At 38.3% G+C, this 72,089-nt stretch overlaps 2 protein-coding genes across 6 annotated transcripts; both read left to right on the top strand.

The window, feature by feature from the left end:
- The first annotated feature begins 32,787 nt into the window (after positions 1–32,787).
- Positions 32,788–37,097, top strand: LOC104213154 (zinc finger protein CO3). 5 transcript variants are annotated; one of them, XM_009762587.2, is made up of 4 exons: positions 32,788–33,135; positions 34,976–35,470; positions 36,212–36,358; positions 36,613–37,097. In XM_009762587.2, exons 1-4 carry the CDS (start codon positions 33,031–33,033, stop codon positions 36,703–36,705), a joined length of 840 nt encoding a protein of 279 aa, XP_009760889.1. In that variant the 5' UTR covers positions 32,788–33,030; the 3' UTR covers positions 36,706–37,097. The 5 variants fall into 5 exon arrangements, with proteins under 5 accessions (XP_009760889.1, XP_009760891.1, XP_009760890.1 ...); XM_009762589.2 differs by lacking the exon at positions 32,788–33,135 and adding an exon at positions 33,492–34,089; XM_009762588.2 differs by lacking the exon at positions 32,788–33,135 and adding an exon at positions 34,100–34,257.
- Positions 37,098–55,061: 17,964 nt separating this feature from the next.
- On the top strand, positions 55,062–67,506 carry LOC104222353 (histone-lysine N-methyltransferase ATX4-like). Its single transcript, XM_009773578.2, has 23 exons — positions 55,062–56,537; positions 56,641–56,696; positions 56,772–56,985; positions 57,209–57,334; positions 57,426–57,494; positions 57,611–57,679; positions 57,776–57,867; positions 57,944–58,039; positions 58,538–58,673; positions 59,466–59,571; positions 60,437–60,536; positions 60,856–60,980; positions 61,099–61,244; positions 62,431–62,535; positions 62,995–63,059; positions 63,301–63,508; positions 64,088–64,174; positions 64,302–64,358; positions 64,442–64,531; positions 64,909–64,995; positions 65,106–65,180; positions 66,197–66,297; positions 66,408–67,506. Exons 1-23 carry the CDS (start codon positions 55,662–55,664, stop codon positions 66,496–66,498), a joined length of 3,177 nt encoding a protein of 1,058 aa, XP_009771880.2. The 5' UTR covers positions 55,062–55,661; the 3' UTR covers positions 66,499–67,506.
- Positions 67,507–72,089: the final 4,583 nt, after the last annotated feature.

The raw sequence follows: 72,089 nt of genomic DNA, 5'->3' as shown, positions 1-72,089 counted from the left end.
AAGAACAAGGAGCCGACGATGAGGAAGATTATGGCGTCCCAAGATTAATCATAGCTCCTAATGACACTGATGCCACCAAATCAATGGCTGAAGAATTGGAGCAAGTCATATTAATTGAGCATATACTGGATCGAAAAGTATACCTAGGCACGGGGTTATCCCCCGAGCTCAGGAAAAAACTTATTAATTTTCTTAAAGCCAACGCCGATTATTTCACTTGGTCCCATCTTGATATGACAGGAATCCCATCGGAGGTTACCACTCACAAGTTGAGTTTGGACCCGAAGTTCCATTCGGTTAAATAATCATCAAGGATGAGGTATCCAAACTTCTAGTAATAGGATCCATCCGGGAAGTTAAATAATCAGATTGGTTAGCAAATAAAGTGGTAGTACCTAAAAAGGAAATAAGCTAAGGATGTGCGTGGATTATAAAGACCTAAACAAAGCATGCTCAAAGGATTATTTCCCTTTGCCTAACATCGATCAAATGATCGACGCGATGGTCGGGCATGAGATACTCAGTTTTATCAATGCCTACTCCGGGTACAACCAAATTTGGATAAATTCAGATGATCAAAAAAAGAGCTATTTCATAATGAAATTCGGCACCAACTGCTATAACGTAATGTTGTTAGGATTAAAGAACGCCGGTGCCACCTACCAACGCCTAGTAAGCCGAATGTTCGAAGAACAAATATGGAAATCAATGGAAGTTTATATTAACGGTATGTTGGTCAATTCCCTGCGAGCAGTGGACCATTTGAAACATTTGTAGGAAACCTTCGACATACTGAGGAAATACAACATGAAGCTAAACCTGGAGAAGTGCGCATTTGGGGTTGGTTCGGGCAAATTCCTTGGGTTCATGGTATCTAATCGGGGAATAGAGATCAACCCCATCAAAATAAAGGCCATAGAGGACATCACCATAGTGGACAATGTCAAGGCGGTTCAACGACTGATCGGGCATATAGCCGCATTGGGCTGGTTCATCTCGAGATCCTCAGATAAGAGCCATCGGTTCATCTCACTATTGAAAAAGAAGAAAAAATTTTCCTAGACACCTGAATGACAACAAGCTTTGGAAGAACTCAAACGATACATGTCAAGCCCCCATCTGCTTCACACTCTGAAGGTAGACGAACAATTGTAACTCTACTTGGCGGTTTCCGAGGTGGCGTTAAGTGGTGTCTTAGAACAGGAGGAAGAAGGTAAGCTAATTTCTATTTACAATATTAGTAGAACCCTTGGCGATGCTAAATCAAAGTATCCTCACCTAGAAAAGTTAGCACTCGCCTTGTTAAGCGCTTCCAGGAAGCTAAAATCATACTTCCAATGCCACCCCATATGTGTCGTAACCTCTTACCCCTTGAGGAATATCATACATAAGCCCGAGATCTCGGGACGATTGGCCAAATAGGCCATGGAGATTAGCGGGTACAATATCAAGTACTGACCCTAAACTGCCATAAAATCTCAGATTTTGTCACACTTCGTGGCCGAATTTACGTCGGCCTTAATACCGAAGTTAAAAAAGAATTACTGCTCACCTCAGGGGCTAATTCAGGAATCTGGATCCTTTTCACGGGTGGTGCCTCCAGCGCGAAGGGGTCCGGGCTCGGTATCATGTTAAAACCACCTGGGGAAAGCGTAGTTAGGCAGTCTATAAGAACTGTAAAGTTGACTAATAATGAAGCCAAGTATGAGGCCATGATGGCTAAGAGCCTTGGGGTCGAAGTGATCAAAGACAAATATGATTCCCTCCTCGTCATAAATCAAGTCAACGGAATATTCGAAGTAAAAGAAGAACGGATGCGGAGGTACTTGGACAAATTACAGGTGACCCTGCACCAATTCAAGTAATAGATTCTGCAGCATGTACCCCGAGATTAAAATAGTGAGGCTGATGCACTGGCCAACTTGGGTTTGTCTGTTGACTCTGATGAACTCAGTTCGAGGGCAGTGGTACAACTAATGAATTCGATGGTAGAAGAAGATCACGCTGAAGTAAACTCGACAAGTTTAAATTATCATTGGAGAAACAAATACATAGACTACGTGTAGACAGAAAAATTATCTTTGGATCCCAAAGTCAAAAGCACTACGCACCAAGGCTGTCAGATTTAGTTTAATCAAAGGGGCATTGTTCAGGAGATGCTTCTTCATCCCATTAGCAAGATGCTAAGGACCGAGAGAGACCGAATACGCCATGAGAGAAGTTCATGAGGGCACTTACGAGAATCATTCGGGGGCAGAATCTCTAGTTTAAAAGCTAATCAGAACCGGCTACTACTGGAATGAAATGGAAAGGGATACAAAAGACTTCGTGATAAAATGCAACAAGTGCCAAAGACACACCCCAATGATTCATCAACCGGGAGAGATTCTCTACCCGATTCCTATCACCATGGTCGTTTATGAAGTTGGGAATGGTATCATCGGTCCCCTTCCATAGGCACCCGGTAAAGTTCAATTTATACAATTCATAACCGATTATTTTTCCAAATGGGTCGAGGCTCAAGCGTTCGAGAGGGTCCGAGAGAAAGAAGTCATCGACTTCATCTGGGATCATATAATATGTCGATTTGGGATACTAGACGAGATCATTTGCGACAAGGAAAAATAATTTGTCGGTATTAGGGTAAGTATGTATTTCAAAGATCAAGAAGATATTATCAACTCCTTACCACCCTAGTGGGAACGGGCAAGCAGAATCAAGAAACAAAACTATACTCCAAAACCTGAAAAAAGATTGACCGATTCGAAAGGAAACTGGAATGAAATCTTGCCCGAAGTCCTATGGTCATACCGTAGGACTTTGAAGTCAAGTACCGGGGTGACCCCGTTCTCGTTGGTCTACGGAGCGGAAGCCTTAATACCAGTAGAGGTAGGGGAATCACGCCTCAGGTTCTAGTATTGTGATGATCCGACCAGTCGTCTCATGAGTTACGCTATGTTTCCCCCATTTTTGCCTCTTATTGCTTTGTCTATCGATTCTATATGTAATTGGGTTGGTTGGCTCGGGTTTGGAAAGGATTTGGTAAGGTTTGAGACTCTTAGTCTCTTTTGAGGAAGCTTAAGTTGGAAAAGTCAACCGAATATTGACTTATGTGTTAGAGGGTTCAGATGTGAGTTCCAATGGTTCTGATAGCTTTGGGAGGTGATTTGGGACTTAGGAGCATGATCAGAATGAGTTTTGGAGGTTCGGAGTAGATTTAGGCTTGAATTGACGAAATTGGATTTTTGGCAATTTCCGTTGATAGGTGAGATTTTGATATAGGAGTTGGAATGGAATTCTGAGAGTTTCAGTAGTTTCGTTGTGTCATTTAGGATTTGTGTACAAAATTTCAGGTCATTCAGATGTGGTTTGGTTGAGTTTTTTTATCAAAAGCGTAATTCGGAAGATTTTGGAAACTTAGGCTTGAATTCGATGAGTTTTGGTTGATCCGATGTTGCTTGAGGTATTTTAAAGATTTGTATAAGTTTGAATAAGGTTTTGGGATATGTTGGTGCTTTTGGTTGAGGACCTGAGGGCCTCGGAGTGATTTCGGATGGTTGACGGAGAGTTTGGAATTTTTGGAGAAGCTACAGATTTTCTGCTTTTGGTGTTTCCGCACTTGCGGATTGGGTACCGCAGGTGCGATGCCGCAGATGCGAGAGGGGAGGTCGCAGAAGCGGAAAGTGACTGGGAGGCTGTTACCACAGAAGCGGTTGGTGAACCGCACTTGCGATGGCGCAAGTGCGGCTAGTGCATCGCAGAAGCGGAAGTGGGCGTTTAAGTGAGAAACCGAAGAAACGGCTCTTGGACCGCAAAAGCGGTACCGCAGATGCGATGGATTGACCGCAGATTCGAAAATGCCTGGGTCAGAATGTATAAATTGTTTCCTGCACGATTTTTGAGCTATTCCACCATTTTTAAGTTGGCTTTGGAGCTTTTTGGACGATTTTGAAGAAGGATTTCAAGGGAACTTCCTTGAGGTAATGATTTTGGACCTAAAACTCGTTTTTATGGTATTATTTCATGGATTAGGCTTGTAATTAATGGAATTTAAGGATCAAAGGGAAACTAGGGCTTGGAAACTTAGACCTTTGATTGAGGATTTGAAGGACCATTTGAGGTCGGATTTCAGAACTTTTGATATGAATGAACTCGTGTGGAGATAAAGAATCTATTGATGTAAAAATAATCGAATTCCGAGACGTGGTCCCAAGGGTCAGGTTTTGGTAATTTCGGGATTTATGTTGTAAATTGATTATTTTCGCTTGGGCTTCGTTCCCTTAGCATATTTTGATGTCGTGATTCTGATTTTGGATAGATTCAACACGAGTGGAGGACGATTCAAGGGGAAAAGGCGTCGCGGGCTAGAGTTTGGACCGGATTGAGGTGGGACATGATTGTAAATGATGTCCTGAGGGTATGAAACCCCGGATTGCACATCGTTGTGCTATATTGAGGTGATACTCACGCTTGATGACTAGCATGGGGTCATGCACTATTGGGTATTGTGACTTAGTCCATCCCGAATGACTATTTTACCGCGTATTTGACTGAAATCTATTTGTAAACATCATGTTTTGGGCTGAACGCCATATTTGGGCCTTGTGCCAACTATTTGAACCATTAGGGGATTTTTATTGATATTTCCTCACTATTTTGACTTTATACTTGAGCTCAGTCATGCTATATTCCACTATTTTCATAACTCAGCCATGTTTACTCTGTTTTAACACTTAAATGATCTTTTAAATGATATTTTGGGCTGAGAATCTTGTTTTACTATTGCTAGAGTGGCTTGTGAGGATTTTGACTGAGTAAGGCCGAGGGCATATGTTGTGAGGAAACATTTGATTATGATTATAAGGTCGAGGGCCTGAGATATATACGCCATGAGGTGGCTTCTTGATATAAGGCCGAGAGCCTAGTGATGATGCCACGGGATGGCTTGATATTGCGCTTGGGACGAAAGGTGCCCCTCTAGGAGTCTGCACACTCCTAGTAAGCGCAGGTACTCATTGTGATGTGAGATATAGCCCGAGGGGCTGGTATTGTTGACATTGTGCCCGAGAGGCAACCCTTTATGTGCTTATCTGTCTTATTTATCTGTCATTTACCTGCTTAATTGTTAAAAAGGTGTTTCATGAAGTTTGAACTGAATTGAAATGACCTCACACATTATCACTGCTTTACTGTTTTTACTGGCTTTTACTACTTCCGTATAGTCTATAATGTGCCTTACGTGATTTCTTACTTCAGTCTTTAATTATGATTATTACTCACTGAGTTAGAGTACTCACTTTACTCCTTGTACCATGTATGCAGATTCAGGCGCATCTAGTCCCGCTACTGAGTGTTGATCTTTCCAAATCAGGCAGACCTGAAGATTCTCTAGGTAGCTGCCGACGTTCACAGCCCAGAGCTTCTTCCCTTGTATTATTTCTCTTTGTTTTAGATTTGTATTGAACTCTATAGACTTTTTTCTCTTATTCCAGTTTTTAGATGCTCATGGCTAGTGACACCCCGGTATCGGGCTATGTTGAGTTTATCTTCCGCAACTGTGCTGTTAACTGTTCTCTTTTGGATTAATTATCATGTTTTAGACTTAGATTCGTATTGTTTGAATGCTCAAAAACTGAAATGGGAAGTGTCGACTAGCCTTGTCTTCACGAGAGGCGCCATCACGACCGGGTTCGGGTTTAGGGTCGTGACAAGTTGGTATCAGAGAATAGGTTACATAGGTCTCACGAGTTGTGAGCAGGTTTAGTAGAGTCTCACGGATCGATACAGAGACGTCTGTATTTATCCTCGAGAGGCTGCAGAACTTTTAGGAAAAAAACTTCATATTCTTGAAATTCTTGTCATGCGAATTTGTTGATCCGAGTACTAAACTTATGTTATTCTATTCACTCACAAATGGTGAGGACATGTGCCACCGGTTAGGATTGACGGCCACCAGTACCACCAGTTGTGGCCACTAGAGGCCGATGACGCATGTCGCGCCCCCTTTTTTCCCTCCGCGGAGGGGAGTTCGGGTTTCGACATTCAATGGGGTGTAATGACTCATTTACTTTTGGGAATTGGGTATTTGAAGAGTCGTCACCTAAAGGATTATGGTGCGTTAGGGAACCTAGAGCTATTAACTCATGTAACTAGTTTTAATTACCAGAGATTAGGGTAAGGGCTCGAAGTAACTACGAGGGAAAGGTGATAGGCACCGCTCTTGGATTTGCAGTAACATATGAAAGCTTATTAGAACTAAATTGGAATAAGATCCTATAGGCATGGTATCTATACTTGAATTGATTTAAGACACGATTGTTTGAAAACCTATGAACATGACTTCGAAAATGCAGAACCTTAAGAAAATAATTTCTACTTGATGCAAACGATATTGGAAGTGGAAACTTATAGACATGATGTCTATTATGCAAACGAAATCAGATTCAACAAGAGTAAAACCCTATGAATATATTTTCTATAGAGTAAAGAAGGCAGATTTGAAAGTAAAGCCCTAAAGCAGGATTTCTACCCCTATTACCCCACAAAGTACACATCTACCCACCCTTTTTACTAAATACCCCAAATATCTGTTTACAAATTATTACAAACCAATAACTGAATTACATAAGTGAAATGGAAAATCAAGAAGCTATTCTATAGAGGGCTTGCAATCAGGCCCAAGTTTCCCAAAGCCTCCAATGGTCTTACAAGCCTCATTTCCATAGACAAATTAGAGTCTAGGTGCATCAAAGTTTCCTAAAGGTCTCAAGGACCCTAGGCAATGCTTTCACCTAGACTTAGTAACCAAGCATTGAACCAGTGCAGTGTGGAAAGGCCAGCCTCAGTATGCTAGAGTTCAGAGGGTTCTCAAGAAGATCCCAAGGCAGTACACATACTAGAGGGGGTAGAACTTATTAACTAAGAGTAAAGTGAAAGTGCAGGACACAGGTTGAAAGAAGTCTGTTTTGAAAGCAACTAGTAAAGTAATAGAGGTTGTTTGAAAGAGGTTGGAGTGATAAACAAAATCAAACACTACATAGAATCCAAATGAACCCAATAGTCACACAGGGGTCAAAGGGTTTGGGGATACACAGACATTTGACTGCAAACACATAACCCCAGCAAGGGGTTTTAGGACTAGTTCAGACATGCTCAGAGATAGTTGACACTGGCATAATCACAAACCAGTCATGAGGAGCATAAACACATAGAGGGGGATAAGGATTTGGGATTCACAAAAATGGTAAGTACATAGTAGGTAAAATAGTTGTCCGGGCATGCTTTGAATCATATAAGGAAATACATTGATTTAAAGGGAGGGGAGTCATACTAGCAAACTGCTAATATAACCTAACTACAGACTTCACAACAGAACCACAAGTAAAATCAAGCTAGAAATAAAAGAAACTGAAACAAGAAAAGAAGCATGTTGTTGTTGAGGCTTTAAATTAAACTAGGACATACCAGTAAAGATAGAAGTAAGCAGAATGAAAGAACCAAAGAGCACAGAAGATTAGCCTTGGCTTGCAGCTGGCTAATAGTAGCAAATAACACAAGAGAGGGGGAAGAACATGGATTTTTAATAAGAGAGGAATTTTTGAAAAACCAAGTGTCCCTGTTGTTTGTAAAAGACTTAGAGTATTTATAGTTGAAAGTAGGTAGTGGAATAAGGTAAAAATCATAGCAGTATGCTAATTTAAGAACTCAGAATCAATCAATTAAAGAATCAAGGAAGCTCTCCCTTAAGTTAAGGGAATCAAGATCAAACGGAAAGATGCAGTACCATATAAGGCAAGAAGAAGAATCGGTGCATGATTAAATAAGGAAGGAGTCAAGGTTCAGTAGGCATAAAGTAGTCAATTAGGACCAAATTCAGAAAGACCCAATTAAATAAAGACTAAGTAAAACAAAGTACCATAGTAAATAAGGTAATCAAATCAGTCAATTTAAACATACGAGTAGAATTCTAGGGCTTTGAAAGAAAATCTTTCAATTACCATCAATTAAGGAGAATTAGAATCAATCATGGGGAGTCATGTTTCTGTCTTCTCAACATATAAATAGAGACGAATGAACAAGAGTAGCAAACAAACAAGGTCAGTCATATAGACAGAAAGAAACAAGAGATGAGCAAACACAATCATATAGAGGTGATATAAGTAAGCTAAAGATTCAGCAGAACATATGCGAGGCATGGTGAGAGATTAACAAGAATCAGGTAAACAGGCTAACACACAGAACCAAGGCAAAGAAAATCATGCTAACACACAGAACCACGGCATAGAAAATCATGCTAACACACATAACCAAGGCAAAGAAAATCATGCTAACACACAGAAACAAAGTAAAGAAAAATCTTTAAAAATTAGGAATTTTAACATAGTCGAGTTAAAAGGCAATAGGAACATAATATCGGTCAAAATAAGCAAGGAAAATGGTTTAATAATGAAGAAATCGGTTGGAATTGGTGTAGAAAAAACTCCGAGAAAACCCTAGTTTTTTAAAAAAGTAAAATGGTTTTAAAAAATGAGGATCTTCCACAAGAAGTTCAAAAATAGTCAAATCATAGAAGGAAATAGGCTTAAAGTCGTTCATGGCTGCTGCTCCTCCTCACCACACCAAACGACCCCGCTGCCATTGCTTCGTCGTCTTCGTCACCAAGCTCAAGCTCGAGCTCCCATGGCGATTTTCTTTCTCGACGACCAGCATCGTCCCCAGCTGCTTCCTGCTGCCTCTGCGTCGAACAGTAGCTCCAAACCAAAAGCCAAGCAGTTTGCTTCATCTTCTTCGTCTTCGTCGAGCTCGAACTCGAGCTCCCATGGCTGCCTCACCACCGTCCCGCGTCACTGTTGCTGCATTTCTTTCTCCATTGATGCGGTGCTGCTGCTTCACTTCATCGTCCTCATAGACTCATCGATCACAGCTTTCTCGCCCTCGTCTTCAACCATGCACAACTGTCCCAAGCTCATTCGTGGCTACGTGTGGTTACTCTTGCTAGTTCGTCGACCTTCTCCAAACCAGCTGCTACTGCCTTCATCTTCGACGACCTCCAGGCAACGCAGCAACAACAAATGGCGTTGTTGCTTCACTTCATCGTCTTCATGGCGCTGCTACTTCACTTTGGTCAGAGTTTGTCGAAACAGTTCATACACGGGTCGAGTTTGTCGGGTTATGTTGGCACGATAATTCTTTCCGGGCAGATTTGTTTTGTTCAAGTTTATCGTTGTTCCGCTCCGGTTAGTTGTTTAACCAATTCGTGTTTATCATTTTTCTTATTTTTCTTCAGTTTGTTTCATGTTTGTTTTATTGTTCTTGTTTATTTTTTTTAGGTAGAAATTGTTAGTTTAATATTTGTTAGATTCAAATTGAAATTTAATTAATTATTTCTTCAATTTGTTTCATGTGTTTTATGTATTTTTTCAGAAATTGTTAACGTTGTTTAAATCGTTTGAATCCGTCATGTTTTGTTGTTTAAAATAGATTTTAATGCATGTTTATTCTTTATTTGAAGTTCATCCAGTAATTTAATTTGAGTTTGTTTTGGTTTTTGATTTGTTGATTTAATTTGAATCATGTATTTGTGTTGTTAATATTGTTGTTTCCTTGCTCATCCATTTTTTGTCTATGTTAACCAGGATTGGTTCCCAATATGGTTAATTTATTTCCATTAATTTGATGTTGTTCATCTGTGTTCATATGATTTGTTGTTGAACTTGCTGAGAAATTGGTCATATTGGCTATATTTTGGTTGAGATTGATTAGGTGAATTGTTTATAGCTGATGGGGTAGTTTGGGAATTGAACATTTTGAATAATTCTTTATGTTAAGCATGGGGGACAAAATGTAATGGGGTGTGGGTGATATAATTGTTTAATATAATGGGGGACAAGACATAATGTAGTGGAGGAAAATATTGTATTTGTTTATGTTAGGCATGGGGGACAAGATGTAATGGGGTGGGGTTGATATATTTGTTTAATGTAGTGGGGGATGAGTGAGAAGATAGTGGGTTTGGTAGAGAAAAATGGTTGTTTTATTAATTGATTAAAGAGTTTGGGATGTGATATAAATGAAGAGACTTGAATCAGATTTTAGAGGAGAATACATAAGAAAAAGAGAGAATACAGAAAAAGATTTTAACAGAATAAAAAGAGAGAAGAATACAGAAGAGATAAAAATTGGAGAAATTTCAAAACTAAAGGAGAGAACAAAAACTAAAAAAAATCTTCTACTTTCTTTCATTGTTTGAAATCAGCATTAATTGTTGTTGTTTCATCGAAGCTTGAAGCTTTTTTTGGGATTACTACTCCACCGGTTTGCAAACTCTGTTCCTAGGTTGTTACTGTTGCTGGGCTATTGTTGTTGGGCTGTATTGTTATTACTGCTGTTGATTCTCATCTTCATCTTCTTTTGTTTCCAATACCAGGTACACGACTGTAATACTAGCTATTGCAAGCTAATAATGTGAAAGCATGAATACATATGAAGAATGAAATTTTGAAGTTTTAATTTCATTTTTTTTGTTCCTTTTATTGATTGTATTTAGGCTATTTCATGTATTACTGAATAATAATTGGAATAAGAGAAAATAACATAAGTTAGTCTTTAATGAATAGGTTTTGCAAAATGGGTTAATTCACTAGTTATGAAGGTTTTAAGATTAGCAACAGTAAGTTAATCATGAACAAGTAGCTAAATTTAGCTAAGGCGTGAATTTAAACAAAATTTCGTGAATTAGGCATTAAGGCATGATTTAAGTTCGAACAAGATTAGAAGAACATTTAAGTTTAATAAACTTTCTAATGAGCTTTAGTAATTATGGTTAAATCTAGTTTCCAATAGTTGTGAATAATTAATCTAAATAGTTTTTTTTATTAACAATGCGAGTTTTAATTTAGCTATATTTGATTCTTTTAAATATTAGTTGTCGAATTTTTCTTTTATTTATAATTTCGAAATTTTGAAGTGAAATTCCTTTTCATCAATATTTGTATTAATCTAGCAATTAGTATGCAATGCTTTCTTAAAATAAATAAAAATAGATAAAAAAAAACTCGTAATTAATTAGGATTTTCTTTCTTTATTTTAGAGACTAATTTTAATAGAAAAATGTAGTTGCTTTAAGATTTGTCCATTTAAAATAAATGAGATGAGCCTCGCCTAGTAAAATGTATAGATTGCGGGGCCCTCACAAAATGTATGTATTAATTATTTAGAACATCAGAGTTGGCCGTCTAGTGAAATTTTACGGCCTTTCCTAAAATAACAATACGCTAGTCGCTCTAGGCGCGTCTTTAACAAATTATTTTCTTAAATATGGGTGTGCATTTATGTAACCCAAAATCTCAACGGAGTCAAAAGGTGTCGATAACCACGGGTGCATTGACTGTGACTTGGTTTGAAATACGTTTTCACAATGTTACAATTCTCCGTAAAATAATAACAATAAATAAAAAATAATAAAAGCGGCTAAGGGATAAAATTTGCACATAAGTTCATAATTGTATAAAACCAGATAAATAAGCTAAATATGACAATTAAGCGACCGTGCTAGAACCACGGAATTCGGGAATGCCTAACACCTTCTCCCGGGTTAACAGAATTCCTTATCTGGATTTCTGGTTCGCGAACTGTAATACAGAGTCATTCTTTTCCTCGATTCGGGATTAAATTGGTGACTTGGGACACCCTAAATCTCCCAAGTGGCGACTCTGAAATAAATAAATAAATCCCGTTTCGATTGTCCTTTAATTGGAAAAAACTCCCTTGTACCCTCGCGGGGGGCGGAAAAAGGAGGTGTGACAGCTCTGGCGACTCCGCTGGGGAAAAAACCCAGAATCTGGTTCAGGGTTAGAAATTCGAGCTTAGATAAATTGTTATATTTGGTTCTATCTGATTTTGTTACATGGTTAGGCTCAATGTGCTAAATGATGCTTTTACCGCTTTGATATTATCTGAACTGTATATAAACTGTGCCGAAACCTTTCTCTTCTTACCTCCGGGGATGTGCTTACTGGTTGAGACTCCCTATTCTGTTAGTGTCATACCTTGAAATAAAAGAGGCTCGGAAAGTTTCTAAGCCGGCTGACCTTTTGGTTCCCGGAAAGGAGCTCCTTCCTCAACTCGAGTTGTCCGCTCGGGTACACTGTCTAGAACACCGACCCAAGTTTTGAACATAGAATAACGTGACTTCATGCCGGATCCCTAGTAGGAACGCTTATTTGCATCACGTTGCATTTGACTTAGGGGACTCAACACAGGGGTTGTGTCCGTCTAGGACTAGCAACCTAATATGAAAAGACCATCCTGATAAATCCTATTTGTTTTTCGTGCATTTATTTGTCTCGCGCCCGCATGCTGACCGGTTTTTGAATATTAGGAATATTGTGAAATTGAAAAAAAACAGCGGTTAGGGAGTTAATTGTTTATTTTTTTAAAAAACCCAATGCCCAAATACCGTCGAACTCTGCCGAAATTTTGAGAAAATAAAAAAAATGTTGTATTAATTTGTTTTACTAAAAGCCAAGGAAAAATAGAAAAAAAAAGTCGTTGTTCTATCTTGTTTTAAAAAAAATAGAAAAAGAAAAATAGTTTTTCTTGCCATGGAAAATGAAAATGAAAAAAAAGGGGGTATTATTTTTAAAATAGTTTATTTTTATGAAAATGCCCAAAATCGAAAAGGAAAAGATCCAGAATTGGCGAAGAAATGTGGGTCTGTTTTTTATATTTGCTGCCAAAAAATGAATGAAAAAAAAAGGTTTAAAATAGTTCAGTTAATTGCCCGAACTACGCGGGTCTGATTCTCACCGGATGTGGGATACGTAGGCAAACCTCTTCGGTTCCGGCCCACCATATTCCAAAAAATCCAAAAAAAAAAAAATATTTTTCATTACTCAGTCTTTTAGACCTCAAATTAAAAAAAAATAATACAAAAAATATTTCTTTTAAAAGTTCAAAAGAAAATTCAAAATTCAAAAACATTTTTCTTTTCTTTTGTAGTATTTCTTTCAGAAATGCAGAGTAACAGTCCAAAAATATTTCCTTTTTCTTTAGAAGATTTTTGAAATTTCCAAAAAAAAAGGGGGAAAGAAGTCAAAATATATATATATATATATATATTTAGCCGTCGTTTCTTTTCAAATATATATAAAAAAACAGAAATCAAAATCCAGAAATATTTTCTCTTTTCTTTGTAAGTATTGTTATTCGAAAAAAGAGTTAGCTTATTTGCTTTATTTCTGAGCCCGAACTACGCGGGTTTGATTCTCACCGGATGTGAGATACGTAGGCAACCCTCATCGGGTCCAACCCCACCTTTTGCTAAAATAGCCAAAAGCAAATAAAAAAACATGTCAAAATTTCAATTCTATCATAAAGAGGTCGGGTGACGCTGTTTTGTCAAAACATAGCCGAATGTTCCTGAAAGGGACGCCGGAAGGCTGACTTTGCATAAACAGCCACCTTCGGGTCATTTTTTAAGATTTGGTCCAGTTGACCCACACAGCCTTAAAATCCTCGTCCCCGAGACGTTGAAAGGTCGTGTTTGCAATATTGAGTTTTCTAATTTGAAAAACGATAAAAAGAGTCATAAATAAGTCAGGTGATGCTGTTTTGTCATAAATAGTCGAATGTTCCCGAAAGGGACGACGGAAGGCTGACTTTGCATAAACAGCCACCTTTTGGGTCATGTTTAGGATTTTTGGTCCAGTTGACCCACACAGCCTTAAAAATCTTCGTCCCCGAGGCGCTGAAGGACCGTGTTTGCAACACTAGGTCTTTTATTTTAATTTTAAAAAAAAAAAAAAAAGAGTCAGCGGTCAGGTGAATACCGTTTGGATTTTTGATCAAAATAAGCCGAGCTAGCTTCGACAGTGTCTTAAACCGTTCTTGCCGAAATAGCCTTAGAGTATCTTTCAGTTGTCGAAAGGCTATTTTCGTAAAAGAACGGACAAGTTTGTAAAGTGTCATAAAATAATCCTCCCCGGCCTCAAAATTCATGTGAAATTTGGAAGGGGCCACATTTGCAAAAATAACCATTCGGTTGCATTTGTCAAACGGAGAAAGGAAGTTGGCCATTTGTTTTTGGAGTTTGTAAATCTTTTTATTAGAATATGTGGGTTGTTTGATTTTCGAGTTTATGTCATCTTCAAACCTTTGAAACCCAGGTAATCTCCATGCGGGGTCATGATACGTAGGTAATCTCCATAAGATACGTAGTCTGACAACAAAAAAATGAAAAAAAAAAATGAAAAAATGATGAAAAATGAAAAAAAAAGAAAAGAAAAATGAAAAAAAGGAGAAAAGATAAAAATGAAAAAAATGGAAAAATCGAAGAAAAAAAAAGAAAAAAAAGGAAAAAAAAGATGTTGTTAATAATGAGGACCGACTGAGTCCATTCTAACCTTTTTTGTTTTGAATCGCAAAGAAAGTTAAGGTGGTTGGTTTGTGGTAAGCCGGACAATGACAACCAGAATATCGCGCAGAATCCTTTACCTGCACATCATGATACACACTTTGCGGGGATCAGGCCTGATGACAGAAGCACTCGAATCCTATTGGGGAATTGTTGACTAAGGTTGATGATATCGAAGTTGGCAATGGTCTGGACAATACTGATGCGAAGCTCAGTGGCTAAGATGCCAATTTTGATAAAGTGGGAGGACGCTCCGTTCCTTGGTTAGCAAGAGAGAAGCTTGTGGTGGCTTATTTTGTTGTCATTTCTGTTATTTGGATTATTAGGGTTGTAGTCCGGATGTTGTCTTGTGTCAAACTTTCTTATCTTTCCATTTTGTCATAGCAGTTTGTTTAAGTTTTGTCCAGTTTGTTTTTTGGATTTTGTTCTGGTTTGTTTTGTTTTGTTATTCAAACCATTTCACCGGTAGTCTAATGCAAAATCCGGTCTTTTATTATTTCCAGTCATCTTTTTGTTTAGTCCTTTTATCATTTTTGTTCGATGCCGATTCTAGTGACATGACATGCGCATACAGTTCAGGCCTAATCTTAAAAGTTAATCATAAAACCCTAGAGAGGTGATCAGAACATTTAAAGAAAATAAGGACGGTCTGAGATTATTCAGAGCTCGAGTCATATGGAACTGGGGCAAGTAAAACATAAAGAAAACCGTTAAAAGCAAGATTCGCCAAAATTGACATAAGGGTCTTCATGATAATGAGAAGTGAGAGTGTCGCCCAACGGTGCTTTAGAAATGACAATTGAAAAAGCAAACGTGTGAATATAATTGTCAAGTCCAGCACCATCAGAAGAGGCTACAAATCTTTGTTTAATTGTATTGTTTGCACTTGGCATGTTTTGAAGACTGGAATGACGAAGGCATTTTGTTCTGCTACCTAAATACTTTATCCTTCGTTACCCCTTTTTGAGCCTTATTTATTTTTCTTTCGTACCCTCTTTCGGATTCAGTAGCAAAAAGTAGAAACACAAACATAAAAAGATAAGAAAAGAAAAAAAACACAAAAAGAAAAAGAAAAAAAAACAACACAAAGAGAAAAGAAAAACAAAAAGCAAAAAAAAAAGAAATGAGAAAAATGATAACAGAAAACAAAAGAAATTCAGAAGAAAACAGAGGAATTGGGAACTACGTTTGACCTGATTCCTCAAAGAGGATACGTAGGCGCTTCACGGCTCGGTCATAGGGTGCATAGTGTGCATGGTGTGCATAGTGTAACAAAAAATTAAAAAAAAAATAAATAAGTAATCCCCAAGCAAGAAACTGGGGCAAGGGTTGCGCTTGTTGTAAACAAATATGATTTCGAAGGTTGTAATTTTGAACCCCAAATTGATTTGTTTTTTAGCCTTTAATACCCTTTCTTTCTAAGCCTATCCAAAAAACCACATTACGGTCCAAAGAAAGACCTTCTGATCAGTTTTCAAAAGATGTCAAGTCAGACAAATGAGAGTCTTACCGGTGAACATAACACTCTGTTCCACAACAGAAAGGACTCTAATCTCCAGCAGAGAGAGTCATACCGGCAACACTCCAAATCCCCAGCTAGAAAGTGATACAAATGAGAGAGTCTTATCGGTGAAAATCTTTACGGACACCATAAGGCAATGAAAGCTGAGAGAAAAACCAAAATGAGAGAGGCTTGATAGTGAAAACCCTTCGGGCACTGCAAGTCGAATAAGATTAAGAATCAGATGGGGAATCGCCAAGCGAAGATCTTGAAAGACGATTGACGGCAGAGGATAGGCCACATGTGCATGTCACGACCATTAGAGTCGGTATCGGCGTTTGATAGGTTTTTATTTAGAGTTTCTTTTGTTAAAGAGTCATTTTTTTCCTTTGTCCTTTATTCGGTTCCCCTTTTGTTTATCTTTCTCCTTTCATAGAAAAATTCCCCAATAGAGTCTGTTTGGTCAGAACAAATGAGAAATGACTTCAAAATCTGCCATCAGCTTCCCAATTATACAAGATGAGATCTGACTAATACATCCAAGTAGTATAGTCAGCAAGGAACAAGCGCGAGGCCAGTGTCAAGAAAGATATCTCCAGCAAAAGGAGATTGACAAAAGGATCAACGAGTGTCAAGAGGGATATCCTTGCCAAAATCAAAGGTTATTAAACCTCAAGGCCAATGCCCGTGGACGAACAAGGAGAGCAATGAGCATGATTTGGGAAATTCATGCGAGACTAAAAGGTCGGGAAAATGCAAGTTTCCGAGCCATGCCACGAGAGAAGAGGGATATCCCCAGCAGAAAGGGATCATTCCCAGCAAATAATATTATCCTCGCAAGTTTTTTGGAACGCAGAGCAGGGAAGGAGAAAGGGAAAACCATCCCAGTAGGAGTATTACAACCAACCACCGCGTTTTAAACTAACAAATTTTGTAAGATTTGAAAACAGGTAAAGTAAATGGCATTGATACCAGAAATGCAGGCCACAAGGGAGATTATCAAACTGGGGCTCTGAAAGTCAGATACTCATTCGGGGAAGAATAAAGATAGCACCAGTCTCGAGGGAAGTGGTCTTTGAACCAGTTTTACCCCCAGCATAACAAGTTTCAATGGAGGAAGTTGTTCCCCAGCGGACAGAACAAAGGGATGAAACTTGAGCTCAGAAAAAGCAGAAGGCAAGTATCATTCCCAACAGCCTTCCGAAGAGTGAAGCACTAGTTCTGAAGGAATCAGAATCCCCCAGCAGTGTTATCCTCGACAGCGTTATCCCCAGCTGATAACATTTTATCCCCCAACAGGTAAGTAAATAATTCCCCAACAGTGTTATCCCCAGCAGTTTCGAGGAGTCCAACACAAGTTTGGTGAAAATCGGTATCCTCAGCGGTTCCTTTCGGGGAAAGGCAAAATGAGTCTTAAGGGAGGTAGTCTTCTAAGGAAGAAGCTATGGGAAAAAAAAAGAAAAAAAAGGGGGAAGTAATTTGCAGAGGAATGAAGCATCCTACTTAAAAGGAGGTAATTTTGGGAGTAAGATAACATATTTACTCAGCAGAGTTATCCTCAGCAGTGTTAGCCCCAACAGGGTTACTCAGCAGTTCGCAGTGTTATCCCCAGCGGACCATCGAGATGTAGAAGCATCCTTGACAGAGTTTCGACCAAGTTTCAAGAGGGTCGGACAACCCAAAGTGGGTAAGGGAAAAAAGGAAAATTCATCCCCAGCAAAATAATCCCCACCAGTTTCGAGGGAAGACAACACATGTAAGTAAATAATTCAGGAATAAGAAAATGGTTTACCCATAGGAGAGACATTTCCTCCTAAGTTTGTTTTACCCATAGGAGACGCATTTCCTCCTAAGTTTGTTTTTACCCATAGGAGAGGCATTTCCTCCTAAGTTTAGTTTTACCCATAGGAGAGGCATTTCCTCCTAAGTTTGTTTTTTTACCCATAGGAGATGCATTTCCTCCTAAGTTTAGTTTTACCCATAGGAGAGGCATTTCCTCCTAAGTTGTTGTTGAAATTAGGAGCCCGCCTGAAGAGAGGAATGGCGTTTATTTTTAAAGTTGTTGTTGAGGTCAAGAGCCCGCCAAAAGAGAGGAAAGGCGTTTTATTTTTTAAAAAAAAGTTGTTGAAATTTTGCATACCTAAAGAAAGGAATGACATTTTTATTTTTTGAAAGTGGTTTGTTTGAAGTCAGGAGCCCGCCTGAAGAGAGGAAAGGCGTTTTATTTTCAAAGTTGTTGTTGAAGTCAGGAGCCCGCCTAAAGAGAGGAAAGGCGTTTTATTTTTAAAGTTGTTTAAATCTCGCCAACCTAAAGAGAGGAATGACATTTTATTTTTCAAAATTGTTGTTGAGGTCAGGAGCCCGCCTGAAGAGAGGAAAGGCGTTTTATTTTTAAAGTTGTTGTTGGAGTCAGGAGCCCGCCTGAAGAGAGGAATGACGTTTATTTTAAAAGTTGTTTATTTGAAGTCAGGAGCCCGCCTGAAGAGAGGAAAGGCGTTTTATTTTCAAAGTTGTTTGTTGAAGTCAGGAGCCCGCCTGAAGAGAGGAATGGCGTTTTATTTTTCAAAATTGTTGTTGAAGTCAGGAGCCCACCTGAAGAGAGGAAAGACGTTTTATTTTCAGAGTTGTTTGTTGAAGTCAGGAGCCCGCCTAAAGAGAGGAAAGACGTTTTATTTTTTAAAGTTGTTGAAGTCAGGAGCCCGCCTGAAGAGAGGAAAGGCGTTTTATTTTTAAAAGTTGTTGAATCTCGCCAACCTAAAGAAAGGAATGGCATTTTATTTTTAAAGTTGTTGTTGAAGTTGGGAGCCCGCCCATAGAACAGAGGAATACATTTCAGTCTTTTCATTTCAAGCGTTGAAGTTGGGAGCCCGTCCATAGAACAGAGGAATACATTTCAGTCTTTTCATTTCAAATGTTGAAGTTGGGAGCCCGCCCATATAACAGAGGAATACATTTCAGTCTTTTCATTTCAAGTGTTGAAGTTGGGAGCCCGCCCATATAATAGAGGAATACATTTCAGTCTTTTCATTTCAAGTGTTGAAGTTGGAAGCCCGCCCATAGAACAGAGGAATACATTTCAGTATTACTTTTCAAGTATTGAAGTTGGGAGCCCGCCCATAAGAACAGAGGAATACATTCAGTCTTTTCATTTTGAGTGTTGAAGTTGGGAGCCCGCCCATATAACAGAGGAATACATTTCAGTATTACTTTTCAAGTATTAAAGTTGGGAGCCCGCCCATAAGAACAGAGGAATACATTCAGTCTTTTCATTTCGAGTGTTGAAGTTGAGAGCCCGCCCATACAACAGAGAAATACATTTCAAGATCAAGTCAGAAGGCAGTAAAGCAGAAGGTTACAACAGGAATCCCCAGCAGGAAACAATAAAAATCCCCAGCACCGGGAAGCAGAAGGTTGCAACAAGAGGTCCCAGCACAAACTCAAGTGCATATGTCAAAAGGAAGAAAAGACGCATTTTGAAAGAAGTGGCATGTGAACATTAAATCATGCCCAGCATAACAAATCTGATGAAGAGAGTTGTATCCCCAGAGGAACCGCCGAAAAGCTTAATGAAGAAAGCCATATCCCCATCGAACCGAGCAAAATGATGAAAACTGGTATTCAGAAAAGCAAAGGGCCAGTGTCATCCCCAAATTCATGGAAGAAAAGTACCGGAAGAAATGCAAGCCGACAAGAAAGCAAGGCAACAAGAACAAGTTGCAGTCTAGCCTAGCTTCTTGTTTTCTTTTAAGCATGGTGTAACAAGGAGATCGGTAAGTAGTGGTAATAGCATGCAACAGCAGTAACATTGCAGTCCCACGGTAGTCCCAGCTACCAAAACTTCCCGAACTACATTAACCTGATTCCCCTTTAGCCAGGGATATGTAGGAAACCTTTGAAGCAAAGGTTCGGTTAAATCTTTTTCAAAAAATGCTTCACACGGAGTACTCGGATGGGCAAAAATCGCTCACTTTATCTTTGCACGAAAACCCTTCGTGTCTTCGGGCAAAGAGGGGCAGCTGTAAGCACGTGATTTTTGCCCTATATGAGAATTACTCCCAAAAAATTCAAAATAAAATGATTTTCCTTGGTGTGCAATTTTGAGAATTTTTGTGACATTTTTGGATAATTATTTGTATTTGTCTGTGCATGTTTATTTGTTAAATTAATAAAAATACAAAAATATGTCGCATTTTGCATGTAGGATTTAATTCTACAATTGTTAGTAATTAAGTTTGTTTTACAAAAATTAAAAATTACAAAAATAGGCATCTTTTGCATTTTTAGCATTTAATGTCCAAATGAACAATTTTATGCTTAATTATTACTTAATTGTGCGTTAATTGTTATTGGGAGTTAATTTGCGCTTTTATAATTTAATTTAGTTCTTAATAATAATTTAAGTATTTTTATAATTTAGTTTTAGAAAATAAAAGAAGAAAAGAGAACAAAAATACAAAGAAAAATCGGATTGGGCCACTTCTTCAATTTCAAACCACAAGCCCAAAAAATTGTCCAACCTTCCCCTCCGGGTCGACCCGGTCCATAACTCAAAAGATCCAACACCCCCCTATCTTACATTTCACAAAAAAACAAACCCTAAAACTAACCTAAATCATCCCCCCCTTCTCTTTCTCTCTTCTCCTTCACTCTCGCAAACACACACACACACACACAACCATGGCTGCCTCCTCCTCACCCTCACTGCACACACACACACAGTGCATGCAGCAGCCGTTCATGGCTGCTGCTCCTCCTCACCATACCAAATGACCCCGCTGCCATTGCTTCGTCGTCTTCGTCGCCAAGCTCAAGCTCGAGCTCCCATGGCGATTTTCTTTCTCGACGACCAGCGTCGTCCCCAACTGCTTCCTGCTGCCTCTGCATCGAACAGTAGCTCCAAACCAAACACCAAGTAGTTTGCTTCATCTTCTTCGTCTTCGTCGAGCTCGAACTCGAGCTCCCATGGCTGCCTCACCACCGTCCCGCGTCACTGTTGCTGCATTTCTTTCTCCATTGATGCGGTGCTGCTGCTTCACTTCATCATCCTCATAGCCTCATCGATCACAGCTTTCTCTCCCTCGTCTTCAACCACGCGTAGCTGTCCCAAGCTCATCTGTGGCTGCGTGTGGTTACTCTTGCTAGTTCGTCGACCTTCTCCAAACCAGCTGCTACTGCCTTCATCTTCGACGACCTCCAGGCAACGCAACAACAGCAAATGGCACTGCTGCTTCACTTCATCGTCTTCATGGCGCTGCTACTTCACTTTGGTCAGAGTTTGTCGAAACAGTTCATACACGGGTCGAGTTTGTCGGGTTATGTTGGCACGATAATTCTTTCCGGTCAGATTTGTTTTGTTCAAGTTTATCGTTGTTCCGCTCCGGTTAGTTGTTTAACCAATTCGTGTTTATCATTTTTCTTATTTTTTTTCAGTTTGTTTCATGTTTGTTTTATTGTTCTTGTTTATTTTTTTTTAGGTAGAAATTGTTAGTTTAATGTTTGTTAGATTCAAATTGAAATTTAATTAATTATTTCTTCAATTTGTTTCATGTGTTTTATGTATTTTTTCAGAAATTGTTAACGTTATTTAAATCGTTTGAATCCGTCATGTTTTGTTGTTTAAAATAGATTTTAATGCATGTTTATTCTTTGTTTGAAGTTCATCCAGTAATTTAATTTGAGTTTGTTTTGGTTTTTGATTTGTTGATTTAATTTGAATCATGTATTTGTGTTGTTAATATTGTTGTTTCCTTGCTCATCCATTTTTGGTCTATGTTAACCAGGATTGGGTCCCAATATGGTTAATTTATTTCCATTAATTTGATGTTGTTCATCTGTGTTCATATGATTTGTTGTTGAATTTGCTGAGAAATTGGTCATATTGGCTATATTTTGGTTGAGATTGATTAGGTGAATTGTTTATAGCTGATGGGGTAGTTTGGGAATTGAACATTTTGAATAATTCTTTATGTTAAGCATGGGGGACAAAATGTAATGGGGTGTGGGTGATATAATTGTTTAATATAATGGGGGACAAGACATAATGTAGTGGAGGGGAATATTGTATTTGTTTATGTTGGGCATGGGAGACAAGATGTAATGAGGTGGGGTTGATATATTTGTTTAATGTAGTGGGGGATGAGTGGGAAGATAGCGGGTTTGGTAGGGGAAAATGGTTGTTTTATTAATTGATTAAAGGGTTTGGGATGAGATATAAATGAAGAGACTTGAATCAGATTTTAGAGGAGAATACACAAGAAAAAGAGAGAATACAGAAAAAGATTTTAACAGAATAAAAGAGGACAGAATAAAAAGAGAGAAGAATACAAAAGAGATAAAAATTGGAGAAATTTCAAAACTAAAGGAGAGAACAAAAACTAAAAAAAATCTTCTACTTTCTTTCATTGTTTGAAATCAGCATTAATTGTTGTTGTTTCATCGAAGCTTGAAGCTTTTTTTGGGATTACTACTCCACCGGTTTGCAAACTATGTTCCTGGGTTGTTACTGTTGCTGGGTTGTTGTTGCTGTGCTGTATTGTTATTACTGCTGTTGATTCTCATCTTCATCTTCTTTTGTTTCCAATACCAGGTACACGACTGTAATACTAGCTATTGCAAGCTAATAATGTGGAAGCATGAATACATATGAAGAATGAAATTTTGAAGTTTTAATTTCATTTTTTTGTTCCTTTTATTGATTGTATTTAGGCTATTTCATGTATTACTGAATAATAATTGGAATAAGAGAAAATAACATAAGTTAGTCTTTAATGAATAGGTTTTGCAAAATGGGTTAATTCACTAGTTATGAAGGTTTTAAGATTAGGAACAGTAAGTTAATCATGAACAAGTAGCTAAATTTAGCTAAGGCGTGAATTTAAACTAAATTTCGTGAATTAGGCATTAAGGCATGATTTAAGTTCGAACAAGATTAGAAGAACATTTAAGTTTAATAAACTTTCTAATGAGCTTTAGTAATTATGGTTAAATCTAGTTTCCAATAGTTGTGAATAATTAATCTCTATAGTTTTTTTTATAACAATGCGAGTTTTAATTTAGCTATATTTGATTCTTTTAAATATTAGTTGTCGAATTTTTCTTTTATTTATAATTTCGAAATTTTGAAGTGAAATTCCTTTTCATCAATATTTGTATTAATCTAGCAATTAGTATGCCATGCTTTCTTAAAATAAATAAAAATATATAAAAAAAAACTCGTAATTAATTAGGATTTTCTTTCTTTATTTTAGAGACTAATTTTAATAGAAAAATGTAGTTGCTTTAAGATTTGTCCATTTAAAATAAATGAGATGAGCCACGCCTAGTAAAATGTATAGATTGCGGGGCTCTCACAAAATGTATGTATTAATTATTTAGAACATCGGAGTTGGCCATCTAGTGAAATTTTATGGCCTTTCCCAAAATAACAATACGCTAGTCGCTCTAGGCGTGTCTTTAACAAATTATTTTCTTAAATATGGGTGTGCATTTATGTAACCCAAATCCAAATCTCAACGGATTCAAAAGGTGTCGATAACCACGGGTGCATTGACTATGACGTGGTTTGAAATACGTTTTCACAATGTTGCAATTCTCCGTAAAATAATAACAATAAATAAAAAATAATAAAAGCGGCTAAGGGATAAAATTTGCACATAAGTTCATAATTGTATAAAACCAGATAAATAAGCCAAATATGACAATTAAGCGACCGTGCTAGAACCACGGAATTGGGAATGCCTAACACCTTCTCCCGGGTTAACAGAATTCCTTATCCGGATTTCTGGTTCGCGGACTGTAATACAGAGTCATTCTTTTCCTCGATTCGGGATTAAATTGGTGACTTGGGACACCCTAAATCTCCCAAGTGGCGACTCTGAAATAAATAAATAAATCTCGTTTCGATTGTCCTTTAATTGGAAAAAACTCCCTTGTACCCTCGCGGAGGCAGAAAAAGGAGGTGTGACAGTATTGACCTTGTGTAGGGCACTCAACCCATTTCAATTCTGTCGTATCGTATGGTACAAGCGGAGTTGAAGGAGTTAAAGGATCAGCTTTAGGAACTCCTTGATAAGGGGTTCATTCGGCCTAGCATGTCACCTTGGGGTGCGCCGGCTCTATTTGTGAAGAAAGAGGATGGAACTATGAGGATGCGCATTGTTTATAGGCAATTGAACAAAGTAACAGTTAAGAACAAGTATCCTTTGCCTCGCATTCATGATTTATTTGACCAACTTCAGGTAGCGAGAGTGTTCTCCAAGATTGATCTCCTTTCTGGTTACCACCAGTTGAAGATCAGGGACTCGGATATCCTAAAGACAGCTTTCAGGACCGAATATAGTCATTATGAGTTCTTGGTGATGTCTTTTTGGCTGACCAATGCCCCAGCAGCGTTCATGCATTTGATGAACATCGTGTTCTGGCCTTACCTCAAATCGTTTGTCATAGTCTTTATTGATGATATTTTGGTGTATTCGCGTAGTCAGAAGGAGCACGTGGAACATTTGAGAGTTATGTTGCAGAGATTGGGGAGGAGAAACTTTATGAAAAATTCTCCAAGTGTGAGTTTTGGCTCAGTTCAGTGGCTTTATTAGGGCAAGTGGTGTCTAGCGAGGGTATTTAGGTTGATCCGAAGAAGATAGAGGCGGTTCAGAGTTGGCCCAGACCGTCCTCAACCATAGAGATTTGCAGCTTTCTTGGTTTGGCAGGCTATTATCGCCAGTTTGTTCAGGAATTCTCGTCTATTGTATAGCCCTTGGCCAAGTTCACTCGGAAGGGTGCTTCATTTGTATGGTCGGATGAGTGTGAGGAGAGCTTTCAAAAGCTCAAGACTGCTTTGACCACAACTCCAATGTTAGTTTTACCATCAGCTTCAGGTTCATATACCATGTATTGTGATGCTTCGAGAGTTGGTATTGGTTGTGTATTGATGCGGGATGGTAGAGTTATCGCTTATGCTTCTCGTCAGTTGAAACCCCATGAGAAGAACTACCATGTTCATGATTTGGAGTTGGCTGCCATAGTTCACACGTTGAAGATTTGGAGGCATTACTTTTATGGTGTGTCGTGTGAGGTTTTTACTGATCATCGTAGCCTCCAACACTTGTTCAAGCAGAAGGATCTTAATTTAAGGCAGCGAAGGTGGTTGGAGTTGCTAAAGGATTATGATATCACTATATTGTACCATCCGGGAAAGGACAATATGGTGGCCGATACTTTGAGCCAAAAGGCGGTGAGTATGGGGAGTTTGGAATATATTCCGATTGGGGAGAGACCTCTTGTAGTTGACGTTCAGGCCTTGGCCAATCGGTTCATGAGGTTAGATATTTCAGAGCCCAGTCGAGTATTGGCTTGTGTGATTTCTCGGTCATCCTTATATGATTGCATGAGAGAGCGCCGGTATGATGATCCGCATTTGCTTGTCCTTAAAGATAGAGTTCAGCACGATGATACCAGAGATGTGACCATTGGTGATGATGGGGTGTTGAGGATGTATGGCCGGATTTGTGTGCCCAATGTAGATGGGCTTCGGGAGTTGATTTTGGAGAAGGCCCATAGCTCGCGATATTCCATTCATCCGTGTGTCGCGAAGATGTATCAAGATTTGAGGCAGCACTATTGGTGGAGGAGAATGAAGAAAGACATTGTGGGATTTGTAGCTCGGTGTCTCAATTGTCAGCAGGTGAAATATGAGCATCAGAGACCGGGTGGCTTGTTTCAGCGGATGGATATTCCCGAGTGGAAGTGGGAGCGGATCACTATGGACTTTGTAGTTGGACTTTCATGGACTTTGAAGAAGTTCGGTGCTATTTGGGTGATTGTGGATCGGCTGGCAAAGTCTGTGCACTTCATTCCTGTGTGTACTACCTATTCTTCAAAGAGGTTGGTAGAGATCTATATCCGGGAGATTGTTCGCTTGCATGGTGTCCAATTTCCATCATCTCAGATAGGGGCACTCAGTTTACTTTGCAGTTTTGGAGGTCTGTGCAGTGAGAGTTGGGTACTCAAGTTGAGTTGAGCACAACTTTTCACCCTCAGACGGACGGGCAGTCCGAGCACACTATTCAGATATTGGAGGACATGTTGCGTGCATGTGTCATTGATTTCGAAGGGTCATGGGATCAATTTCTACCGCTTGCAGAGTTTGCTTATAACAACAACTACCAGATGAGTATTTAGATGGCCCCATATGAGGCTTTGTATGGGAGGCGGTATAGATCTCTAGTTGGTTGGTTCGAGCCGGGTGAGGCTAGACTATTGGGGACAAACTTGGTGCAGGATGCTTTAGAAAATGTGAAGGTGATTCAGGAAAGGTTTCGTACCACGCAATCGAGGAAGAATAATTATGCTGACAGGAAGGTTCGAGATGTGTCCTACATGGTTAGTGAGAAGCATCTGTTGAAGGTTTCGCCCATGAAGGGTGTCATGAGATTTGGGAAGAAAGGTAAATTGAGTCATCGCTTCATAGGGCCTTTTGAGGTGCTTCAGAGGATTGAGGAGGTGGCTTATGAGCTTACTTTGCCACTCAGCTTGTCGAGTGTGCATCCGATATTTCATGTTTCTATGCTCCGGAAGTATATTGGGAATCCGTCTCATGTTCTGGATCTCAGCACGGTTCAGTTAGATGATGATTTGACCTATGATGTGGAGCCAGTAGCTATTTTGGGTCGCCAGGTTCGAAAGTTGAGGTCAAAGAATATAGCTTCACTGAAAGTGCAGTGGAGAGGTTGGCCCGAGGAGGAGGCTACCTGGGAGACCGAGCGGGAGATGCAAAGTAGATATCCTCACCTGTTTAAGGCTTCAGGTATGTTTCTTGACTCGTTCGAGGACGAACATTTGTTTAAGTTGGGGAGGATGTGATGACTCGGCCAGTCGTGTAATGAGTTACTACTCTGTTTCCTCTATTTTTGCTTCTTATTGCTTTGTCTATCGGTTCTATATGTGATCGGGTTGGTTGGATCGGGTTCGGAAAGGATTTGGTAAGGTTTGAGACACTTAGTCTCTTTTGAGGAAACTTAAGTTGGAAAAGTCAACCGGATGTTGACTAATGTGTTATAGGGCTCGGATGTGAGTTCCGATGGTTCAGATAGCTTCGGGAGGTGATTTGGGACTTAGGAGCATGATCGAAATGAGTTTTGGAGGTTCAGAGTAGATTTAGGCTTCAGTTGGCGAAATTGGATTTTTGGCGATTTTCGGTTGATAGGTGAGATTTTGACATAGGGGTCGGAATGGAATTCCGAGAGTTGCAGTAGTTATATTGTGTCATTTGGAATGTGTGTGCAAAATTTTAGGTCATTCGGATGTGATTTGGTTGGGTTTTTGATCAAAAGCGTAATTCGGAAGATTTTGGAAATTTAGGCTTGGATCCGATGAGTTTTGGTTGATCCGATGTTGTTTGAGGTGTTTTGAATATTGGTATAACTTTGAATAAGGTTTTGGGATATGTTGGTGCTTCTGGTTGAGGTCCGGGGGCCTCGGGGTGATTTTGGATGGTTGACGGAGAAATTGGAATTTTTGGAGAAGCTATAGATTTTCTGCTTCTGGTGTTTCCGCACCTGTGGATTGGGTACTGCAGGTGCGATGCCACAGATGCGATAGGGGAGGTCGTAGAAGCGGAAAGTGGGTGGGAGGCTATGACCGCAGAAGCGGTTGGTAAACCGCACCTGCAATGGTGCAGGTGCGGCTAGTGCATCGTAGAAGCGGAAGTGGGCGTTTAAGTGAGAAACCGCAAAAACGGCTCTTGGACCGTAAAAGCAGTACCGTAGATGCGAAAATGCCTGGGTCACAATGTATAAATTGTTTCCTTCGCGATTTTTGAGCTATTCCACCATTTTGAAGTCGGCTTTGGAGCTTTTTGGACGATTTTGAAGAAGGATTTCAAGGGAACTTCATTGAGGTAAGGATTTTGGACCTATAAATCGTTTCTATGGTATTATTTCACGGATTAGGCTTGTAATTAATGGAATTTAAGGATCAAAGTTTGGGGAAACTTAGACCTTTGATTGAGGATTTGAAGGACCATTTGAGGTCGGATTTCAGAACTTTTGATATGTATGAACTCGTGGGGAGATAATGAATCTATTGATGTAAAAATTATCGAATTCCGAGATGTGGGACCAGGGATCGAGTTTTGGTAATTTTGGGATTTATGTTGTAAATTGATTATTTTCGCTTGGGCTTCTTTCCCTTAGCATATTTTGACACCGTGATTCTGATTTTGGATAGATTCGATGCGAGTGGAGGCCGATTCGAGGGGCAAAGGCGTCGTGAGCTAGAGTTTGGACCGGATTGAGATGAATAATAATTGTAAATGATGTCCTAAGGGTATGAAATCCCGGATGCACATCGTTGTGCTATATTGAGGTAACGCACATGCAAGATGATGATCGTAGGGTCGTGCACTATTGGGGATTGTGACTTAGTCCGTCCCGAATGACTATTTTACCACGTATTTGACTAAAATCTATTTGTGAATATCATGTTTTGGGTTGAACGTCATATTTGGGCCTTGTGCCAACTATTTGAACCCTTAGGGAATTTTTATTGATGTTTCCTCACTGTTTTGACTTTATACTTGAGCTCAATCATGCTATATTCCACTGTTTTCATAACTCAGTCATGTTTACTCTGTTTTAACACTTAGATGATCTTTTAAATGATATTTTGGGATGAGAATCATGTTTTATTATTGCTTGAGTGGCTTGTGAGGATTTTGACTGAGTAAGGCCGATGGCCTATGTTGTGAGGAAATATTTGATTATGATTATGAGGCCGAGGGCCTGAGATATGTACGCCACGAGGTAGCTTGTTGATATGAGGCCGAGAGCCTAGTGATTATGCCACGAGATGGCTTGATATTGCGCTTGGGCTGAAAGGGGCCCCTCCAGGAGTTTGCACACCCCCAGTGAGCGCGGATACCCATTGTGATGTGAGATATAACCCTGGGGGCTGGTATTGTTGACATTGTGCCCGAGAGAAAACCCTTTATGTGCTTATCTATCTTATTTGTCGGTCATTTACCTACTTAATTGCTAAAAAGGTGTTTCATAAAGTTTGAACTGAATTGAAATGACTTCACACATTATCATTGCTTCACTGCTTTTACTGCTTCTGTATAGTCTATAATGTGCCTTACGTGATTTCTTACTTTCAGTCTTTATTTATGATTATTACTCACTGAGTTGGAGTACTCACTTTACTCTACCATGTGTGCAGATTCAGGCGTATCTGGTCCCGTTACCGAGTGTGATCTTTCCAGCTCAGGTAGATACGAAGATTCTCTAGGTAGCTGCCGGCATTCGCAGCCCAGAGCTTCTTCCCATATCTTATTTCTCTTTGTTTTAGATTTGTACTGAAATCTGTAGACTTTCTTGTCTTATTCCGGTTTTTTAGATGCTCATGGCTAGTGACACCCCGGTATCGGGCTGTGTTGGGTTTATCTTCCGCAACTGTACTTTTAACTGTTCACTTTTAGATTAATTATCATGTTTTAGACTTAGATTCATATTGTTTGAATGCTCAAAAACTGAAATGGAAAGTGTCGGTTGGCCTTGTATTCACGAGAGGCACTATCACGACCGGGTTCGAATTTAGGGTCGTGACAAGTATTCTACCGAAGAGTCAAACACCGAGGCCATGACCACGAGCCTGGAACTATTGGACGAAAGCCGGGAGGCTTGCCTGGTCCAGTTGACCGCCCAAAAGCAACGAATAGGGAGATACTACAATTGAAGAGTCAACCTCCGGTATTTTCAAGTCGGGTACTTGGTATTGAGGAATGTAACACTACACACTAGGAACCCAAACGAAGGAAACTAGAACGAATTGGAAGGAATGTATCAAGTCATCAGAATAACCGACAAAGTTTTGTATAAACTCGAATCAGGAAACGATGTATAACTACCAAACAACTGGAACATGGCACACTTAAAGTGGTACTAAGGCTAAGGTACGAACTTAACTCCTTTTTAATTTAGTTACATTACGGACTAATGTATGTAGGTACTCAGTCATGGGCGAATATGACTATTAAATCGGAAAGCATGTGTTGTACTCTTTTTCCCTTGAACCGATTTTGTCCCGAAGCGGGTTTTTCGGCATGGTTTTTAACATGGAAATAATAAAACGTGCTATCTTAGTTTTGAAGACCGGCCTTAAATCGGAATTGATGATCATTCACACTGAATCAACGGTAGTCGAGCCCTCAAAAGATTGGTCTCAAATATCGGGGGCCATCACCCCTAGGTTAAGATTCTTAGAAAGGGAAAATTTTATATGTCAAAAGGAGCTGGTGATTAGGATTCATTTGTACGGGTCAAACCGTCATACGAAACGTGCCCATATAGCCTACTCTAGCCACGACACAAAACCTATGGGCCTCCGATCATGTACTCTACATATAAAGCAATGGAAGAAATCTCGGCATACCTTATACTTTAGTACTACGCATTTTGCTTCTTCGATACTAGATCCTAAAGCTCACGGGATACACCTGCTCGGGGACTATCGTCCGATAAAAAATTCGGACGGCCCGAGCTATCGTATCTCGGAGGCACCAAAGCCTATTTAGAGTGTTCCTGAATACCAAAGGCTACGATCACCCTAAAAATAGCTCGGAGACGTCCGAAGTCTGTACCCAGAAAGTAAGTCCCTTACGTATAATCAAAACCTATTAAAAGGTTACCCTCGGCAAAAATATCGTCATATATGACTAAAACACTCAAGCATCTTAGAGGCCTTCGGTTTTATTGAAGACTCAAAGCCACGAGTAATCCGGAGTTGCTATCGAAATCGGGCCTCCGAACAAAGGATGCTCTAGACAACATTTGATTTTATGCTAATACACTAAAAACGATCCGCGAATAAAAAATTGCAAATAGATGTTGAAAGGTAAAGGCACAATATTGCCAAAGGGGGGAATTTTTTTATGTTTCAAAAAATATTTACAAAGGCACGATAAAACGGCTCCGAAATAAACAAAAAGAAAATATACAAGGGAAAACTAAAAAAATAAAAAATAAGGCATCTATGCCAAGTCTTCACCGGGGCTCTACTCATCACCAGAACCGTTGGAACCCTCAAAGCCCTGGGGACCTGCAAGCTCATAGGGTTCCTTTGCCTCGGCCTCGAGTTTCTTGGCTTCTTCGATCTCGGGCGACAGGTCAAAACCTCAGACGTGAATCTCCTCGAGGGTCTCTCTTCGGGATAGTCGCTTCACACATTCGGTCTTCGTCTTTTAACGGCATTACTCACTTGTTCTGTTCTTTATTCGCGACTGGGCTTGAACCTAGGGTTCAATCTAGGACGAGCTCACTATTCAATCTAAGACCAGTCCCGGTCTTAATATTGTCGGCGGTTTGATCGTTTATTTCATCTTTAATTCATTTATCTATTACTATTCATTATTCATGTTGAGTTAAACCATGTATCTTTTAAACTACCTATAAATTTAATTGTTACCCAATTTTAGGGTAAACAAACTCTAAATTATTATTTTCGCATGCTCTTATAATTATAATTGTATACTACTATGTCTAAGACTGCAAGTCTCAGGAATACTTTTGAATATTAAAAAAAAAATCCTTTATTTTTTAAAACTCCTTATCCCGAAATCCGCCATGTACATTGAAACAAAGTATTATGTAGTATGCTGAAGGTATGCTAGCTGCATTACTACGAGTTTGTCACTCAAACACCATCACAAAGCAGGGTTTGTTACTCAAATACTGCTTTTTTGTAGTTACTGCTTGCGTTATTACTATTTCCTTTTGGATTTTTTTTAATGTTGAGGTTATATTGGAAATACACACTGAGCTTTTCAGACCTCATCAACGAGATTTTTACTGTTTTTTTGCTGTTGTTGTAGATAATGAAAACCTCAAGAAAATAAGCCCTCGTTTGGCCATAAATGTTAGCAACTTTTTTTTAGGTTTTTTTTAAAACATTGTTTGTTCATACATTATGACCAGTTTTTGAAAAAAAAATTAATTTTTTTTTTCAAATTCCTAAAATCTAGTTTAGGGTAATTTTTGGATGAATTTTTGTCTTCCACTCACAAAATTTCAATTTTTTTTCTAATAAAATGCATGTCCAAATATAATTTCAATTTACAAAATATATTTTTCAAAATTACTTCAAAAATTATTTTTTCATCTTACAACTAAATTTGTGACTAAACGCTAGCTAAATGCTATGGCCAGCAATCTCAAAGAAACAATTTGTAAATAAACTAATCTAAATTACCAATCTATTATAATAGCTAATAAATTGTTCGGTAACTAGCATTTATTCTTCTGTCGTCCTAGTTTCATTCACATGTATTTTGTCTGTATATATACGATACGATATTTATAGTACAGTAATTAGTATAATGGTAAATAGTACTCTCTACAATAAAAGATTTGTCATGTGGGTCATTGGGGAAATCAAGTCACGTGGTAGCTAATTTGTATAGACTTGCCATAGATTAACCTACCTATTTAATCTGTCAATTCTCTTATATTTATTCATCAACTTGAACTTAAACCTAGAAAATGACTTTTTATAGGTACTAATCCCTCGTTCCGAACCTATTTTTTTTGGCTCATTCTAAAAATAATGATCCCTTTCTAATTTGGAAATAATTTAACTTAAATTTTTAATTTTATTTTTAATGATAAATTTTTATAATCATACAAATACTTTGGATCCCTATTTGACTTGTTCAGGACCATAAATTCAAAAACTCTTCATTCTTTCTTAAACTCGGTGCCCAATTAAATATGTTCACGTGAATTGAAACGAAGGGAATAGCTTTTAGTATTATTACATCATTAAAAATTCCTTAGAAAAATAAAACTATTACTATTTTAATTGCTAAAATTCTCTTTCTTGAGTGAACACTCCAAGAACCAGCCAAAATCAGATTCTTTCTTTTTTCAACCCCTCTTTTTACACTCTCTCTTCTCTCTCTTTCAATACGGCTGTTTCTCTTTCTGCTGTGTGAGTACTACTTTTGTTTTTAGCTCTGTTTTTGACACCTATAAAATGCCCCTCTGCTTCATTGAACTATCTCCTTCCTCATTCTATTGACACATAGGAAGAAGAGGGGCGACTTGTTGTGTAAAAGAGAAAAAGAAAAATGTATGCAGAGACAGGGCTAATGTTCCCTTATTTTCAGACTTTCCCTTCTGAAGTTCAACAATTTGAAGACTTCTGTTCCTCTCACGAACCTAATGCGTCAATGGTAGTTAAAGCCCTTTTTCTATTTGTTTTTTGTTGTTTGGCATTTTTCTGATTGAATTAAAATTGGAAAAAGATTTGAACTTTGAAATGTGAGAGATGATGTAGACTTTAGGGTTAGTGGGTTTTCATTCTTGGCTTTTCAAGTGGAGTGTAAAATTAGGGTTACTGATTTTATGTCTTGTGTCAAGTCTGAAGTTTTTTTTAGGTGAAATCATGGTTTTTAGAGTCCGAATCCCTTCTACTGCATCTTATTCTTTTGTGGGGTTTAAGCTTTCTTTCTATGTTCCAATTTTTTTACTAGTAATTTGTAAAATGAAGGATAAAGAACCAATTTTTCTTCCCTTTTAAAGTTATTTTTTCTAAGTAATTGGAGAAATGAAGGACAAAGAACCAGTCTTTTTATGTTAATTTCTTACCCTTTTCCAATTGATTGTCTTTAGTAAATAGTTGAGTGTAACTCTCCTCTCCAAACAGAAAAGTTGAATTGTTGCTTAGAAATATATAATATGATGTCTTATGGTGGTATATAGAGTATAAATGGAAAGCATGTGAGTTCATGACTTGTGCTAGATCTGTATGTTGAACAAAGAGAAAGAAGGCAGAATATCAAAATCATGAGTTGCCGTGTTCATTATTCTCTCTATCTTCATATTAAAAAAAAACATAAGTGGCCACGAGTTACTTCCCATGTGTTTCCCTTTCTGATTCTTCATTTTCCTTTTTTGGCGGCCAAGTTGTCGTCAAGGCCTCACTTTTCACCCCACTTAAAGAGTTGAAATATTGAAAAAGTTGGAAAAGAAGGAAAAAGAGAAAAGCAAAAGTTAAGTTTCACCTTTGTTATTTAGAGGATAGGGAGTTCTGTTTGGTTGGTGTCATGATTCTCTGAAGAGGGAGGATAACATTGCGGAAACTTTCATTTGGGAGCTTAAAGGTTAAAGTTAGTAACTTTCAGAAGGTAGTAAGAGAACCTAGTTGGTCTCGGCACACTATTAAAATAAGTTCTTTTTACATGGAAATATATCGAATTCATGGTTGATTCGGTCTGATCTTATCTTTGCTTGAAATGCACAAATGACAATTGCTGATTCTCTGGTCATTAGTTGTTGGTGTTGTTCTTTTCCAGGTTTGTTTAACTTAATGGACATTATCTAGTTTCCACTATCTGTATGAATGTGCTCTCTATCCCTCTCAATCTTTCCCTTTTTTCCTTCTCGGGGTGTGTGCATGCTGAATTACTTAGAAAGCTGTTTGGTTCTTCTCCTCCACCTCTTATTTACTTTATATACATAACAGAGAATAAACAAGGGCTGCCATTATCTATCGCTGTTCGTCACAAGAATCCTTTTGTGTTGTTTTTTCTTTTAATAAGACAAGAATCTTTGCACTTTATTTTATCAGAAGTTCGTGATGGTGAGCTTTGAGCAAATCTCCCTGGTACCGTATGATTGACGAGATATGAAAGCTCATGTGGTTTATTTTTGTGCTTCTGCCATGACATAAATATTGAGTCCCTTTGATTTGCTATAAAGTGATGGTGTATGGTATTAACATATGTCAGGTTTGAGTTATCTTGAAAGTCTGATAGCATTTGAGTAATGATTTTCACTTTCTGGTCTACTTTATTGCTATTGCTCAGTGTATTTTAGTTAAACTCCTCACCATGAAGCATCAACGTATGACATTTAACGTTGTGTTGATTTGACAGATCTATGCCTTTTATCTTGGTTCTGTGCTAAATTTACGTGTTCAGACCAGATCTTTCTTTGATAATCTTGAAGTGTTTTCTTTGTCACGTTCTGTAAAGTTTCGATTTTGACTTCTCATGTGAGTAATCTCGACAGGGATCCAACATATCGGAATATGACCTCGGGGGAGAAGGGGATCTCTTTAAAGCTCCACAACCAATTATTGAAGAACCATTGATGGGCCTTGATCCTATGACTGCTGCTATTTCAATGATTTCTTGTGCAGAAGATGCCATCTCGCCGCAAGGACTCAAAGTTTCGGATCTAGAAACTTCGTTTGAGAATGAACAACTCCTGAGTGAAGTTTTCTATGAATGCAAAAAAGACCTATTTGACAAAGATGCAATTGATATACCGTTCTCTGAAGTCTTGGACATGAAAATTCCTATTGTGAAGGCCGACGAAAACCTGACTGCAGATGAGAACTTGGTTTCTCAAGTATCTTTCCAGAAAAGTATTAGTTCAGGGTCTTTAACCTCCATGGATTGGATACACGGGGCTTCAATGAGGCCCAATTTTATAGATTTTGGTGGAATGGACTTTGGAGCTGTTTATGGTATGCGAAGAGCATACAGTGAAGGAGACATAAAGGTCAATTTTTAAGTACTCTAATGTGTTGTTTCAATTATGATTGGTTTGTCTTTCATTTTATCTTTTTCTGATAAATTGGAAATAATATTCTTTATTCTGTAAACAATGAATATCCCTTTTCTTTCTTGCTCGGTTGGCCTGATATCTATGTTTCCTTGTTAACGTCGAGTCAAAGGTGAAGGAATGATCTTACAATCAATCTTTTACGTTAGGAAAATATAGATGTTATGATCTAGAGTCATTTATTGAATTTTGGGAGTACGAACAAGATAGTTGGAAGATCCATGTTTTAGTAATATGAAGCTTCCTCCAGTAATTTTATAAAGAAGGTATTGAATTCAATGAGATTCTGAAAAAAATAATGGATCCTTTGACCAAGTGAACTGGTTAATCAGAGGCCTTTTAATTCAAACTAGTGAACTCCACCGTTTGTTGATGCTGTTATCTGGTTATCACTATTTTCTCCTTTATCACTTCCTCTATATAATTTTCTTCTCCGTCATTCTAGACGTATTGTAAGCTGGGGGGATGTGCAAAGTCTCGGGATGAGGAAAGTATTATCCACCTCCTCTCTATTTGTAGCAAGTGGCTGAGAGCCATAGCTGTCACTGCTTAGTACCCTTTGATTGAGTCGCCTGCATTTGTTGGTTCGCTATGAAGTACCAGCCGAGAAATGTATAGATGTTTTTGGCTTATTCAAGAGAAAGAGGCTCGGTCACTGATACTGAGTTTTTACTGCAGACTCTGGGTAATGGCAACATAAATTTGATCCATTCTCCACTGGGTCAACCACAGATTGTCGGATGCTCCACTTCTGAAATTCGCAAGGAAAAGCTCTCCAGATACCGGAGCAAGAAGAATAAAAGGAATTTTGGCAGAAAAATCAAGGTATTATTGAAAAACTCTTATATGTTTATGTCATTTAGCTCGGTGTTGCACTTCCAAACCTTAGAAAGTGAAATCGAATGGAAACGAACCAATTATTCATAAAATATTCCGTAAGAAGACGGACTTCTAGAGCTTCTCTCTGTAGTAGTGTGCATGTAGTGAAACATTTGGTTGTAGAACAGCAAAGGCGAATTGACTCGTGCAGCTCTTCTGTCGGCAATAGACTAACAATATTTCTGTTGTGTGTTTTGCAGTATGCTTGCAGGAAGGCATTGGCTGATAGTCAACCAAGGATCCGTGGAAGGTTTGCCAAGACCGAAGAAAGCGACACATCGAAGAAGCATTAACAGTTTTAACTGTCTCTGAGTTGGAAGAATTATAGTAAGGTAGTTCACTGGTTATATTAGCTGATGATGATATAAATAGCAAATGGAAGCTAGCTTTAGAACAGGATCTGCTCAAATAAGTTGGGGATCCATCCATCCAACAACTTGCTAGTTTGTTAAAATCTTTGGGGTAGCGGCAATAATCTTTGTAGATTAGACAAACCAACTAGTGTTGTATATAGTGTTTGTTAAATAAAATTCTGTAACTTGCTATTAATGCTGGATAATGTATTTCCGATATCTCTATATTCAGCGGTCCAGACCGTTACTCTGTATCTTACTGACGCAACAATTATAACTATGCTTCAATTCGAAGATGGTTGGGTATATAGTTGGGTTGGTTATACGAATCATCTTCGTTGTACACCCATTTGAATCTATTTCATTTCATTATTCAAAATTTAGCTTCTTTTAACACTAGACTAGAAGTGATACATAATTTTTTATTGATATAGTACAAATTTTTTATATCATGTTTGGCCAAGCTTTCTCCAAAACCAAAAGCATAAAAAAAAAGTTTATTTTTAAAAAAAAATTGAAGTGTTTGACCAAGCTTTTAGAAGAAAAATATAGTGATTTTGAGCAAAAATAAAAGTAGCTTCCAGAAAAAATAGTATTTTCCTAATAGTACTTTTTTTGAAAAAATACACTTAGAAGCATTTTTTAAAAGTTTGGACAAACACTAATTGCTACTTAGAAATGACTTTCAAATTAATTAGCCAAACATATACTGTTTTTCATCAAAGTACTTTTGAAAAAAATATTTTTGAGCAAAAACACTTCTCAAAATAAGCTAATTTTTTAAGTTTGACCAAACACTAATGGTTGCTCAGAAGTGCTTTTCAAATTAATTAGCTAAATACATACTGCTTCTCACTAAAGTACTTGGTCAAACATGCTATTAAAACTTAAAAATATAACAACAACAACAACAACAAACCCAGTCTAATCACACACAGCGAGGTCTGGGGAGGATAATGTGTATGCAGATTTAACCCCTACCTTATGAAGGAAAAGAGGTTTTTTCCGATAGACCCTCAGCTTTAAAACAGTGAAAAAGACACAATAAACAAAGAGTAACCAACTAAAGATTAAAAATAAAAGAACATTAATCATCTAGGCTCTAGCAACCCCATACTGGGGAACCTTACTCAGCGATAAGGCCCATGGGCTAGCAGTTGTTTCTGTTATGAGACTGGACAACTTTGCAACACACGTACCCAAAATAGCAAAACATGACCGGTTCCTATGTCGAACTTATTGTGGGCGCACAAGCACAGCCAAGTTACTAGAAGTAGGGGATTGAGCCGTCAGATGTTTTGAACTAAGAGTCCGGAACGCAATTGTGGTTCTTTTGGACTCAAAATATATAAATAGGTGGATAAAAAAAACAGTTACATTTTTATATATATCGCCACAATACTTGACGCTATATATTAACAGTAACGGCACCGTTAATGTATAGCGCCAGGTATTGTGGCGCTATACTGTAAAATTTGACACGCCCAGGTATAGCGCCACAATACCTGGCGCTATACATAGATTTTATATATAGCGCCAGGTATTGTGGCGTTATACTCCTTTTTTCTGGTCCCACCAACAATTCCTGACTTCAATAATTCAAAAGCATATAGTGCCAACTTTTTGGGCGCTATATATATATATATAAAAAAATAAAAATCTCGGCTAGCCATTTCCTATATAAAGAGGTTAGGATTGTATACAATTTCATTCAAAAAAAATTTTAACTCTTGTTAAACGTTTATTGTTGTTAAATTCTCCAACATTTTTTCATTATGTCTAAAGAGCGTAGAATAAGAGTTTCATTACATTGGGGGTGAGGTTGTAATGGAAAATAACTCTGTGGGCTACAGTTTACCTGCTCAGTGTCATGTTAAATTGTCACTTACAATAAAGTACGATAAATTGATATCGTTGTTATGCAAAAAAATGAGTGTGAGGAAACGTTCAGTGATACTTAAAGTAACTGGAAGATATCCGTATTCCGTCACTCCGCAAGGGGTTGCTTTTTACTCGGAGTTTAACATCGACGATGATGAAACTTTGGGTGATTTTCTGAGGACTCCGGACGAATGCCGAGAATTTCTTGTAATCACAATGTTGGAGATGTACGTAAAGTTTGAAGTCGTTCCAAAAAATGAGGTTGTGCATAGTAGAGATAACCCCCAGTCATCGGGTGGTTATTCTGGAGCAGTTTTGCCGGACAGGTTGTGGATGAAAGAGTTTTCTTTGATTTAAACTTATCACCGCCGGCGAATGAGCAGCGAGAAAATAATTTATACCCTACTTTCTATAATTTACAAGACGAGTGGTAAACTTCAATTTTCATTTGTGTTAATTATGTATATTTTTGGCGTATTGAATTTGTATTAACACTCATATATTTAATAGGGGGTACCGGCCGGATATGAATTTTACAAGTGGCCCATCCGGTAGTCATCACCTAATTGAAAACGTCCATCATGGAATTTCATCACATTACGACTTGTAAGTGAAGTGATATAGCCATATGGAAAGCATTTATTAATTCAGTAGCTTATATTTTTGTTGGTTGTGCAGTGAAAACGAGCAAGTTGAACCACCCGTACTCACTCAATTGACCGAAAACGACGTATTATATCGGGATCTGGCAGATGCACAGAGTGAGGAAGAGAACAGTGATTACGATAACAATGCCAATGAATCCGGAGACGAGACACCCTTTTTTCGTGAGGATGATGATGAGCAGGATGGACCTGATTTGAAGAGAGACCCCCTAGACGAAGAGTGTATGAGTCTGAAGTGTCGTTTCATTCAAGGGAGATTCCTTACATTGATAACTTGTCAACCGTGCAGGATGTGGAAGCTCTCACAAGGGATTTTGATGAAATCCGAACAACAATGTGGGATGAGTCTAGACCAACGGTGCTTGCAAAGGGGATTTTTTTCCCGATAAAGCGCGCTTAAGCAGGGCTTGTAAAATGAACAACGTAAAAGAGTGTCGTGAGATGCAGGTATGGGAGTCAAGTCCGATGGTATACAAGGTTGTTTGTCGCAGGTGGTTTTGGCCATGTAATTGGATGTTGCGTGTGACCAAGAAAAAGACAGGTATGTGGAAAGTGGGTAAATACATTCCCATACACTCATGCGAAATGGACACATTCAACGGGAATCACTTCAACTTGGATATTGACTTGATTTCTCTTGTACTTATTTTGCACCTCGAAGCGTCCATAAGGTATACAATCAAAGAGGGCATTACATCAGTCCACCAGGAATATGGCCATACCATTACGAAAAGAAAGGCAATTCTCGGGCGCAAACGAGCGTTTGAAATTGTATACAGTAATTGGGATAAGTCATTTGCATCTCTGCCAAAGTACATAGTCGCACTGCAGCACTTTAACCCCGGGAAAGTTGTTGAATGGAAGCTGGAGCAGAGTTCGGGAACACCAGAATACATATTCAATTACGTGTTATGGGCCTTTAAGCCAGCAATTGATGGTTTTTCGCATTGTCGGCCCGTAATATCCATAGACGGAACTCATGTCTATGGAAAGTACGATATCAAGTTATTTATAGTCGTGGCAGTGGATGCTAATGGACATATATTTCCTCTAGCTTTTGCTGTTTTTGCTAATGAAAACACGGAGACGTGGACGCTGTTTTTGAACCACCTGAAAGAGCACGTTGTCAAACAACGTTCAGGTATTTGTCTAATATCTGAGCGGCATGATGGTATATTAAGTTCTGTGGAGAACTTGCCTGCATGACAAGAACCTTATGCATACCATTGTTACTATGTGAGGCACTTTAATGCCAATTTCCAGAAGGCACATCCCAACAAGGATCTATATGATTTGATGTGGATGGCAGCAACAGACCACCACCAACATAAATTTCGGAGGCATATGGATTCTATCAGGCAAGAAGACGAGGCAGCCTATCGTTGGTAATGCAACATGACCCTGAAAAGTGGACGTTGCATGCGGATGGTGGCAGACGATGGGGAATTCTTACTACAAACGTGTCAGAGTCCTTCAACGGGTTATTGAAGTCGGCAAGAGGATTGCCCGTCACAGCCATGGTGCGGATGTCGTTCAAGTAGATGGCGGAGAGGTTTGTTGAACGGTCTGCAGCTGCAACAGAATTGATGGAGATGGGTGTTGAATTTATGCCAGTGCCGATGCAGAGATTTGAGAAATACAGACGGCGAGCACATTGACATTCATTTTTGCAGTATGATAATGAAAGAGGTGTTTTTGAAGTTCGCACCGCTATCTATAATAATCGAGGTAATAATGTACATACCCTAAATGAATCAGCAAGGTTATGCTCATGTGGGAAATGGTCCATCTACCACATGCCTTGCTCACATGCCATCAAGTGTTTTCAACGTGTTGGTTATGCGGAGACCAACTATGTTGATCAACAATATAGTGTTTCTAAGTACCTAAACACATATAGTGGTCAGTTGCAGCCAGTGGGTGCTGAGCATTATTGGCCTCCGGAACCATTTAAAATGGTGTGTAACAAGTCCTGTTTGCGTAAAAGACAGGTGCAGAAGAGAACGCGTATACAGAACCAAATGGATGTTAGTGACACCATTTATGCACACAAATGTGGTATATGCTCACAAACAGGACACGGCCGTCGTAAATATCCTTCACCTGGTTTGGGTGGCAAAACTAATCAAGCTCGTGGTGGGTGTTATTCTAGTGTACCTAACTTCCCATGAGTTGATGTTGTAATAATTAGTTGTTATGTCTATGTTGCAAGATTTATGAAATAAAATTATGTTTGTTAACTATGATTTGTACTTTCCCATTTTACCTATTTAAATAATAATTTAATAAAATTATCTGTATATTTATTATGTATGTTTTGTCTTGTCGAACTGAAAAAGCTCACCAGCTGACATAGAGTTGTCTTGTCAACATCATGATATTTAACACGCAACGTATAACGCCATTAGATAGTACGTTATATGTGCGTTGTCTTGTCGAACTGAAAAAGCTGACTAGCTGACATAAAGTTGTCTTGTCAACATCATGATATACACGCAAAATATAGCGCCATTAGATAGTACGTTATGTGTGTGTTGTCTTGTCGAACTAAAAAAGCTGACCAGCTGACATAAAGTTGTCTTGTCAACATCATGATATTTAGCACGCAAAATATAACGCCATTAGATAGTACGTTATGTGTGTGTTGTCTTGTCGAACTGAAAAATCTAACCAGTTGACATAAAGTTGTCTTGTCAACATCATGATATTTAACATGCAAAGTATAGCGCCATTAGATAGTACGTTATGTGTCTGTTGTCTCGCCTATAAATAACGGCCTCATTGTAGTTATTTTGTGTCTCAAAATTTACTAAAAGCAAATATTTTATTAAAAGTAAGGTTTTTTTTACTAAAATCAAATATTACACAAATGGCTCAACCTCTTCGTCCACCAAAGTGCAACTGTGGAAAAGCATGCTTGATGCAAAATTGTTGGGACGGTGGTGAAGTTGGACGCCGCTACTGGCACTGTATGAACCAGTTTTACAAGGTTCCCGACGAACCTATTTGTGATTTTCAATAATGGGTTGATGAACCATGTTATCAGGAATGTTACAGAGAACAACTGCAATTTCTTCATAATATGTGTTTAAGACAACGGGAACATGAAAAAGAAAGCAATAAAATTATTGTAGACTTGAGGGCGAACCTGAAGGAGGTGGGAGAAGAAAAATGGAAAATACAATGGAATTGTGAAGCACAAAAGGATCATAAAAAAAATATAAACTGAAACTTGCGGAGGTGAAGACGAAACTGAAAGAGGTAGAAGAAGAAAAAGAACAACTGGAAGAACAATTTAAGTAGTTGGAGCGGAGAATAAATAGCAACCGGGGCTAAACATTGGCATGTATGTGTTTAGTGTATTTTTCATATTTCATGTATTTTATTATGTTGGCCTGCTATGTTTGTGTTTGTGATTGTGTTTGTGTTGTAGTAATGTTTTCCTTGTTTGTTGTACTAAATTTTATTTTAATTGAAGTAGAAGTTAAGTTTAAGTGCTTGTGTTGTACTAAATTTTATTTTAATTGAAGTGGAAGTTAAGTTTAAGTGCTTGTGTTGTACTAAATTTTATTTTATGAAACTATCAAACGAATGGAGAACTAAAAAAAGTAATGTGCATATTCGATTAAATATTGTTGTTAATGTATACAAAAATATTATTTACACCATGTCAATGTGTCCCGCATCCGGTGTGTCTCAATGCAGCCGCTGGCCTGAGGCGCATCCCATCCCGCTCGGGTACGCTATCAGGATCATCATCATCAAGTCGTCTTCTTATAGCCGGATGTGGTGCATGATGACATGTATCGGTGGTGCTGTCAGCTCCAGTAGAAGGCTACATAATAATATGAAACTTAATATAGAAAACTACATAACAATTCACAACAATTTATATTTTCTTACCATCATCGTCTGTAGATCTTGAATGTAGTCATATGTCGCTGCATCGCATGAAGCCTTAAAAAGGAAATTAATAAAGTTAAAGAAAATAAATAAGTTGCAGTTAAAAAAAATTCAAATTCAATACTAATAAACTCATACCTGCGCATGTGATGTGGAGCCATAACTCAGTCGGCGCCCACTATAAAAATCTCGGGTCGGTCGATCCTCAACAGTAGTAGACGGGCCTAGGAAGTATCTATCCCAATCCACTCCTTTAATATCCGAGCCCCGTGATCAATAATTGACCCGATGGGGTCACCTGCGATGGCACTAGAGTGCGATAAATTCCAAGGCTGTAAGACGGCATGTCCGTCTCATGCATGCCACCTGCCATATCAGCAGCAACATCATTAGCAGGAGCCTCAACGCCCCATTGCTGGGGACCACCTCCTCTCCGCCCATGACCGTGTCATCCGGCACCACCAGCTCGTCGGCCACCACTAGCTCATGGGATACCACGGCCTCGATGGTACTGCGCTGGATCCATATAATCAGCCTCGTATGCCAAACGCTAATCCGATCGGGCTCGCTGCAGTGACTGGGCAGCCACATCCATGAATCGACAACTATACGCTTGCATGGCCACATGATCATGGACATAACTCTGCATCTGCTGCCCCATATGATAGACGGTATGCAATCCAATCGCCTGCATAAAGTAAAAAATATAAACTATATATTTGGCACTAAATTACAGGTATACAACTAATAATAACAGAAAACATACCAGGGCCTCGTGTCTCCCGACGTATGGGACGTACCGACCATGTGCCTGATGAACTGGGTTCCCGATAAAAAGTCGGGAAACAGTGCGGTACCATGCCATATAACATTGAATAGGAAAGTGTTGCGGAGGTGGGGTCAAGTCCCCTCGCCTGTCCCAAGTACCCAACTGCTCGTTAAGTCTTGCCATAAATGTGTCGTCCGCCCTGGACCGATCATCCCTCTCATAATGTAAATCATGCCATACAGGCGGAGCCGGTATAGGTTACGACAGGCAAAACTGACGCAATACCCGCTCGGAGGCATGGTGCTCGACAATATCGAGCATATGAGCGGGACAGAAGCCCTCCAAATATGTCGGCCGAACGTGCAATATGCTGGCAGGGTACCTATCACCTTATCGTTGTACGGAGTCCATATGAACTATCAAATAAGAACACAAATCGTTAGTATGCACAACACTAAATTAATCTATAACAAGTAAGTTTAGTTAGATATTCACCCGTGCGTCCTCCAGCAGATCCAACACATCCCTGCAGATGGGGAGATTATGATGGGCATCATACTCTCATGAAAGAGTACGACGCATAACCCACCTACAAGCTAGAGTGAGTTGCGGAATTTCTACATTAGCCGGTAGTTGTGGTAGAGGTGGCTGAAACTGCAAAAATCGCTCCCAGACCCAAACCTAACATACAAAGTTGACGTAAAGTATAAGATTAACTATAACTAGGTAGAATTTTAATTAATGGACATATTATTTGAATATGTTGTCACCTGTAGAAGCGACAGAAAACCACCAACGTCTCTTTGTGTGCCGATGCAAGCCCGACACATCTGCCTGTAAAGATATGAGATGACAGCACCACCCCAACTATAGATGGTTGTATCCTCGAACCGGGCAATATGATGCAGAAAACGGAGGCTCACTAGGTTCCCCGAAGTGTTCGGGAACAAGAACCCCCAAATAGAAGGAGCAACAACAGCCTCGTATATCGTTGTACATCCACCTCCGCTGACTCATCGGTGATAGTATGGTGGATCTGCACCAGGTGGTCTCTAATGGGGACCAACTGTATACGACTGGACCCAGACGCTACCGCCTCGTCCTCCTGCATGAAACCCGTGAGCATGTGCAGCATATCCCAATATGCCTGCCGCGAATAATATCTCATGGTCGCAGGCAGTAAAACTGGCAAGCCATCAATGGACAAGCCATATAAAAATCTCAGCGACCTGGAGTGTGATGGTGGCCTCGCCGATGGGAAATTGGAAAGTGTGTGTCTCCGGTCGCCACCGGTCATTCAAGGTCGTGATCAAAGCATAGTCGAGCTGTATCCGGCCAATCCTAATAATCTTATATAATCCACATCTCCTCCAAGTAATGGACCACGCGGGGATGTAGAACGCGGGGAGGACTCAAAACCTCCCACAATAGATCCACTCTCCTAGCCCGGAAAGTCTGCGTAAGCAACTGTCCGTCCCATATATACTCAGATCTATGTTGGGGCTGTAGGGCTAATAGATCCAACGTCCGAGGGTCGGGATGTATAGTCGCGTCCATGTCGTCAACTGTAAATTCATATTTTTGAATAACTTAATTGTACAAATTATATATATATATATGGGTTCAGGGCTCGCTATTTTGAGGACCAGTGACACCAAACTATCATTAAATAAATATGTGTTTTTATTATAATTTAAATTCATATTTTTTAATAACTTAATTGTACAAATTATATATATATATATATATATATATGGGTTCATGGCTCGATATTTTGAGGACCAGTGACACCAAACTATCATTAATAATTATGTGTTTTTATTATAATTTAAATTCATATTTTTTAATAACTTAATTATAAAAATTATATATATATGGGTTCAGAGCATGATATTTTGAGGACTAGTGACACCAAACTATCATTAATAATTATGTGTTTTTATTATAATTTAAATTCATATTTTTTAATAACTTAATTGTACAAATTATATATATATATATATGGGTTCAGGGCTCGATATTTTGAGGACCAGTGACACCAAACTATCATTAATAATTATGTGTTTTTATTATAATTTAAATTCATATTTTTTAATAACTTAATTGTACAAATTATATATATATGGGGTTTTATACAATTATTAATTTAATTGTACAAAGTTTGTATTTTCAACAACCAATATAAGATACTTAAACAAAAGGAATTCTAAGCTAAAATACTACACTTTACTACGCTACAAGGTTCTAAATTTTACTACGCTAAAAGGGTCTACGTTTTACTACGCTAAAAAGGTCTAGATTTTATTACGCTAAAAAATAATCTAAACTAACCTTAAACAACAAATAAATTTAATTGCAAATAAAATACAAAATGGTATGAAAACACACACATACATATAAATCAGGATATTAACAGACAAATTTATTTTACAAATTTATATTTTTTTTAGAAAACACTAATATTAAATCCGGATAAATTTAACATGCTAGTTTCGGAAAAAAAACACAAACCGAAATAGAACACATACAAATCAAATAATATGCATTATTATAAATGTTTCAACTTGAAATAAATCGAAATACCTCGATTTAGAATATTCGGAAAGCCAAAAGATTGAAATTTTGACTCCGGATGTGTGAATCAACAATAACACGAAGCTCTACTCGAATGTGGGACCTACGTTCTTCAAGTTTTATGTGTCGGGGGGACCCAATTTTTTTTTTTAAATGAGGGCAGAAGCGGGTATGGGGTGGGAGACCAAGAAGAGAGGGGAATGTTAAAATAATGGAGGATGAATCGATGAAGAAGACGGAGGGTTTAAAAAATGTATGTATAGCGCCACAATACCTGACGCTATACATTAATGATTGTGGCGCTATACCTGGGCGTGTCAGATTTTACAGTATAGCGCCACAATACCTGACGCTATATATTAACGGTGTCGTTACTATTAATATATAACACCACGTATTGTGGCGCTATATACAAAAATGTAACTTTTTTTTTACCACCTATTTGTGTACTTTGAGTCCAAAAGAACCATGTTTCTGGGAATCTAAGAGTGCTTTTTTGCCAAAAAAATGTACAAACAAACCTCTTTATATCAGTTTTGTTTGTTATGATATCTTTTGATTTCTATAGCGAACAGGGGTGTACGCATGACTTTTTGTAAGCGGTGTCAAAATTTAAAGTGATGTCCAAATTATTACAATAAATATGGGAGATAAGAAATAGAGAAGAGCAACACCATCAAACTCTGTCCCTTAGAAATTAGAAGTTATAGAGGATGAGAACTTTTTCATAGTTACAATTTAAAATTATTTTATATCTTATTCTAAAATAATTACTTTTTAGAAGTTAAATAGTATTTCTTTATCACTTATGGTGTCACGGAAGAGGACACGATTCTATTTTTTAAAGAAAGGAGGCTTAAAAGGAAAAAATGGAAAAGAAACACATATAAAGTATTCGAACAGCAGACCTCAACGTTGCAAGGAGGCGCTTGACCATCATACGAGACACTATCTTTTGTTCAGCAGTGTCATATGATTTATATGTATACCTTTTGCACAATGTTTATATGTGCAATAACTAAAGTTTTCCGTCGAAGCGGTGTCGGATGACACCGCTTGAACTAGGGTGCATCCGCCCCTGATAGCGAAGTGTTGTTATAGAGTACATACAAATTACTTTAAAAAAAACTTGGCTTTTATAGTGAATGATTGTTATATATAAATATTGTTATAGAGATATCTGACTGTATTTATTTGACCAAAACATAGGAGAAACAATTTTTCTGCTTTTAGGAAGAAGATACAAATTTTAGCTTCTCGCAAGAAGCAGAAGCCGAATCAACTAATAGCCTGTTTGGCCAAGCTTCTAAAATCAGCTTATTTTGAGAAGTGTTTTTCTCAAAAGTACTTTTAAAAAAAGTGCTTTTGGTGAGAAGCAGTTTTTGTTTGGCTAATTAATTTGAAAAGCACTTTTGAGCAGTAATTAGTATTTGGCCAAGCTTTTGAAAAATGCTTCTCAGAAAAGTATTTTTGGAGAGAAACTAGTACTTTTTTGTGCTTGTCCTCAAAAGCATTTTTTTCCTTCCAAAACCTTGACCAAACACTTTAATTTTTGGCCAAAAGTACTTTTGGCAAAAAAAGCACATTTGGCCCAAAAAAAAAGCTTGGCCAAAGAGGCTACAAATCTAGTTCATATTCCTCTTTATTTTCGAGGATGTGGGTGTGCAAGGATCTCTCATGGCAATTTACTTTCTGCCTTCATTTTTCTACACAAGTGAGAGGGAAAAGACCTTCAGCTTTATATGTTCTGTTTTGGTCAACCACCAAATTGCTCATCTTATTGGGTAGGTGCATCATCACTTACGGCTTAGGAAACGACCAAAACCTCGACATGCTCTTTCAATTTTTGTTACCTTCTCGAAGCTTTTAGACTCAAAACCAATTAAATCATTTTGAGATAGTAGTAAACTGGGATTCAGCTTCCAACATTCTGCAAGTTACAACCTCTACTTAATCGGTATCTTCAAAAGATAAATATAGCTTAACAACTAAAATTCCTCGAGCATCAGATAACTGGGATAAACCATAGTTCTTTGGTGAATTTGAGAAGACAAGTGTAAAGTAATAGTATGTACCTAGAATTTCTCTCTTTTACCCCCATTTCCTAATTCTTCTCCAACAACAAAACCAGTTTCATCTCCCCAAGTTGTGATTTTTTCCCAAACTACCTAATTTTTCCCTTCTATCTTCCACCGCCCACCAAAAGATTAAATTAAAATAAAAAAGTCCTACTTGCAGCATTTTCACTTATTGCTAAAATACTACGTTCAGTTCACCCCTCCTCTCTACAGACCACAGAAAAGTAAAAGACAAAAAAAGGACCTTTCTCTTTCTCCTTATTACTAATGTCATTCAAGAATTTGTACCAGAAAAACCTCTGAAAGCTCAAGATTTCCAAGCTTCCGTCGTATGTAACTGAAATCTAGCCAGATCTAGATCCACAAAATAACAGTATTAACAACCACGTCGAGAAATAAAAAGAAACAAAAAAAGAATTTACAATAGAGTAATCAATAGGAAAGATGACCAAGAATTTCTTTTTCTATTATTAAAAAAAAGTTAGGAAAACGAACTACCAGATTTAATCACCCATCTCTCGACAGATAAGAGGGAAGTGACAAAACCACCCCCCTATGCCTCGATATTATATCTGGAAATAATCATACGTTCAGAAAATACTTATCCCCCTTAGAACACCAAAGGGACAAGATAACACCCCAACCACAAAAATACCATGACCCCCCTCTCCAAATTGGTCTAAGCCTATTTATAACTTAAAAATCTACACTAAATGATGGCTATCTATTTAACTGTCTCTTATATTATTTAAAGTCACGATCATTTCTCACATGCCCTAAACTATAGTCTCCCTAAACACCAACAGAGCCAGAGCGCCGTTTGCCGGCAACATAGTAAAACCAAGGCTAAGAAGATGAAAACAAAAGCTGAAAATAAAGAGACGCATTTTTTGCTTTGTCCTAGTGGGATATGTGGGGTTCTTTCCTAGCTCGAAGTTCCACAATATCTCATTTGCAACTTCTTCCCTCTCTCCACAACAACAACAACAACAACAACCCAGTGTAATCCCATAAGTGGGATATGGGGAGGGTAATATGTACGCAGACCTTACCTCTACCCCGAGGGGCAGAGAGGCTGTTTCCAGGAGACCCTCGGCTCAAAGATGCAAAAACACTATATTAGTACTATCAATAGACTCATAATAAAACAACATAAAATACCATAAAATCCATAACATAACATAAATACCATAAAATAACAAAGTAACAGCAATATAAGAGATATAGGAAATACGAGAAAGATGTAAGGTATTAATACACAACAGATAAAGCCCATCATCAGTAGTTGATCAATAACATCCTAAGACTAATTCCTAACTTGCTAGTCTCACTCTAGTGCGCTGTAAAAAAGACATCACAATTTCCCCTAACCTACAACCTTAATGCTCGATCTCCACAATTCCCTGTTTAGGGCCATGTCCTCAGTAACCCTAAGTCGCGCCATATCCTGCCTGATCACCTCTCCCCAATACTTCTTAGGTCTCCCTCTACCTCTCCTCGTACCCACCACCGCCAGTCGTTCACACCTTCTCACCGGTGCATCAGTGTTCCTCCTCTGAATGTGCCCGAACCATCTGAGTCTTGCTTCCCGCATCTTGTCCTCCATGGGGGCCACACCCACCTTCTCTCGAATATCTTCATTTCTAATCTTATCCTTCCTTGTATGCCCGCACATCCACCTCAACATCCTCATCTCTGCAACTTTCATCCTCTGGATGTGTGAGATCTTCACCGGCCAACACTCGGTCCCATACAACATAGCAGGCCTAACCACTGCCCTATAAAATTTACCTTTCAGTAACAGTGGCACTTTCTTGTCACACAGGACTCCCGTCGCTAACCTCCATTTCATCCACCCCACCCCTATACGGTGTGTGACATCCTCGTCGATCTCCCCGGACCCCTGAATAAACGACCCCAGGTACTTGAAACTACCCCTCTTAGGGATGACTTGAGAATCAAGCCTCACTTCCACTCCCGCTTCCATCGGCTCTGCCCCAAATTTGCACTCAAGGTATTCCGTCTTCGTCCTGCTCAACCTGAAACCTTTGGACTCAAGGGTATGTCTCCAAACCTCTAACCTCCCGCTGACGCCGCGTCGTGCCTCGTCGATTAGGACTATGTCATCAACAAATAGCATGCACCATGGCACCTCCCCTTAAATATGATTCGTTATAGCATCCATCACTAGGGAAAATAGGAAAGGGCTGAACGCAGACCCTTGGTGCAACCCCGTAATAACCGGAAAATAATCGGAATCACCTCCTGCTGTCCTAACCCGAGTCTTAGCTCAATCATACATGTCCTTAATCGCCCTAATGTAGGCAACCGGGACCCCTTTAGCCTCTAAGAATCTCCATAAGACCTCCCTAAGAACCCTGTCGTACGCTTTCTCTAGATCGATAAACACCATGTGGAGATCCTTCTTCTTATCCCTGTATTGTTCCACCATCCTCCTAATAAGGTGGATAGCTTCTGTGGTAGATCGCCCCGGCATGAACCCGAACTGGTTGTCTGAAATAGACACCGTCCTTCGCACTCTCATTTCTACCACTCTCTCCCAGACTTTCATGGTATGACTTAGTAATTTAATACCCCTATAGTTGTTACAGATCTGGATATCGCCTTTGTTCTTATACAACGGGACCATTGTACTCCACCTCCACTCTTCGGGCATCCTATTAGTCTTGGATATAACATTAAGCAACTTAGTAAGTCATTCCAAGCCTGCTCTACCCACACACCTCCAAAGCTCCACCGGAATTTCATCTGGTCTGGTAGCTCTGCCCCTTCTCATCTTACGCATTGCCTCCATGACCTCATCGACCTCAATGTCCCGACAATCACTTAGTTCATGGAGGCTGTCGGCATTCCTCAATTCACCTAGTACAATATCCTGATCCCCTTCCTCATTTAGAAGTTTATGAAAGTAGGTCTGCCATCTCCTCTTAATCTGGTCATCCCCCAACAAAACTTTGCCGTCCTCATCTTTTATGCACCTCACTTGGTCCAAATCCCGAGCCGTCCTCTCTCTCACCTTAGCGAGTCGGAGTAACTTCTTCTCCCCGCCTTTGTTCCCTAGTTCCTCATACAAACGAGCAAAAGCTGCCGTCTTTGCCTCCGTCACTGCCATCTTTGCCTCCTTCCTAGCTACCTTATATCTCGCAATGTTCGCTCTCTTCTCCTCCTCTCCAGTGCTCCCCACTAACCGCAGGTAAGCCACCTTCTTCGCTTCCACTTTACCTTGTACAACTGCATTCCACCACCAGTCTCCTTTGTGGCCACCGGTGCGGCCTGAAGATACCCCTAACACCTCTCTCGCCGCCTTCCTTATATAGTCCGCCGTCGTCGACCATATAGTGTTTGCGTCCCCACTACTTCTCCAAGCTCCCATTGCCGACAACCTTCCTTCCAACTCCTGGGCTTTAACCTTAGTCAAGGCGCCCCACCTAATCCTCGGGCGGCCTCGTACTGACCTCTGTTTCCTTCTTATCATAATACTAACGTCCATCACCAAGAGCCTATGTTGCGTTGCAAGGGTCTCACCTGGGATAACTTTGCAATCCTCGCACAACCTTCTGTCGCATCTCCTGAGGAGGAGATAGTCAATTTGAGTCTTCGCCACCGAACTTTGGTAAGTAACCAAATGCTCCTCTCGCTTCGGAAAACTCGAGTTTGCAATCACTAGATCGAATGCCTTGGCAAAATCCAGCAGTGAGGTGCCCCCTCCGTTCCGTTCCCCGAAACTAAAGCCGCCATGCACCTCAGTATAACCTCATGCAGACGACCCAATATGACCATTGAAATCCCCTCCTATGAATAACCTCTCGGAAGGCGGAATACTACGAACAATGTCATCCAACCCTTCCCAAAAATGCCTTTTAATCTCCTCATCACAACCTACTTGCGGTGCGTACGCGCTAACGACGTTTAAAGTACACTCACCCACCACCAATTTAATAGTCATTAGTCTATCATTCACACGCCTGACCTCTACCACCGACTCCCTAAGATGACTATCTACTAGGATACCCACTCCATTCTTACCCCTCACGACTCCAGAGTACCACAACTTATACCCATCCGCGTTTCTCGCCCTCGATCCGACCCACCTAGTCTCCTGGACACACGCTATATTAATCTTCGTCTTCTGAAGGATCTTCGCCAACTCTATAGACTTACTCGTTAGCGAACCTATGTTCCATGACCCGATTCTCAACCTATAGGCTCCCTTGCCCCCTCTACCTCCTCTGCCTCCCGATCCACCCCTGACCCCGGGCCCACTCTTTGCCCCACACTCTGCCCCACCTGAGGACATGCCTTTAATCTATCATCCAGACTGCCACCACTACACCTACGACAGATCTACAAAAGACTCGCTAGTGCACAACTGACAATGAATCAAACTAAAAGGAAACAAGTGACTACTTGTACACCTATTGAATGATTTAACTATTGTGAACTAAAGTAACATCAATTTAGCTAACACCAAAAGTAAAACAGTAGAACGGGAGGTACCAATTCCCGAGAACCAAACCTGTGTTGATTTGCAGCCCTCGATATACTTGCAAGCTCACGCATCGCTTCCCACCGCCCTTTGCTGACGCTCGTCCAGGTTGCTCTCCTTTGCTAGTGCTCGTGCGCCCAACTTGTCTCCAACAACTTTGAGATTTTCCCTGAAAACACAGAAAATACCACGACCCAAAGACCAAAAAGGGCTATCACCGCTACCACTGGTGTAGCACCGAAAGTAACTAGCAGCCGAAATTAACTGAAGAAAAACAACAAGCAAGCTTCTGAAATAGGCGAGGAGATCCGACAACATAACAGCAACAAACCGGTGACCAAACGAGTGCAACTCGATAGCAATGGACAACGATTCAATCCGCCAAATTCCAGAAATTCTTAAGCTAAAATCTATCTTTGTCTAATTTAAATGAATTTCTAGTGGTAGGGGTACAACCTCTTTCCTAAAGCAATGTAAGGAATAGAAAAGGTTCTTTTCTGCTATTCTTTCTACTTCCAGCTATTCATATGGTGTTTTATCATATAATCCTGTTAACTCCTGTTTAGATTAATAATGATGAAGGATGATTTACTCTTTTACAAAAGTTTCATTGACTGTAAATACGTAAACTTTACCTAGTATTGTCACTAATTTTACTTTCTTTTATCACTAAGACTACAAGGACCTCAAATGAGCCCAAAATTGGATTAGCTTTAGATCTATCAGAAAGCGGGCAGAGAGATGATTAGGAGAAAAGCGGCGACCAAAAGCGAAACAGAGTAGCCGCACCCACCAACTCAGTCGTACAAAATTCGATTTTAAGCAAAACCCAGATGCTAAAATTCGATTTAGAACAAAACCAAGATAATGAATTGGAGCTTACCGGGTTTTTCAGGCTTCGATAGTGAACCAGATCTAGGGTTTCAGCAGGAGGGGGAGAGGAGCTTACCGAAGTAACAAAGAAAATACATTACCGAAGTAACAAGCTTCAGCCGTCGCGAACCAGAAAACAGCAACTAGTATGATCCAACTAGTATCATGTGGATAGAGAAGAGAAGTACCATGAAATTAACCTTCAAAACCAGAATTTGGCAATGGATTTGGTGGCTGTAAGAGAGAGAGAGGAGAGTGACTGACAGCCTACAGAAGACTCGTCTCTACTAAAAATATTTTCACTTCTTCAATACCCAATTCGATTTGAAAAGTAAACTCTTTCTTCTATAAAAGGCTATATACACCTACACCTTAAGCCCAACCAAGAACACACACAAAAAAATCCCTGCAACTAAGAGGCAAGTAAATAATTTTTACGAGTCCATGGCTATTTATGTGTTTACAATCCACGCCTTTGATTCATCAACTAAATCCATTAACAAAATTTATTATTCCAACTTGCACTTTCAGACTAGGAATTCGATCATTACATTTAGACCGGTAAAATTTATCCAACACCAATTTAAATATTTGGACGGGATGATTACTCAAAAGGAATTAAAAGATTAATCAAATGTTCAATCTCTGCTTCCGTTGCTTCTTTATGGTCAAGGAAGAAATAAAAGCTTCTTCAATTACGCTTCCATTATCTAGTGAAAAATCAAACACGATTTACGCAACAATCCAAATGAAAATCATCAAATTGAAGCATCCCTTTTTCTTTTTTTACGAGAATCAAATTCAAGCATTTTAAATACTGATCCTATTCAGAGAAAAAATAAAATAAAAACCAAACAAAAACAATAAAACAAAATTGACAAGACATGAATTATCCATTGTCACTTTTTGCTTCCAAGTTTCTTGGAGAGCACTGCTGTGACAAAAACACCAACCTCTGCAACACCCAAAATAATAAAAACGCCATGTCTTACGTTAAAACCAACTTCAGTTTAGCCATGTTTCTCGAACCAAAATGCAAATCTTTAACTCCAAGCACGTCTGAGTCAAGTTGGCAATTCTCTCTCTCTCTCTCTCTCTCTCTCTCTATAGCATTACTATATTACTTTGCTTTACTCTTAACGCCAACTCCTCACACCCACCCCCTTTGTCAGTCATCCTTATTCCTTTTCCTCTCTAACTTGCAGTCTATCTATACATTCATACAACCTATATGTATAATTTCACCAAAATGAAAATGTTCCTAATTTAATTTCCCCCGTCAATTTCTCACATTTTTCACACACATTTTAATATAAAATCGTTTCCTCTCTCTCTCTCTCTCTCTCTCATCTACAGTTTTGTGGAAACTTGGTGGAACAGAGATCTCTATTCTTTCAGCTAATCAGATCTTCTTCTCAATTTCAGTTCTCATATTATCTTCTTCTCCCTATTTTTCGCTGTTGTAATTGGATTCTACTTCAATTTTCTCGCGCTCTCTGTTACTTCGGCTGATTCTTCTTGTATTCTCTAAACAATTTGCTGGGTCTCTTCAGTCAAAATTAGGGTTTCGGATTGAGGAATTTGAGGTCTTTTTAATTTTTGGATAGAATTGACGGCTGAATTTGGACTTTGGGTTTGGGGCAGTAATGATTATAAAGAAGAGCTTGAAAACGGTAATGCCGAGTTTGAAGCGGTGCCGAGTGAGTGACTCCGACGACGAGTTTTCCGGTAATCGGAAAAAGCGCAAGAGTAGTAGCAGTGGTGGATATTACCCTTTGCATCTGCTCCGCGATGTAGCCGTTGCTGGTATAATTCCGTTCAATGGATACGGTATTCAAAGAATTTTAGCCGCCGCCGGAGGTAACGGCGGAGCAGCTGTGTCGTGGTGCACGGAGGTTTCCCGCATCGCCCCCGGTGTGGCTGAGTTGCCAAAACAGAGGAGGAGCAATCCAGTACAGGAGGCTTCACGGCCGCCACTAGTGAGGACTTCACGGGGGCGTGTACAGGTACTTCCTTCTAGATTCAATGACTCGGTTCTTGATAATTGGAAGAAAGAGAAGAGCAAAACTACTACTAGTGTTAAAGAATCAACTTCGGACCCTGAATTTAATCCGGATGCAAGAGAAAAGCTTAGCTTTAAAAATGCCAAACGTGAAATTGGGTGTAATTATGGTTCAAAGCGTTTGGATATTACTAGGAAGTATTCTAGTTCTCGCAGTACACTCACATCATTACATGAGCGACTGGGAGATGCAGACGACGCACATTTCGATGAAGCTATAGATTTAAGCGGCATTAATGGAACGGTGAAGGTGGAGGGAGGGAAGAGAGCTAATAAGTTTGGTGGTAAGGATTTTAATTCGGGTGACATAGTTTGGGCAATATCTGGAAGACATTGTCCTGCTTGGCCCGCAGTTGTCCTTGATTCAGAAACACAAGTTCCCCAGCAAGTTCTAAATTTCCGAGTTACTGGCGCTGTCTGTGTCATGTTCTTTGGTTACTCTGGAAATGGCACGCAAAGGGTAAGACTTTATCTTTTGTGCGTTATGCAGACTCCCACTATGCGAAAGTGCCGAAGTATGAGGTATTGGTGTATCTACTAAGATGATATGTTTTTATGAGCAGGATTATGCATGGATTAGACGTGGGATGCTATTTCCGTTTCTGGAATATGTAGACAGGTCTGTGGCAGCTCTGTTAATGCTGATATAATTTCTTAGTAATGTCAGGGTGTGGTGAACCTTTGCTTTGTTTAGGTTTCAGGGGCAGACTAACTTGAACGACAGCACGCCCAGTGATCTTCGCTCTGCCATAGAAGAGGCATTTCTAGCTGAAAATGGCTTTATTGAGATGTTGATGGTTGAAATAAATGCAGTGGCTGGCAATATAGATTATTTCCAGTCTCTTCCCCGAGGAGCATTTGAGGTCTCTGACTCAAATCAGGACCAAGAGTGTAACTCTCCAAGCCAGGCATGTTTCAGAGCCACTCAGGCTTTTTTCCTGATTTTCTAACATACTACCATCGAGGTCCTCTTGTTAGCATTCCTATCCTGATCTGGGTGGAATGATTCTGCTAAAATTTCACTGCAGTACTTCCCCTTACGTGCAGCCCCTAAAATCAAAAGAAAGAAACAAATGTCTCAGAGTATAGGGTACTTCCTGTAAGTTTATCATGTTTAGAATCTTTGTGCAGGAATTATTGAAGAAGAAAGAACTTGACTCCTGCGACGCTTGTGGATCGAGTCTTTCTTCTAAGCCATCCAGGAAATGGAATGACTCAACTCTCAGGAGCAATCGTCTGTGTACTGCTTGTGCTAGGGTCTGTTATAGCTTCCAAATTATCTTTCTATCTTTCTTTGATGATCTAGATGTTGATGTCATGATAGTAATATTTATGTCTTATACTCCAGCTAAAGAAGATAAAACATTATTGTGGCATATGCAAGAAGATCCGTAATCCCTCAGATAGTGGAACTTGGGTGAGAATCCTGTTATCATCTGCTGGTTGTTCGTAACCACCTCCTATTTCTTTCCATGAAATTACTTATGGTGATATTTCTTCATAGAAACAACAATAGTTTCTTTGCTGGTTTAGGTACGCTGTGATGGTTGCAAAGTGTGGGTGCATGCTGAGTGTGACAAAATCTCAAGAGAAAATTTCAAGGTATCTCAATCTTGCTGAAACTTTTTCTTCCCTTTTGATATCCATGTTTTATTTTCTACTTTGCAATAACATAATCTGCTGTCCATATTTTTTCAGGAGCTGAGTACCTCTGATTACTATTGTCCAGAATGCAGAGCAAGATTTAACTTTGAATTGTCTGACTCAGAAAAAATGAATTCTAAGGCCAAGTTAGTCTCATCAATCAGTTGTGTTTAAGTTGAAAGCTTGTGGTTTGAACTAACTATTTACTGTTTCCTGGTTCAGAAACAACAACAATGATTGTCAGACAGTAGCATTGCCAGACAAGGTTTCTGTTATCTGCTCAGGAGTGGAAGGCATTTATTTCCCAAGGCTTCACCTGTAAGTGTACATGGGCCTTCGTTATGTCCATTGGTTCTTTCTCACTCACCAGCGATTGGCTCTGTCTGATGCTGTGCATCACTTCCTTTAAGTTGTCTGTCTGGTATAAAGAGTTTAATACCTGTTTTTTCCCTGTAGCAGCTCTCATACTTCTGAATCTTACTCTGTGTTTGTTAGTGTTTCCTTTATAAATCTCGGATTTTATAATTAAGTGGAGGTTTGAACACTTAGATGGTAACTTTTGGAATTAACTGATTATTCTATCTAACATTTGTCTTATTTAAAAAATTCTACCTAACCTTTGTGGAATGCAAAACAGTGAACATGAATGCAAGTAGCAGTTAGGAAATTTGATCTATCAAATTGTTTACATGTGATTTTTCTGGGTGGACCTTTGTTCTCTTCAAGACAAGTTCCAGCATTAAGAGATCAGGGATTTTCTTACCAATGACTTGGCTCATATATTTTGCAATCATATTCTCCTTCTTTTTGTTCCAGAGTTGTTTGCAAGTGTGGATATTGCGGAGCAGAAAAACAGGCACTTAGTGAATGGGAGAGGCACACAGGTTCTAAAATAAAAAACTGGAAGACCAGTGTCAGGGTGAAGGGTTCTTTGCTACCTCTCGAACAATGGGTTTGTATTCTTCAGTTTCTTATTCTGCTTATGATTTGACATGGACTAGACATTTTTATTGGATACTATCATGCAATAGTAGTTTTTTGATAAGGAACTATCATACAATTGTAATTTATCAATAGAATTATGTTGGTAAGATTTTGATGTAACAGCTTTGCAAATTAGTTCACCCGTAAGTTTAAGAGCAATTGACATGCCCCATTGCTTCCTTTTTATGTGTGCCATTGTTTCAGTCTGTGGTGGCTGCATTTATTTTCTAGGAATAATTACATCGAATGTCATCGTGGGCACATGACACGATCTCACTGTGTATGAAGAGGAGGTTTGATTTTCTTCAATATTACTGGCAGTAAAAAATATAAGATGTATTATTGAGGTTCGTCATATGTTTGATGTAATAGCTTTTATCGTCTAGAATTTGAACTTTAAAAATGTGTTTTGATAAATAGTATTGTTAAGAGTATTTTAACTATTGACATTTGGGAATTGCTCTGAAATTGATTCATGCGTTAGCGGATATCATTCCTTTGCTTTTCATGGGAAAAAACTGTGTTCTTTCATAACCTGTCAGTTATGAAGATTTATTGGAATGTGCTCTCTCTCTCTCTCTCTCTCTCTCTCTCTTTTTTGTTTTGGTTGATAAGGGCAACAGTGCTCTGATAATTTACATGGCATTGGTTCATTCTGAGTATATTTTATCTGAATTTACAACTCAGTTGCATTCTGTAAGCTACGGTCTTTTGATTCACAAATGAAGTAAGGCAGGTAACATCTTGTTTTGCTCCACAGATGCTAGAAATGGCAGAGTATCATGCACAGAATGTTGTTTCTACCAAATCGGTTAAACGTCCTCCTTTAAAAGTACGGAGACAAAAGCTGCTAAGTTTTCTCCGAGGTACATGCTTTGCTTTATTTACTTGTTTTGGGAGAGGCATTCCACATCTATGCAACATATGTACTTTTAAAATGGCATTGTGCCAGCATTATAGAAGATATGTGTTAGAAGCAGGATACTTGTCAACAAAACCATGTTCTAATCCTTTTTTCATTATTATCACTTATATTGTCCTCAATCATGTCTCAGCAAATTCCTTTTTTTCCTTTCCACATTTTTTATATGGTCCTAATCATATTGTTGGAGAAGAATTTTTTATTTTTTAAAGATGAATTTAAATTTACATATAGAAGGGGAGAGGTGGATCGATCATCTATAGAAAGAAGAAGACTCTATAACTCTACAAACTTTTAATATGATAATAACATCAAATAATAGATGTCCATATTAATGTCCATGCTCCTCAAATGGATTTAGGTCGTGCATGAACTTGAACTGGGGATCAGAAGATATAAATGTTACTTTTAATTTTTGAAATAATCATCCCTGCGTGTCTTATTGCATGTTGGTTGTCACTTGTGTCCCTCTGCATCTTTGTGTTGCATAACTCTGGCAGCCACTATTTGTTCCAATTAAGTAACAATACTGAATTGTGCTAAATATTTAGACACTACCTAGTACACTTTTTTTTTTCTTCAAAAAAATAACAATTTAGACAAGCCTAAATATTTGAATCCCCCTTATATCCGTATTCATATTTCTGTCTGGATCTGAATCCAAATATTTATGCTTTAGATGCTCCTGACCTCTGCATCCATACCTGTATTTTACTACACTTTGGCTATGTCCCATGGCCCATAACCACATCTGCTGCTTTAATAAAAAAGCACTAATCAGTTGTCAATTCTTTTCTTCAATGATACAGAAAAGTATGAACCTATTTATGCAAAGTGGACCACAGAAAGGTGTGCAGTATGTCGATGGGTTGAAGATTGGGACTACAACAAAATTATTATATGCATTAGGTATGACCAAACTTCAAAAGGCTAATCTGCCTGGTAGGAGATTAGTGGAAACTATTCATATGTGTTCAATTTTGGAGACTTTCGTTGTTAGTATTTGATTTGAATACCAACTTCTGGTTACTTCTCATTGGAAAAGATTTTGATTTGAAATAGGATATGTGTGCGCTAGGTTTTTTTTAGGAGTATATGTTTTGGTGGGTTTCTCAAGTAATTTCTGGGTTTCTTGTTTATTTTTTTGCAAAGGTTGTTTAATCTTAAGATGATATTCCAAATTTTTCCTTAAAGAAAACAAATGTACTGAAATTCTATTTTTCATCAGGTGTCAAATAGCTGTTCATCAAGAATGCTATGGAGCAAGAAATGTTCGGGATTTCACTTCGTGGGTCTGCAGATCTTGCGAGACTCCTGAAATTGAACGGGAATGCTGTCTTTGTCCTGTGAAAGGCATTACACTAATTACTATTTTTTATTTATTGTAGTGCTGCTGGAATCTGGCCAAACTGTTTTCAAACCTATTTCCTTTCGCCTGCAATTACTAACCTTATATTGTTGCTTAATTTAGGAGGTGCTTTGAAGCCCACAGATATTAAGCCATTGTGGGTTCATGTTACTTGTGCTTGGTTCCAACCTGAAGTTTGTTTTGCTAGTGATGAGAAAATGGAGCCTGCTGTTGGAATTTTGAGAATCCCTTCAAATTCTTTTGTGAAGGTAAGCTTTTTGTTTTGGGCAAATGTTATTCCACTTTGTGGAGCAAATCCAGTGATCTCACTTTAGTGTTATCTCCAGAAGGAAAGTGGCTTGAGTGATGGAGAAAATACTGTGTTATGGCATAATAGTATGCAACATAGCCTTTTACCTTCTTATAAAAAGATATAATATTATGTAACATATCTCATTTGCAGTAGAAGATTTTTATTCTGGATAGGCGAAGGAAGCAAAATTATTTGAAGATGTCGTATTGATTTTTTCTCACCTAATTTTTCAAGTCTGAAATGGGTTTTAAGTGAAATTTAAGATGAAGTTCATAACCCTACATCTTTCTTTTGTATTCATTTTTGTTTCCGGTAACAGAATATAATGAAAAGCTTCGGTAGCAATATTTGTTTCTCATCCAGCTAAATCTGACATTATCCATACTGATGATTTAGGTGCTGGTTTACTTCACGAAGTTAAAGGACATAATATTATATTTTAAATGTTTCTGTTTTACTAATTCAGACCTCATAATGGACATGGCAACTTGACAATTTGAATAGCTCAGCTTTCCTTGTTAAGGGGGAGCCAATTGCTACTAGAGGCAAACATTGTAATCGATATCTTATAAGAGTGGAAAGAGACCCTCAGGGGTTGGCCTGGTGGCAATTGACCTGAGCCTTGGGGTTTGCTCCCTTTCAAGGTCTCAAGTTCGAAACCCACTGGGTGCAAACAATTTCTGAGGGCCATCGGACTGGGTAAAACCTGAATTACCGTGGTGCACTTGCGGGAAACTCCTTGCCGAGGGCCTGTGCATCCCCGGGATTAGTCGGGGCTCTTAGAGACTCGGACACCCGGTGCAAATCAAAAGAAAAAAAAAAAGAGTGGAAAGAGCTCCTCTAAAGCTATCATACCAACACTGACTCTCCGGATCGTATCATAAGAGTTGAAACAGCTCCTAATCAAATTATTTGGTTGATATATATTAACAAATGTACATTAGAAGACTTTACTTTGTCTTGATCACCCAATTGTCATCTATAATGTAACATGTTATCAACTTGGCGTTGTTGTTCCAATTAATATAAGTTAATATAGGCTTTCTTTAGATCTGAATCTCAAATCAAAATGGAAAAACACCTTGTTATATCAAGAACTCTCCTGTTGAATCTGAAGTGAGCGTTAACTTGGTAAATTTCAGATATGTGTGATCTGCAAACAAATTCATGGTTCCTGCACACAATGTTGCAAGTGCTCGACTTATTACCATGCTATGTGCGCATCAAGAGCAGGGTATCGCATGGAGGTGAGATTACTTATCTAATCTGTTATTGTCATTGAATTTAATAGGTACTTTCCAGAGTATGTAACTTCCTCCTGTTTCAGAGCCTATCATTCCTTTTAGTGCCCACATAAAGGAAACAGAGTTGTCCAGTTAGTGTATAAAATATTTATAACATGTGTTATGGTAACTGTTTATTCATCATTTGACTAACAAGCATGTGCACATGCAGATCATTTCCATTTTTATTTTCCATCGGTACATCCTTCATTTTGGCGTTTTGATTATCCATTTTCAATCAGTTATTCTAATTCCTTAACTGCCAGCACATTTTGGGTACTGTTACATCTGATTTGTAAATCTGACATGATGACTATTTCATTTTATGTTGTTTAGTCAACGCATTCAACAGTTCAGCTATATTTGCCCCTATCCTTATACTTTGTCATTTGATCCTGGATGTTAATACTTTTCAAACTGCAGCTGCACTGCTTGGAGAAAAATGGAAAACAGGTCACAAGAATGGTTTCATATTGTGCCTACCACAGGTACTGCTCCATTTTTATTTTTATTTTGCAGTCAAAATTAAGAAAGGAGGCTGAGAAAGGGAAGAAAGAGGAAGTTAGTCATCTATGAGAACTACTTTTCAGTCAGAATATTGGATACTTGATTATTCAAGTAGTGACATTTAATGGGCGCTTTAGGTCTAACTTGTGTTGCCAATCACCTGAAAAAATGCCAACTGTATCTTTATTAATAAATGCTTCTAATGGCTTCACAATTTTACAGGGCTCCCAATCCGGATACCGTTCTCATTATTCAAACTCCCAAAGGGGTATTCTCTGCTAGAAGCCTTCTTCAAAACAGTAAGCACACAGGTTCACGTCTAATTTCAACAAGTAGACTGCAACTCCAGGAAGCTCCAGCAGCAGAGATAGAAGAGATCGAGCCATTCTCTGCAGCAAGGTGTCGCGTTTATAATCGATTGCGTGATAAGGTATTACACCATGTTACTAATACACAATGTTATGATTGATTAAGCCAAGTTTATTAATATACACAGGAAGGAAATGAAAGAACTTACTATGTTTTATTTAAGGCCAAAGTCATAAGCAGCCCCATAAACTTGTCCGCATTTTCCCTAAATAGCGTCCTTATGACACTAGGCAACTGAAAGCATTGCTCCCTTTTGGTTTTTTGAACCATGAAACTCTTGATGTGTGAATGTCATTATTAGCATCTCTGTGCACGAGAAGACATTAAAGATATAAGAACTAAACTTTGTTCTGATATCTATCTACAATTTGCTTATTAGTTGATACCTAATATCTATCCGTGGTTTGTTCTATTTATAAGTCCAATAACCATTATTGCTTTTAGTCGTGCTTTTTAACTACCTTAAATTTTCTAGTTATGCTACCTGGTATTGATTGGTATGTCATGTTTGTGGTTTAAGTTTTTTAGTTGACATTCACTCATTTGCCTTCTCATCACAAATTTTTAACTAGCTGGTGTCTGTTGTTTAGTCATCCTAAATGGTTGCCAGTTATGAATCTCCTTATTTTTTGCTTGTCAGGGAGCAGGAGAATCTGCCATTGCCCACCACGTGAGGGGACCTTGTCACCATTCTTCAAGTTCAATACGAAGTTTGAACATTATTAAAGTAAATTTCTTCCTCCCTCCCATATCCTTCCCTCCTTCCTGTGTAAATTAATGTTCTCCTGTCACAAGTTTCTCTCTTAGCTTCTATGGTGATTTTTTTAATATTATTCTGTTCTTCCTTTTAACAGGAAGTCAAGGGATCCAAAACGTTTTCTACCTTTAGGGAGCGGCTTCGTGATTTACAGGCATTCTTTTTAACACTGCTGCTCATCAAGTTAACAGCATTTCAGCTCATCTTCTCAGCGTCTTCATTATTTTGCAATTGCAGAGAACAGAAAATGACCGTGTTTGCTTTGGTAGATCTGGGATACATAGATGGGGTCTTTTTGCTCGTAGAAAGATACCAGAAGGAGAGATGGTATGTTTAATCTTTTTTAGTTCTTACTGGTTACCCATAGTCAATTCATTGATCATATTATGAAAAGAAAGAAATGGCAGTCCGAGTAATCGCTTGGAAATGGAGTCCTACATTTCATGTTTAGGAGCTCTTCTCGATAGTCAATGATTTTTGTGTCGTAACCTGTGAACATTTCCAATGAGAACTAGTTCCTCCTTGCTCGAGTATGTCGTAACCTGTGAACATTTCCAATGAGAACTAGTTCCTCCTTGCTCGAGTATGCTACATGATCATCTTTCATCTCAAAAATCACTTACTAACCGAAGTGCTCCTATTTCTGATTACGTCAGCATCAAATCTAGAAGTTACTTAGTAGAGCATGCATTTACTTGTTTCAGGTTCTTGAGTATCGTGGTGAGCAGATCAGACGCAGTGTTGCAGATTTGAGGGAGGCACGGTATCGTGTTGAGGGAAAAGATTGCTATGTAGGTTCTTTTCACTCCTTTCTTTGTGCTTTCTCTCTCTTCTCTCTCCCTCTCTCCAACCCGTGTGTGGTCACAAGCACCAATTAATGTCATTGAATTATCTTATGCAGTTATTTAAGATTAGTGAAGAAGTTGTGGTGGACGCCACTGATAAGGGGAACATTGCACGTTTAATTAACCATTCAGTAAGTATCACTTCTCTTTCATTGTTTTTGATGCTTCTCTTCTCTTAGATCTTATCAATCCTTTTCTTTTTCTTGAGAAAGTCATCATAGTTTCCTTTTTATCTATTCTTTTTCATATAATATTAACTTTGTGCTGCTGCTTGTTATCAAAACCAGCAAATGAAAAAGCAAAGACTAGTGCACTAAAACTGAATGAGATCAGTTTCAATCCCATTACATTGGTTTTGGAGCTGACTAAAGTGGTGCTGGATAAAGAGAAACGTGGAATTTCAAATTTCGCTAATCTGAAAGGAAAAAAATAAAAGAAAAAGGAATTCTGCTTGTAAAATGTCAGCCCATACAGCTGGTACAAACGGTTATTAAATCCAGGCCAACCCACCTATTTATACATTGCAAGTATATATGCATGTGAAGCTCATACTTCACCGAGGAATCACCAAATGAGTGCAAATGATAAAGAAGAGTAATCGCAGTTCCATCACATGTACTGGGTAGCTCTTCCCATCACCTAGTGATTTTTAGTTGATAATAGTTTTGCTCGGCTAATAACAAATGGGAATAGCGACTGCATTATGGAGTTACTGCTTTAATGAAATTAATGTCATTGATGATTTTAACAGGGCAAAAGAACTGAATACCAATCATACCGCACAAGATTATATTAGGATGTCTAAACTTGTTTGTAATCTGAACCTAATCTAATATCAGAGAAAATTTATCTGACTGGAGCCTTATCTTGAACCAAATAAAATATGCTTCAGTGTACATTTTGATTGCTAAATATGTTTCAATATACTCCAAATATTTTTGTACATCCTATCATGGCAAAGTCTCCTTACACCTGGTAATGCTAGGAATTATGTGCCCCATTGAAATCATATTCCTTCTATATATAATTTATCTGTAGTCTGCAAATTTAGCAAGTCAATAGATGCAATATTTCATTCTCAGGTTACCTTTATCGATGGTTCCTCGTACTTGACTCTTTCCGTGCTTTTGCTTTGTTATTTTCACAGTGCATGCCAAACTGTTATGCAAGGATCATGAGTGTAGGAGCTGATGAGAGTCGGGTTGTGCTTATCGCAAAGACAAATGTGTCTGCTGGTGATGAATTAACGTATCTCTCTCTCTCTATCTCATACACGCACGCGTGCACTCACACACCCTAATGCCTGAATATTAGCAAGTCTGCCCGTGATTTATTTTATTCGGATGCAATAATGACAGGTATGACTACTTGTTTGATCCAGACGAATGTGAAGAATTCAAAGTTCCTTGCCTGTGTAAAGCTCCAAACTGCCGAAAGTTCATGAATTAGGTTTACACTTACCACAAATTTTTTTCCTCCACAAGGAGATCTAACCATTACACCCTCTCACAGCTTGCTAATTTTAGTGATTCTAGAGGAATATGTAATTTTTAGTCTTACGTTTCTTCCTTCCTAGTAGGGGGCTGGGCTTCTTTCCGTAGATGGTTTGGGTCAATAATATAGCTATTACTTGACGAAAGTTGGGTCTGAGTTATTATGTATAGATTCAGAGAAGGCAGATTTTTTTCTTCTATTCTGCCGCTACAGAAATGTAAACTTCACTTCTCTCTATTTTTTTTGGGAGATCAACAAAAAAGAAAAAAAAAAAAAAAGATGCAAGCAATTCCTCTTTTATTTTCTCCTTACTCTACTGTTTTCAATCTTCATCCCCTCCCCTGACTTAAACTCCTCCATAAAAAACTCTGAACCCCTATTGAAACTCTTCCTCCCTCGCCCCCCCCCCCCCCCCCCCCCGCGATTAGTGGTCAATGAAACGGAAGCAAAATATGGGTATCAAGGTTCAAATTCAAGCGTAGAGCGTATTTTGGGAAACCGTCATGGGCATGAATTAATCTGAACTTTGTGAAAGAATTATCATTTCCTTGTTCGTCCCCAATGGACGTTTCAAGTCATCAGTCGACTGATTTGTGGATGAGGACTAGCAAATCTGAAGCTGTCACTTGGAGATGAAAGGACTCTGCACTTGACTGCCTGTCGGCTAGCTATCCCAACCTTCTCCTTCCGAACTGGTTTCTCCTGTTTGTATTTTGTGACGTCGAGATTTTGGACACGTCAACCATTTCTCTAGAATCAGACAAACAGATTTTGATTAAAATGATTTTTTTTGGTTGGTAACGAGAGATCAGACTATTATAGCAGACTTTTTCCTTCTTTTACCAGCGATTTCGTTAATCTTGCTAGTTATGATGCTGTACATAATTTGACACTATTTATTTTGAAATTAATGTGATGATTGACAAGGGAAATTGCAATTTCAGCCCTTCGTCTATCTGCAAATGAACAAATTCGTCCTTCTTGTTTTGCTAAGCCTATTCCAGTCCATCCATAATGTCAAGATCAACACTTACTTCGGTTGGGAAATTAAGATCCCGTTTGGCCAAGCTGCTAAAAATAAGTAATTTCGGTCAAAAGTGCTTTTTGAAAAAATAATTTTGCAAAGTAACAGTTTGTGCTTGGCCAATTCATTGAGTTGTGCTTTTTGCAAGTAGATTATGTTTGGTCAATCATTCCAAAAAGTACTTTTTGAATACTAAATTACAAAAAAGACCGTAAAAGTTTAATTTGCAATTACTATTATTTAAAAAATATAAATGAATTTAAATATTTATTAAATTAAAATATAATTTAAAGATTTAATCATTATAAAAGTTAAACTCATTAGTTATCCATTTTCTAAAAATATGATAGAAAAAATATTCCAAAGATAAATAGGAGAAAGAGAATAAAAATATGATAGAATAAAACAAAGAAGAAATGTATGATAAAAGAGAAAAAGAAAATAGATTTGTTAAATTAGTGAAGGATAATTTGAAAACTATAAATTTAAAGTAAGGATATTTTTGACTTGAATAAATTAACTTTCTGTTTTTGCTTTTGCTCTTTGGAAGAAGATAGAATTTATAGTTTCTCCCCAAAAGTAGAAAAATTGCTTTTGTTGCTGCTCAAAAGTATTTTTTTTATTTTGATCAAATATTTTAAATTTTTCAAAAAGTACTTTTTTTAATAAAAAAGATACTTTTTGCTTCCCAGTAGCTTGGGCAAACATGCTATAACACTCTATGTTCCCTAGAAAACTGTCTTATTTTCTCTTACACCCTATTTCTTTGGTTTAAGTCCTCAATGTTTTTAATTTGATTGATAAACTACCCGCTTTTCTCAACAGTTTTCCTACATCACATTTATATCATCTCATTTTCAAATATTACTCTATAAACTTGCTTACAGCTAAAGTAAGGATCAATAAAATTGAATTACCAATACTACCGTCGCAAACTTAAATTGGAATGTGTGGTAAGCCTTCTTTTTCATAAGAGTTAATACCCTCAAACTCGTCTACACTATACAATTTTTGTCAGTTTCCTACCTAAACTATCGAGTGTCCCCGAAAATTTCCTGAACTATATTCCGCTTCATAATAAAATCCCTCATCTCATTCTTACTAATGCATATGATACACACTCTAAATAATTTTTAAAACCTGCCATGTGGCAATCCACGTGGAAAATTAATAACATTAATCTTATAAACATGCTTAATTAATATATGTTAATCTAATTACGTGAAAAAATAAAAAAGGGTTTATTTACCCAAGTCCGTCATTTACTCCTCTCACAGTATGGTTTTTTTGCTCTCATCGGAAAACTTCTCTCATCTCCGATGAGACACACCTTTTCTAAGTGACGATTCTTTCCATTAATCACGATTTCTACCATCAATTTCTTTGTCTATTGTTGCTGATATCCGAAATCAGGATTAAATCTAGGGTTTTGCTGGTGAATCAGTGTAAAGAATTTGGATTTAGGGTACTGAAAATTCTGAAAATTGTTTGAAAGAAATACCTTAGTTGTTAAAGAAGATAACTTCATTACATATCCTATTCTTTATTCCCTATTACAAATACTTGAAAGGATGTTCTTTCTTTCAAATAAATTTGGGTAAGAATAAAGGATGGATAAAATGATAAAGATAAAAAATAAACTCAATAATAACAACAAAGAGAGAATTTCAAGTGGATTAAGATGAAGAAATGGAGAAAAAAGGTTTAAAAAACTGAAGAAGAAAGGTAAAAAAATGGAGAAGAAAGGTGTTGTTATGGAATAATAGAAAATAAAGTAACACAAGAGGAATTTAGAGGGAGATAATTAATAAACTTTTCTTGATGATGATCTTATACAAATGAGTAGAGAAGTCTTCTATTTATGATAGAGTTATTTGGTGACCAAGTAACTAGTCTTAGTGGCCAAGTAACTAGACTAGTTTATGACTAACTAACTTTCTCCCAAATAACTTCATAATACATGGACATTCACTCTTAATAATATTTATAACACTTCCCCTTGAATGTCCATTACTAAATAATGTGACTCGATAAAACTTTATTAGGAAAAATCCAGTGGGAAAAATTCTAGTGAAGGAAAAAGAGTATACATGTCTAATAATTGCTTTTTGGTTGCCTCGTTGAAAGCTTGCAAGGAAAACTCAATGGGACAAAACCTTGTAAGGAAAAAAGAGTACAACGCATATTAATTCCCTCCGATTAGAGCATCAATTCACATCTTTGAGCCTTCGCATCCCAATCTTGTAAACTAGCTTCTTGAAGATTGATGCCGGTAGAGATTTGGTGAACAAATCAACCATATTATCACTTGAACGAATTTGTTGCACATTGATATCACCATTCTTTTGAAGATCATGTGTGGAAAATAACTTTGGTAAAATGTGTTTTGTCCTATCTCCTTTTATGAATCCTCCTTTTAATTAGGATATGCATGTTGCATTATCTTCATACAAAATCGTGGGTAGTTTGACACACTTCAAACCACATTTTTCACGAATAAGATGTATTATAGACCTCAGTCATACACATTCTCGACTTGCTTCATGAATAGCAATTATCTCTGCGTGATTAGATGAAGTAGCCATGATTTATTGCTGAGTCGATCATCAAGATATGGCAGTGCCTCACATATAAACACATAGCTTATTTGAGATCGTGCCTTGTGTGGGTCAGATAAATACCCAGCATCGGCATAACCAATAAGACCGGGACTGCAATTATTGCCATAAAATAAGCCCATATTAGTAGTCCCTTTTAGATACTACACAATATGTGTTTGATTACATTCCAATGTCTCCTTATAGGAGTAGCTATATTTTACTAAGACATTAACTGAAAAAGTTATATTAGGCCTTGTAGTGTTAGCAAGATACATTAATGCACCAATTGCACTAAGATATGGTACTTCATGACCAAGAAGCTCTTCATTCTTTTCTTGAGGTTGGAACAGATCCTTATTCACATTAAGTGATCGAACCACCATCAGAGTACTTAATTGATGTGCTCAATCCATGTAAAACCGTTTCAATACCTTTTTTGTGTAGGCAGATTGATGAAAAAAATCCCGTTTGCATCAATTTGCAAACTGAGACATAATTTTGTCTTTCCAAGATCTTTCATCTCGAATTCCTTCTTTAAATAATCAATTGCCTTTTGGAGTTCTGCAACAGTTCTAATAAGGTTTATGTCATCAACATATACGGCAAGTACAACAAACTTCGGTGTTGTTTTCTTTATAAAAACACATAGACAAATGACATCATTTATATAATCTTCCTTTAATAAATACTCATTAAGGCGGTTATACCACATTCTTCCTGACTGCTTTAGAACATACAAAGATCTTAGCAATTTGATTGAAAACACGTCCGAGACTTTGAATTATGTGCGTCAGGCATTTTAAATCTCTTGAGAATTTTCATGTATATCTCATTATCAAGTGAGCCATAAAGGTATGCGGTAACTACATCCATTAAATGCACGTCAAGCTTTTCATGGATAACAAAACTAGTGAGCTAATGAAATATTATTGTATCCATAATGGGTGAATATGTCTCTTCATAATTGACACCAGGACTTTGTGAAAATCATTGTAAAATAAGGCATGCCATATATCTTTGTACCTCATTTTTTTCATTTCTCTTACGTACAAAGACCCATTTGTCACGACCCAAGCCAATGGGCCATGATGAGTGCCAGAGTCCTACCTGTCGAACACCCCTAAGCATGTGTGTAAGATATAAACATGGATTACGGGTAGGTCATGAATAACATCTATCAATAAAATATTGAATTATGTGAATAACATACGTGAGGAAAACATGTCCAAAAGACATATATACATATACATGTGAAATATGGTAGGGCGAGCCGACAAGGCTGCTATAGACAACTATATATCAAAAATTAAAAGCCAACAAGGCCACATACTATCCAACTATACATGACTATATACAAACCTCTAATAGGGTGTACAACTGTACAAAGGACGGGACTGGGCCCCGACGTACCCATATCTACATACAAAAATAACATAGCAAAATCAGAATAGCAACTCCGGATCAAGTGGAGCACACCAACTCTCATTGAGCTAGAATCCTAAGAAAGGGGGTCGTCAACCTGTCTACCTGCACCTGCGGGAATGAAACGCAAGCCCCAAGCAATAGGGGTGTCAGTACGAATAATGTACCGAGTATGTAAGGTATGGAAAGTAATATGTAAAATACATAAAAGAAGTAGGAAGTAAAGGACTCAGCCTGTGAATCTGAATATCTTTGTGAATCATGAAACATGTATGATGACATGCATATGCGTATAAATGTCATATCATGCATAAGTATATGTGTGTGTATATAACCTCATCAAGCCTTTGAGGGTCCCATCATATCATCTCGACCTCTGTGGGCGAAATCATCAACATATACTAGCTGATCAGGTGGTGGTGCATATATAACGCCATAATATTTCCTCATACCCCATATACATATATATATACATGTATATATAACACCATCTAGTCATG

This window comes from Nicotiana sylvestris, chromosome 3 (genome assembly GCF_000393655.2).
Source record: "Nicotiana sylvestris chromosome 3, ASM39365v2, whole genome shotgun sequence".
Taxonomy (NCBI): Eukaryota; Viridiplantae; Streptophyta; class Magnoliopsida; order Solanales; family Solanaceae; genus Nicotiana; species Nicotiana sylvestris.
This window is presented reverse-complemented; position numbering and strand designations above follow the sequence as displayed.

Excerpts from the sequence above, each read along its gene's own strand:
- LOC104213154 (XM_009762587.2), top strand. The coding sequence starts at position 33,031 with ATGTATGCAGAGACAGGGCTAATGTTCCCTTATTTTCAGACTTTCCCT. Across the intron at positions 33,136-34,975 it reads ACGAACCTAATGCGTCAATG|GGATCCAACATATCGGAATA; the intron begins GTAGTTAAAGCC and ends TAATCTCGACAG. Across the intron at positions 35,471-36,211 it reads ACAGTGAAGGAGACATAAAG|ACTCTGGGTAATGGCAACAT; the intron begins GTCAATTTTTAA and ends TTTTTACTGCAG.
- LOC104222353 (XM_009773578.2), top strand. The coding sequence starts at position 55,662 with ATGATTATAAAGAAGAGCTTGAAAACGGTAATGCCGAGTTTGAAGCGG. Across the intron at positions 59,572-60,436 it reads GCTGCTAAGTTTTCTCCGAG|AAAAGTATGAACCTATTTAT; the intron begins GTACATGCTTTG and ends TCAATGATACAG. Across the intron at positions 64,175-64,301 it reads GAAGTTTGAACATTATTAAA|GAAGTCAAGGGATCCAAAAC; the intron begins GTAAATTTCTTC and ends TCCTTTTAACAG.